The sequence below is a fragment of the Engraulis encrasicolus genome, chromosome 9 (assembly GCF_034702125.1).
Source record: "Engraulis encrasicolus isolate BLACKSEA-1 chromosome 9, IST_EnEncr_1.0, whole genome shotgun sequence".
Lineage (NCBI taxonomy): Eukaryota > Metazoa > Chordata > Actinopteri > Clupeiformes > Engraulidae > Engraulis > Engraulis encrasicolus.
The window spans coordinates 26,251,476-26,323,564 of NC_085865.1; the positions used below are offsets into that span (position 1 = coordinate 26,251,476).

General features: G+C 41.9%; 1 long non-coding RNA gene across 1 annotated transcript in view; it reads right to left on the minus strand.

The window, feature by feature from the left end:
• The window catches only part of LOC134455087 (uncharacterized), a 3,333-nt gene extending 2,559 nt beyond the window's left edge, over positions 1–774 (minus strand). The window contains exon 1 of the long non-coding RNA XR_010036012.1: positions 676–774. This is a non-coding gene — a long non-coding RNA (uncharacterized LOC134455087). The remainder of the gene's footprint in view (positions 1–675) is intronic.
• Positions 775–72,089: the final 71,315 nt, after the last annotated feature.

The following is a 72,089-nucleotide window of genomic DNA, read 5'->3' on the forward strand; positions in this document are numbered from 1 at the left end:
TAACCAAAAAACAACAACAATAGATAATACCTACCTCAGGCTATTTCAAACATCCCTCGTCAAAGTGAACATGAATTAACCGTTTAGCTAGCTAATGTTGCTAGCGGACATTAAGCTAGCTCTTCATTCTGGCATGACTGTTTTGCCTTGGCACTAAGCCTACAATATGAACTGGACATGTTGTATCTAAGCTTACCTCAGAGCAAAATTATATTCAAAATGAGTTTGTTTCTAACAAGAAACCAATAATCAGTTATGAATAATACCTCAGGCTACTTCAAACATCCCTCAACAAAGTTGACATGATTTAACCGTTAGACTTTAGCTAACTTTGCTAGCGGACCAGATATTACCCATTTTAGCTAGATGTTGCTAGCGGACTTTTAGCTACTTCTTGACTCTGGCATGGCTGTTTGGCACAACTGGACACGTTTTATAGCTACTTCAGAGCAAATATATTGTAAAGGAGTTCGTTTCTAACAAAAGTTAGAGGTTTCCAAGTGAGTAAGTTGTGAAATAACCTCTAGCAAAGTTAGCATAGTTATACAGTAGTGGCCTCTCAGAACAGCATGTTAGCAGAGGTTTGGTCTGATGCCAAATTCGTTATTCAATGTAGGCCTACATTTAGTATTGTCTTAAAATTATGAATGAAACATCGAAAATAAATGAACTTACCTCACAAAGAGCTTGAATTTCACCAACATCTCAACTGTCTTCTCGGCACCATGGCGGACGTGGTCCAAGATTTTTTTTTACTTGTACTTGACGTTGAGCGTCAGAGTCCCGCCCCCTTTCATTAAACTGACATGTATCCAACAACTGGTGTGTGTACCCCCGGGTACAAATGTGTCCTCTACTGATGCATGTACCCTCTGAAGTACAATAGGGTATCTTAAGGGGTCTGTCCAGAACCCTTTGAGGTACAGAAAACTGAAAGGAACCATTCTGTACCTATAGATGCAGTATTGTACCTCCTGTCTACCTCTATTTTTCTCTGTGTATTGCTTAGGGAGGTGGTCTTACGATCAGATGGTTGCAGGTTTGAATCCCACCTTTACCTCTCGCTACATCTCCATCCTTAGCTGAAGTGCCCTTGAGCATGGTGCCTAACCCCACATTGCTCCAAGGACTGTATCCAAAAATATCTAAGTCACTTCGGTTAAATATGTCAGAGCCATAACAACCAACCAACAACAACCACTGATAAGAGCATCATTCATTAAGCATCTTGTTTTGTATTGAAATGGTACGCTTACAGAACAAATAAAAGATCAAAACATTATAAACTGAACTCCTCTTCAAGATGTCCATCTGGTGAATACTTTGCCACACACACACACACACACACACACACACACACACACACACACACAAACAAATATAGCTGGAGTGTCACCGCATTATCTTGCTATATTGTATGTTTACGAGATTTTTCCTGATGGCTATGAAACATCCATGTACAGTGTACCTTTATCCGTTTGCTTTGAAAGTGAAGCTGAAAGCAAACTGTGAAGTATTTTAAGATTGCCTGGCTGTTTCAATCTTCAATCAGCTTTGCAAATCGTGACAAAAAGCAATTGCAGCTTACGTTTTTACATCTGTGGCGGGTGGTGATAAGATGCGGAAAGGTTTTGATATGTTTTGGCAACCCTTTAAGAAAGAATGTCACACATATTACACACACAGAAATGTTCTTTCGCTCATTCTCTTTCTCTCTCTCTCTCTCTCTCTCTCTCTCTCTCTCTCTCTCTCTCTCTCTCTCTCTCTCTCTCTCTCTCTCTCTCTCTCTCTCTCTCTCTCTCTCTCTCTCTCTCTCTCTCGTCATGTACATTTATGAAGATTACTTTTAACCTCTGACAAAAAAATGAACTTTGTCTGCTCTGTGAGAAGTGTGTTTTGGACAGCACACATCACATCATAACACATCGTCACAGCTCAGACATCACACACAGCACATAATTAGACACATTATACACAAAAATGAACAACAATGTTACCACCAAAATAATTTGCTATAGTACTTTAATGTAATATTTTGCTGGCACATTCTTAGAATACCACAGAAAGAGATTGAACAAAAAAATAGGAATTTCTTTTTTTGGCTCTTTATAGACCGAATATCCATTTGGGAAATTGACATGATGAGATTTCTCTGTGCCTGGGAGAGATGAAGAATGACTTCTATTATGAAGCCTGAGGAGGATAGTCATTTTGGGTCCCAGTGAGGTAATATGTCACATATGTCTTGTAGTGTGTGATGCAATTCAGTGAAACCGTATTAAAAAAAAACACAAATAAAGAAAAGTCAGAAACAAAGTAGGTAACAAACGTTTCGGGACTGTAGCCAATCATCGGTCTTCCCTCTTCAAATTGGGAACACTGATGATGGGGTGGAGACCCAAAACGCTTTTTACCCACTTTGTCTTTTCTTTGTTTACCCCTTTTCAATACAGTTTCACTGAATTACTTTCAGCTCTTGAGTGCGACTCCTTCTTTTCCCTCCTGAATCACTCACTATTTTGAAATAACGCACAGAGCGAAACTTCCTAAGAAAGACAAAGGCACGGCACGGACATCAGTTCTTCCTTCATCTGTAGTGTGTGATGACATGGGTGTTAATTTGAAAGACTTGTCATGCATGCATGCAAGCCCAGGGAGAGAGGGGGACTAAAATTGGGCTTTCTGACAACTCTGTCCTGGCCCTCAGAGAAGCCGTCAGCAGCCCTCCATGTTTGAATTCACCAACTGCATGTACCGGCAGTGCGTACTCACTGCTCCCTACGACATCATTCATGCCCTGGGGAGTTTGTGTGATTTGTGTATCACATTTCATACACAGAGGTAGTTCAGTGTGCTTCACAACAATAAAAAACATGTGCTTCACAACAATAAAAGCATTCAGCAGATGACATAGGTCTTTCAAGGGTAAAAATAATGTGTTGTGTCATGTTATCACAATGACAAATTGGTATTGCTGAAGGTACAGGGCCCAGTTATGGTCTTCTGACTCTGGGGTTCATCCTATCAGTACAACCCCCGATGTTGGTGGAGAGGTCCTCAAAGCTTGCTGTGCTGCCACGGTGTGTAGTTGAGGTGTGTAGTGTAGGTAGTGTTGGATTACATGCACCTTTGGTCAAGACGCATTTTGAGCAATGGAACATTTTGACCTGTAATGAATGTAAAAAGAGGCTACTGCTTTTTCTTCTGCAGATCTCTAGTCATTGAACAGACATGACCTGTGTGTGTGTGTGTGTGTGTGTGTGTGTGTGTGTGTGTGTGTGTGTGTGTGTGTGAGTGTGTGATGGGTGATCGGGCACTAGTATGCTCTGAGCTTTCTTGGCCAGTGATGCGATGTTGGTGGTCCAGTAGAGGTCCTCAAAGCTTGCTGTGCTGCCACGGCCACAGCTCGGACAGCAATCAAACTGTCTTCCAGCTGGCAGAAGAAGGCACACAGGGATTTAATGAACTGTCTATGTCTTTCCTCTTTCCTCTTGCATCTCTACCCTTCACACTAATTCCGCTAAATATCCACTGTGGACTAACCAGATGGAAACAGACAGGTTTGAATAACCTTTCCATCCTTTTAAAATCACAAGTGGGATGAAAAGGGGGTGCTTACTGTATGAGAGTACTGGGAGCAATCACTCAGGTGCCCCCTGTACACAACCTTATATTGATGAAACTGTCACACATAACAGTTTACAAAGGTTGGTATACACATAAATGAGATTTTGCTCTTTGCTTCTTGTTTGGAGGTTGCTGCGTTGTATCTGGTTTGTTTGTTATTTAATGTTTATGGGAACAACAAAATAGTCATTGTGGGCTTTAAGTTTTAGTTGTATATCAAACAAGGACATTATCACAACAACACATAGCAAGGTGAAAAGGATATTGTTCTCTCTCTCTCTCTCTCTCTCTCTCTCTCTCTCTCTCTCTCACACTGCACACTCTCTGTCACTTTCTTTCTCACCCTCACTCTTCTATTCATCCAATCAGCATGTCAGGGCTCTCCCAACTCACCTAATGCTTCTTTAATGACCAATCACATTGCTGTCATCCAAAATTACTAAATGCCTTACTCATTTCCTCTGCTGCAGTGCTGAGATCTAATAGAGGGTTTGTGAAGTGTGTATAGCCCTTGTGATGGAGGCCTGCATGAGACAAAAAGGTGCATAACATTCATGCACTGAAAGGCTTAAATCTTGCTCAATATCTTGGTATGCAAAAGCACATGTGGAAAACGACAGGATGTGATTTCAGGTTCAATAGATGGTTTATAAAGTGTGTATAGCCCTTGAGAGGGGAAGCCTGCATGAGACAAAAATGGGCATAAAATGCATGCACCTAAAAGCGCAGATTTGAGATATCTTGCTCAATATCTTGGGATGCAAAAGCTCAAGTGGAAAGCGATTTTACCGAAATACGCATGAACCATATTCAGTGTAGTAGGGGATCAGGATTTGTACAGGAAGGTGTTGCATCCTGCTGGGCATTGCTGCCTGTCGCACCTCCTCCGGTGCACATGGGTCAGCTGCAGGGTCATCAGTCGGGAACCACCGTGTCAACAACGTTTCGCCCCTTTAATCCCGAAACGTCTCCCGTGGCGGGGCAGTGACAGGGACGTCTCCCTGTCACCCCCTGCAGCTGATAGAGGTTATCTCTGCGGCTGTTTTCTGGGGGTTAGTAGTTATTCCCCCAGCTCCTGTCCTTCCTCCTCAGCCAGAGCCAAAAGCTACATTTTTCTGCCTCCTCTGCCAGCTCCTTTGTTGCCTTCTTTAGCCTTCCTCCAGTGACTCCCACATCCTTCAGAAGGCGTATGGTCGACAGCCCCATAAAGCCTCGGCATTCAACTTCGACTGGATATACCTGTATGGAAGTCTTCCAGCCCGCCTCCCGGCACTCCGCAGCCAGTTCGGTGTACTTGGTCCCTTCATCCGATGGTACAGTGAGCTCTATTAGAGCTACCGCTCTTGCCTTTGCAGACCAAGCCACTATGTCTGGCCGGAGAGATGTGGTGGTGATCTCTGTTGGAAAGTGAAGCTTTCTATTCAAGTCAACCTTCATGCTCCACTCCTGGCCGGGAGTGAAGGGCCTTGTTGTTTCTTTTTGCCTGATGCTTCCAATTCCTCCTTCCGCAATAAAGATGGTAGAGTCCTCTGCAGGTGATGGTATTCTGCTACCCTGTCTGCACTCCTCCAGCACCTCGGCTAGCTTTCTCAGGACCTGGTCATGGCGCCATCTGTAGCAACCCTGAGAGAGCGCGATTTTGCAGCCTGACAGGATGTGCTGGAGGCTTGCGGAGGGAGCACTGCAGAGTGCACAACATTCCTCCTTTCCGAACCACTGGCTGAGGTTCCGAGGACAGGGAAGCGTGTCATACGTTGAGCGGATAAGGAAGCTGAGTCTTGCCTGTGGGATCTTCCATATGCCTGACCAACTGATGTTTCTGTTTGAGATTCCCTCCCAGGTTGTCCAGCTTCCTTGCCGACCCTGAGACACGGCCTTGATCTTGTAGCGGTCTTCCTCCATCCTTGTCACCTCCGCCACCACCATCTCCTAGCACTAGACCTTGTACTTCCCCGGGAGTTGGCTTTGGTCGATCCTCGCCAGGCCATCTGAGAGCTGCTTCATGACAGCTTTCCCACTCTGCTTATCGGAAAGCTCAGCAGTGTACTGCCTCCCCAGGCTTTTGATGGGTTGCTCTGCAAGTAGTGGGATCTTTTCTCCTCTGATGACAAAGGTGGTGCTGTCGTTCCTGACTCCTCTCCTGAGTGACAGGCTACAGGACTTGGAGGGCTTGATCTTCATTCTTGCCCATGACATCAGCTCATCAATCCTCTTCAGAAGCCTTGATGTACATGGCGCTGTCTGAAGAAGGGTGGTGACGTCGTCCATGTAGCTCCTTAGCGGGGGAAGCCTCTGGCCAGTTGGTAGTCTGATTCCTCCTGCCATTTGCCTAGCACCGATGAGAATGATCTCAAATGCTGCGACAAAGAGTATCGGAGAAATGGCACACCCCATCGCTATTCCGATTTCAAGCCGCTGCCACCCCGTGGTGAAGTCTTGGGTAGAGAAGCACATCTGCAGGTTGTTAAAATAGCATGCTATCATGTTCCTAATGCAAGTGGGCATGTGGAAGAACTCCATGGCGTAAATAATCAGCTGGTGTGGGACTGATCCATATGCGTTCGCCAGGTCAAGCCAGATGACGTGCAGATCTGGATCATAGAAATTTCAAATATTTGAATCGTAGGTGTCTGCCCGAGGTGGATCATATTTTTTGCTACAAATTAAAACGCAGTTTTTATTCAACTAATAAGCCACAAAATAAACTAGGGTCAGGACAAAGAAAAAATGTAGAAGATTAAAAATTAATAGATTATCAAATTCCAGCAGCTTTCAGACTTTGATGTGTCCTGAGATGAACTCGAGAGGAAGTAAAAAAAATAGTATTTCTCTTTCAGGCCCATCAAAAAGGGATCGTTTCGGAGTGAAGGAGGGCAGCAAAGGCTTTGGGAAAACATTCCAAATACAAAAGAAATTGCAAAAAGAACACTAACCCATTTGTTCCAGGAAGCAAACAGTGCAAGACGTGTGTCACAAAACATTTGTCTTGCCTTGATTGTATCAGCAAGGGCTGTTTCTCTCCCTCTCTCCATCCCTCTCTCCCTCTATCTCTCTCTCTCGCTTGCCCGCACGCACGTGCACACAGACACACACATAGACACACACACACACACACGCACACACACACATACACACACACACACACGCACACACACACATACACACACACCTAAATATTATCAACGAAGGATAAACCCACACACGCACGAACGCAAGTGCACACGCACGCACACACATGCGCACGCACACACACACACGCACGCACACACACACACACACACGCGCGCGCACACGCATGCACGCAGGCACGCATGCACACACACACACACACACACACCTGATGGCATCCATGCCACCCTCCACTCTCCCCAGAACAACACCACACCACCCACCGACATTCCACTACACCACAAAAGAAATTAGGCTATATTCAAAGGCTCTGTTCATTTAAGAACATTCACCTAACTTTAGCATTCTATTGAAAATCATGCATATTGTTTTATGTTCTATCTTCTTCACATGGATGGGCCCCACACAGCAGCAGCACCACACTCATCTGGAGGCAATATCTTTTCCTCTCTCTTCTCCCTCTTCCTCTTCCTGCCAATCCTCCCTCTCTTCCTCCCTTTGCCAGGGCTTATTACGGTTCTTCACTTGTGCCCACTGCTTAATAAGGGATTCCTAATCCACAGCGGCAGCAATAAGTGGTGTTTATATGACATCAGCGAAACTTGCTGTGACTTGTGTTTATCCCAGATGGGATGAGAGTGGTGTTGGTGCTGGTGCTGGTGCTGCTGGTGGTGGTGGGCAGGGGTGCTGACAGGGGTGCTGACAAGGGGGACAAAGGGGTCAGTTGGCTCGAGTCCAGGGGGAGAGGGGGCCCAAAATTGCCTCCTCATTACATTGTATCTATTGGGCTAGGGGGCCCTTTCAGATGACTTTGTCCTGGGCCCAGCCAAAGCTGTCAGCGACCCTGGTGGTGGGTCATTGTACATACTGTACCGTCACTTCTGCTCTGAGGCAAACGGTTCTCATCATTGACTCCACTCCAAACAGCAAAATGTATTAGCTTAAATGAAAATTAAACTCATAAAACGGCCCTGCTCATTGGGCAGTCAGACGAGGGAAAACAAAAGAAGTACACAAACAAAACAACAAACAATGAAAACAAAAGATGAAATAGCTACTTAAGCAGAACTCACAAATTAGCAAAGTGTGTATTTCATTGTTTGTGATAAGAAATAATAAAAACGACAATCGCTAACAAATTGTTAATTAAAAGTTACCATTACAGGGCTTCAAATGCTTAACATCTAAGGTTGTCTCTAGGATTCAATTGAAGTAGGAAGACTCACCCGACAATATTTTCTGTTTAGATGAACCTCACTGCTATGTATTTTGCTAATGCACTGAATCAGTCTGTGAAATCTGAAAACTTTTCAGAAAATTGGTTCTGGACTGTCACAAACTCCCAGCTCCTTTGCCAGTTCCCCCCCAAAAAATGAGACAGAAGATAAATATTCGCCAGTACGTCAATGGCTTATCTAGAAGCAAGCACATGTACAACCATACCCTGGCATTATCCAAAGTCTGAAACCAAATGGCACTGATGGAGTCTCTCTGTGTGCCAGAATGAGAAGAATGAGAGACAAAGCACGGAGATGCACACAGTCAGGACAGCCTGTTATCTCACTCTCATTGTTATAAACTGTGATGAGGTGATCTTTTGGCATTTAATTCAAAGTGTTTTTTCAAGTTCTTTTGTTACAGCTTATGACTCAGGCAATTGAGGTTTAAAATAGGCAACAGTGGGCTAGACATTAAATGTAGAGACAGCAGACCTGTTTGAGCATTACGAAATTTTAGACAATCACTACGTTTATATGATATTTTTAATTCAGAATTAATAATTCAGAATGAATTAGTTGTGTCAGGTTTACTTTGATCTTTCCTGTAATTCTGAATTAGGAGGTGTTTACATGACGTTTTCAAAGCGGAATTAGGCTTTATTCAGAATTAGTCAGTTAATTCCGAATTAATGTCTCATGTGCAACATAGCAAATGTCACACTGTATGACCTGTACACGTATAATGTGTAACCTATACATTAATGCCTTAATGCAGCGGTTCCCAAACTTTTTTCCCTGCGCACCCCCTTGCACATTTCAATGTGGTTCGCGCACCCCCCTTAGCGAATATTTTGGTGTGCTGATGGCCACGCAAGTATGGATTCACTGCTTATTAAGCACAGTCGTTTTTGGGGAATCCTCTTTTCCAATAGCATTGGAATTTAACTACACTTCAGATGGACCCTTCCAGCACACAATGCACCATACCATTAAAAACTACTTAATGTTCATTAATACTGGAAAAAAAACTACCATATCCGCCATTACTCTATTCAGCTCGCGCACCCCCTTAAGGCAGACTGCGCACCTCCAAGGGTGCACGCACCCCACTTTGGGAAACCCTGCCTTAATGTAATCCTTAAGATACATCTACACAAAACTTAAATTGTAATGCTACATTGTTTGTAATACTGTCCTTCAATGTTGTTTTAACACTGACAGATGCTACAAGAGGCGTGTCAACAGAATTGTCAGTAAATCCTGCAAGACATTTGTGTGACATTCAGGAAGGCTACTGATAAATAACTTGATGAGCGCTGTTTCCAGGCAACATACTGACAGCTGTCTGAGCAACTTCCCAGATGAACCATGACAACAAGAACGCAAATGAACAGCAAGCAGTTTGTCCCACCCCCCAACCCACGTTGCCCAGCAACATCACAGTACTCCATATCAAAGCAGTAAGAGTCAGCCAGACAGAAAGTGAGAGTTAAACGAGGATTAAAACAAAAGGGTGTGTGACCAGCCAGAAACTGAGTCAGCTAGACTCAAGGACAAAGACGGGGAAAGCAATAAAATAAAATGATGTGAGCTGAGCGGCTGACAGCTGAGAACAGTTGCTGAAAAGAGAGATAAGGGAACAGCACAGGTTTGATGGCTATGTGAACTTTTAAAGGGGAAAGTTGACCTCCTCTTAAATACATTAAGTAGGCCTAACACATGTGGAGATGGGTCTGTGGAGAGGGGGAGAGGGATGCAGAAAAAGGTCACTTCGCATCTTTAACATTTGAACTCTGTCCTTCGAACTGTCACACAGAAATCCCCATCGTAATGCTAAAGGCTATTAATTTACAGTAGCAGTGCCAAATAACAGTTTCCTTGGCTTCTAAATGTCTACAAGGGCAGGTGCATAGTGTAGGATGGTGGCCAGGGTAGGTACTGCAACAATGTTGCTCATTGCCTGTGCTGCCTATCGCCTATTGCGCATTGCAGAATATTAGACTATAATTTGGGGGCAGTCATGGGTGAGGGGGCAGTCATGGGTGAGCGGTTAGGGCGTCAGACTTGCATCCCAGAGGTTGCCGGTTCGACTCCTGACCCGCCAGGTTGGTGGGGGGAGTAATCAACCAGTGCTCTCCCCCATCCTCCTCCATGACTGAGGTACCCTGAGCATGGTACCGTCCCACCGCACTGCTCCCCATGGGGCGCCACTGAGGGCTGCCCCCTTGCACGGGTGAGGCATAAATGCAATTTCGTTGTGTGCAGTGGGCAGTGTTCACTTGTGTGCTGTGGAGTGCTGTGTCACAATGACAATGGGAGTTGGAGTTTCCCAATGGGCTTTCACTTTCTTTCACTTATCAAAGTACAGTAAGTTTTGCAGCTGAAAATGTTTCTGAAAATTAAAAATGGCAGACATGGACAAGATCATGTGCAATTGGCAACATGAATTCTGTTAACTGTTAACAATATTGCTCAGTGTGCACCTTTAAAAAATGTTGCTTGTTTAAGAATCTTCACCATGAATGTTCTGTCTGACTTTGCTGAAAGATTTTAATATTCATTCTTCATCCCAGCAAATGTTTTCCACCACGTGTTGAGCTTTTCATAAATCCAACAGATTGTGTGCAAATGCCACCACACTGACTACCAAAGCAGGAGACAATAATACGGACGGTCTGGTGTGGCTGGGATGCCAGAACTCTGTCCAATTTAGCGCTGTTTCCAATAAACACACTGAGAATTTTCTCCATGTCCGACGTCATTCCTTTATTCCATATAAGTAGCTAAAGAGGGAATGTGCCCGATTTAGTGAATGCTTAATGCAATTGGCATTTCTTCACAAGCTTTTAGCGACAAAGTGAATACAAATGAATTGTCCTGAATTAAAATGTAAATCGCCTTTGTGTTGATGCGCCATTCTGCTCACCTGTCAGTGTTGCTTTTGTCTACTGTTGCGGTGCCAAGCGAAGCCAGTGAAATTGATTGGCTTGGCTTAGTTGGAACTTCCTTCCTTTTCAATGTGTGTGTGTTTGTCTCTCTTTTTCTATGCAGTGCATTGCAGGATTCTTTTTTTCTCTATAGGATGCAAAGGCTTGTCCTTGTAATCACAGTGACAACATCACTGCGTATAAACACTGTGGGGCCTAAATTAGGCCTAAATGGGTATGACAGGCTGTCACAATGTTGTTGTTTTTTTATCCACATGCTGTTTAAATGGGATCAAAATATATATGGATACAAAATATCTATTTTTAAAGGCCATGGGGTAATTAAGGGTAATTGGACAATTAAGTCCTTGGAGTGAATCAGTCCATAGCCCCACTGTTCGCTCTAGGGAAATGAAACGTTAGATGAATATTATGGATGGATTCACACCAGATTTATCAGTCCCAGATGCTGTACACTTCAATGTCAAGTTGAAACTTTAAAAAGAAACAGAATTTTCACAATAGTAAAGCATGCATTTTTTTGAAGGTAATGAGACACTTTTCTTGTTTCTATTTTCTCATAGTTTATTTGCATGGATATTTGGTTTGTACCATATGATAAATCGACAAACACTGTGTCCATTGAAAGCAGGCACTTCAGTTTTTTATACCACTCCACATAGCTGTAGTCAGCAATATTCAAAAGCATCCAGCGTGCCACTGCAATTGAGTTTTGAAGGCGTTTTTATCCTTTTACACTCCAAGATGACTTTTCAAACTTTTCATTTCCTTGGCAGACGATCTTTCATTTCTTTCCTGGGCTGGTATATGAAACAGGAGCAGCATCTGTGGCTCTGTTCTCCACACAAGGGAGGACATAATCCATGGAGCAGTACCTTGATAAATTCTATAAGGAATATGGCTCAGATACAGACATAGACACAAACCATACAGTATTTATGTCCTATCCTAATGATCAGCCTGAGTAGGCCTACAGTTGCAGCTTAGAGAGAGAGAGAGAGAGAGAGAGAGAGAGAGAGAGAGAGAGATAGAGAGAGAGAGAGGAGGAATGAATATGGAAAGGAAAGATATTCAACTGCAACTGCAACCAACTGCATGCATACAAATATCAAACCAGACCAGCCATTTGGTATGAAATTGTTAAATATCTCATATACCGCAAATGTCACAATCTATTATAAAAAAAGTAGTTCATCCAAAATCGACTCAGACAGAGAGGAATTGAATTAGAGGATTTAATGATGATTTATTGAAAGAGAAGTTGGCAAGTGATATCCAGTGCTTTGGCGGATGCCCAGTCGTCAACCCGGATCTTGCACTGATGGATCCAGTAGAGCCTGCCGTGGTCATGCAGCAGGGACTGGACCTTTTACCCCCCAGGTGGAAGACTGGACCCAACTGGTGGTGAAGGGGCAGGAGGGGGAGATCCTGATAGCCGGCACCTGAAGTAGCAAGAGGGGTGAGTCAGACACGTCATTATAAACACAAGGTTGACCTCTGATTGGCTGCAGCTTGGTCCTCCTGGTAGAAATACCGCAAGCCACATTTCTTCCATGCAGTCAAACTGTCTTGTGTATTACAGAAGCTGCATCTGGTCTTGTCTCGCAGTAGTTTAGTTTAGCATAACAAACAGGCACACACAGGTGTTGCAATGACCTGACACAGCACCTCAGTTTCAGAGATCTCTTTAGACCACAAAAATATCAATATCAAACACAAACAGCAGTATAGCACCAACACCAAATGCAAACTTGTGTTTAACCAATCAGACACATGCGCTCAGTGCAGCCAGGACATTAGTAGCAGGGCAACAGTGGGCTCATTGTCAGCAGGGCTGCCGCCAGGCATAGGCGGACTAAGCAGAGCGCTTAGGGCCTCAGCCACTTTGCCCCCACAATTGTGGCCTCCTAAATCGAGATTGACTAAAAAATGTATTATTATTATTATTATTATTATTATTATTATTATTATTATTATTATTTAATTATCAGTGGGCCTCCTGGCCAGATATGTTTAGGGTCTCCATAACCTTAGCAGCAGCTCTGATTGTCAGGCCCAGAGTATGGCTCTCTACACCAGGGTTATTCAAATGGCGGCCCCGGGGCCAGATGCGGCCCTTGGACGGCAAGGTTCGGGCCCCTCACAAGCCCCTTGAAATACAGAATCTTTTTTCGGAATTTAGAGATAAAAGTACGGGTTTCTTATCGAGCTGAAACGAGACACGGGACGTTAAAATGCAGGACATTACCTCTAAGAAATACAAAACTTTCTGGGGGAGGACCCCCATACCCCCCACCACAGTCTGCAACCATAATACATACGTATAGATCGGCCCCTTTACTGAGAGAAATTTGAAAAACTGACCCTCGGTGACATTTAAACTAGACTGCCTGTGCAGTCGCCTTCGACTGCTTAAAGATCGCCTCTCAACGTTATTTCATTAATACTGCCGTGTTCCCCAATGTTATTGAATGTGTTACGCGTTGGTCCTGTTTTAAAAAACGCGCTGGTTGCTTTGTTTCAAGACGTTTTTGCAAGCTGGCAAGGTGGCTTGTGGAGAAACGAGAGAGTGTTCCGTGTTTCTCGTGGAAATGCGTCTCTGATTGGCTCACTCCTCCTGCTCTCGAAGAAACGCGTCTCTGATTGGCTCAGTCCTCCAGTCCTTGGAGAGAATGTAATGGCAAACAGAGTCGCCACTTCCCCTGGTGGTACTGCACTATAGGGGCGCCAGCGGAGGCGTGCAGGCTCCATTCAGGGCTGTGCTCTTTAGACAGCGACCCCTAGGCTTGCTGCAGGCACGGAGCAACCAGAGTGAGTTGACTTTATGTATGAGGCTTTGTGCTGTGTGTGTACCTGAGAGTAGCAACCAGCTGATAGCTAAGCTAAGCTATGTTTCGGGCCACCAGACGTTGCTTGTTTTGAAAACAAGCAGAAAAAAATTACTCGACATGTTTTTAGATAAATGGGTTGATATAAACCTTTGTGGGCCAACGCCTTCTTTCGACGTGACGAAACACAGAAAGGCTTTCGTGATTCGCTCGTTTCTCTGCATTATTTATGTAAATTGGGAAACACCGGGAAACACAGCCAGGAGAGTTGACGCACCGCTATGAGAGCCTTGCAAGTGAGTTTAACTTGGGGTGACCGTCCGATCTTCGAAAGGAGTGAGTAAAACTGAGTTTTATCGGAAGTTGGCCTTTAAGGTATATCCCCGAAACGCGACGCTTCCAGTCCCCCATCATTCCTACCACTCCCGTCCACCATTTCGTAAACGTATATGATAAATACAAAATATAAAATAAATATATTTAATATCTATACATAGATCAATGACGTGCATAGGCTTAAAACCAAATGACTATTGTGAAAATGAAGGAAAAAATGGGGCAAATGGTAACACTGTTGGTTCACTATTACAGTGGATATACCACATTAGGTACAGTGTAATAACCAGTGTAACAATATTTAATACCACGTCATACCAGTGTGACACCATGTACCAATTTTGTACTTATATCATGTAGGCTATTTGTGTGTAAGTGGTATTACATGGTATTGCATATTTGTACACTGGTATTACACTAGTATTACATGGTATTACATATTTTTACACTGGTTATTACACTGTACCTGGTATTGCCTATTTTTACACTGGTATTACACTAGTATTACATGGTATTAAATATTATTACACTGGTTATTACACTGTAGGCCTACCTGATATGGTAGATTCACTGAAATGGTGAACCATTAAATTAAGGAGTTACCGGGCAAATCAATCCACCCAGTCAGAAGTTATGGGCCAAATAAAAATTCCACCATTTTGAAAGTGTTGACCTCCAAACTCGAATCAGTTCATGAACCTACCCTGCAGCATTCACACACCAAATCTGGGACAAATCCATCCACACGGTCAGAAGTAATGGGCCAAACAAAAATTCGGCCATCTTGAATTCGGCCATCTTGAAATTGTTGACCTCCAAACTCGAATCAGTTCATGAACCTACCCTAGAACATTCACACACCAAATCTGGGACAAATCCATCCACCCGGTCAGAAGTTATGGACCAAACAAAAATTCGGCCATCTTGAATTCGGCCATCTTGAAAGTGTTAACCTCCAAACACTAATCAGTTCATGAACCCACCCTAGAGCATTCACACACCAAATCTGGGACAAATCCATCCACCCGGTCAGAAGTAATGGGCCAAACAAAAATTCGGTCATCTTGAATTCGGCCATCTTGAAATTGTTGACCTCCAAACTCGAATCAGTTCATGAACCTACCCTAGAACATTCACACACCAAATCTAGGACAAATCCATCAACCCGGTCAGAAGTTATGGACCAAACAAATTGAATTCGGCCATCTTGAAAGTGTTAACCTCCAAACTCTAATCAGTTCATGAACCCACCCTAGAGCATTCACACACCAAATCTGGGACAAATCCATCCACCCGGTCAGAAGTAATGGGCCAAACAAAAATTCGGCCATCTTGAATTCGGCCATCTTGAAATTGTTGACCTCCAAACTCGAATCAGTTCATTAACCTGCCCTAGAGCATTCACACACCAAATCTGGGACAAATCCAAACATCCGTTCAAAAGTTATCGCGTTAACACGAAAGACCTTACGCGGCGGACGCGGCGGACGCGGCGGTGCACGCAAAATCATTACATCCCCGACGCTCCACGTTTCAGGGATATAATGAATAGACCTGCTCTAAAAATGGGATGTCAATATAAAAGTCTCTGTAATATTCAGTGGTTCGGGAGTGTACATTCAAAAATATTTACAAAACATTCAGTAGAAATAATTCTGAAAATCTTACACTAACCAAAAGTCAGGGAAGCAGTAACACTATTATTGACTGGGGTCAAATGTTATCTGAAAGTTAATTTAAGTTCGTTAAGACCATTACCTTGATGTATTTGAACCTATGGGGCCAAATGAAAAAGTTAAATTTCAGCTCTTTAAGACCATTGCCCAGTCCCACCAGGAAATCGCGGCCATTTTCTCAAAAATTCGCGATCTGAATTGCCAGATGGTGCATGAGGATTTCCATAAAAATCGCGATAAAAGTTGCGGAGCTTCTTTTTTCGTAATTTACCGTGATGGATTTGAACAAATGGCACTCATGTTTAGAGGTCATGTTTGGAGATAAGTGCTGCTGTGCAACACTGGCCCAGACCTTGTGTTTGAGTGTTGGTGGTGTTTACGAACGGGCATCCAACTGCTAGATGAGTCTTGAGAGTAAGTGAGAAAAGTAATAGAGTTGATTTTAGGGCAACTGAATGGACACTGAAATTATCGTACATCAGGGATTTTTTTCACATTATTGATTGTGCATCGCACAGAGGCCAACAATATGGTACAAACACGATAATTATTGTACATCTGGCAACACTGGACGGGCCTAAGGGTTTTACCTTATTAGCTAGATTAGCAGCCTATAAATACCCATAGAGAAATGAGGAAAACTATACTTCACTGCTTGTTCAGCAGTTCACCTTAACATAGTCTCACACAGTGCACTGAGGTCTTTAGTGCATAGTGTTGTGGAAAAATTTGAGCACTATGCACTGTGCCCTCACTGGAAGCTCGCCAAAATACGAGTTGGCTACTGTTTACTAGAGATGATATAAAACCCGGAGGATCCGGTTGGAGAGCCGGATCAAGACCTCATCCGAACAGACCGGATGGCTGTCGTGCATTGATCCGCCAAAGGCGGGTCAGACGGCATTTCATTAATATGTCAACAAAATGGCAGTTACAGCGCGAGAAATTGTGAAACCGGAATATATCCTCTTTAGTTGACTACAACAGCCATTCTCTAATCTCCCTAGTATGCTGTTCAGTCACGAACACTCACTGAGTAAAACTGAACCAACTCCCGCCTCGTCATTCATCGAGCCTGTTAGATCCGTCCAGCCTGTTGTGTCCAATTGAGTCGCGGATCCCCGTGTGTGTGCTTCTGACTCTGTTGAGGTCTACATTCCTAAATGTTAACAGTGCTCTGCCAACGCTTTAACATCTCAGTCTGTAGGCTACTCTTAGGGAAATTATAGTCTACAGACGTGACTCTACTATCACTCACTGCGTTACAGCGTACAGTCTTTAAAGCCACTGCTGTCACTCCCCTCGTCCGAGTCACTCAGCAGCGGCGCCCTCGGCGACTCGGTGAGACGAATCCTGACTGAGTTGTTGGTAGCAGCGAATCCCCTACGGATCGGATCAATGCTAAGTTTCGTTTTTGCCACGAGTGTGCGAGTCGCAAGGCAACTCGGCAGCGGAAGCGAGTGGTCATCTGTTGCTCGCCTCTTGTCTGTCCCTGCTGAACTAGACTTCTGCTCACAAATATTTGAATGTTAGTCTTCTTAAATACAAACACACACATTATTTATTGCAAAATCAGGAACATGCCGTTTCACTGCTGCCAAAGGCTGTTCGAGTTGTGGTTGCATGTTTAGTGAGGAGACCCAGGTGGGTCTGCTCGCAGCATGAGTTTAGGAACTGTGACATTCATAAAGTGAGTTTTGTTGATCAAACTGTCTTACTCTTTGATTTATCAACGTGAATTGATAAATGGAACAACAAAGTTGAGGTGCATAGCCACTTAACGACAGAAACATTTTAAAAAATACATTATTATTGTTTCTTTTTATTTATTTTAAATAAGTGATCCGAGTGATACGTCTAATCCGGGTACCCTCCTTGGAATGATCCAATCAATCCGGACGCCTCAAAGATTCGAGTTAAGCACCTCTACTGTTTACAATGCACAGTGTCTGGTGCTTGTGTTTCCATGTCCTTCACCCCAAAGGACAACAATCACACATACAATACTTTGGTTGGCATACAAAGGTTGGTGTCCCATCAACATTACTTGCAGAATTAGGAGACTGTTGACCAAACTCTTCTACTGAACTGAATGCCACATATCCTCCGTGTCATTGTCAACATGGCCGCCGTTTAGTGCATGCAGTGTCCACAGGCGCGGAGTGGCCGTCGGGAGATCGGGGACTTGTCCCGATGGGCCGCGGCCATGAAATGTGATAATAAGGCCGCTTTACATTCTTAACCGGCCCTGATTTTACGAAATTGTACTAATGTGCACTGATTTCTAACTTTCTATTTCCCCATGTGTATGTTGAGCTAGCTGACTAGCCAGTATTTATACCGTATACCAGACGGCTATACCTCACTGACGGTGTCAAGTAAGTAAATTGGCCACACCCCTTCGCTACTGATAATTTTCATACACCGTAGATCGCGGAAGTTTACAAGATCTTAGTAACACAGTTTCGTTTTCAGTATTTGAAGAACCTGTGATATGTAGATTGGTTACCAAAGGATGGAAATATTAATAAATTACGAGTTATTTTCCGATTTCCACACGACTGTTACAGTTTACAGTCTTTCCAGTCCAGATTCACTTGCTCTGTGGTTATTGAATTGGGTTACGAACAGACTCCACCAAGTGGTAAGGAAGAGAACTGCACCTAACAGAAGCAATGGGTTTTGTTTTGATTTGTTAGAACTACCAGTATATCTCCTTATAGTCGAAATAATATTATTATCATACATATATTTATATGTGGTACATTTAGGATGTAGCCTATGTCTGAAGAAATGGAACAAAATAATTACCACACAAGATTCTGATGTGACCAGTGCTGGGTGTGTAGGCTAAGCTGTGGATTAAAGTAGAGTGATTGCAAGAAACAAAGACATTTGCTGCGACGAAGACAGCGTTTTAAGGTAGGCCTACACCGTTTGGTTATACATTTTGTTGACTTATGGTTGTGCTTTGAAGTAGCTAGATTTGCTGCATGGTGGGTTTATTGCGCAATGTAGACAGACTTTTTGTAAGCTATAGGCTACTAGCCTACTATATTTAAGCCTACTCTTCTAAAAATCCCCATACTCAAAACTTTGTGCCCATGCTCATCCTGTCTTCCTTAAACGATATTTCAATTTCAAACGGTCAAAAATGACTGTGGAGTGCACATTTGCATGGAGCAGTAGCGTGATGTAGCCTAACCTAGTAGGCCTATGAATGCTTTGGACTGTGATGATGGCTCCAGTGGTGTAGTCTACTTTTTGAAGTGGATATACTGTATATTTGAGCATTTTTTGATGTGTACTGTATATATTTGTGCTATTGTAAATAATGGATCAATCAATTTTAAGTGGGTATACTGTAATCCCTGAAATTTTGAAATTGGTGCGTATACCTGTGTTTTACGTAGACTACACCACTGGCTGTGCATTTCATCAAGGTGTAGGCTACAATTCTCCACTTCAGGTTGATATTTTGACAACACTAACGTTCACATGTAGTACGACTGCAGATTTCGTGGCTTTTGTCTTTTTGGTTAGGAAACCATGTTGTTCGCTTAGTTTTTTTCTCTGTTTTTTTTTTATTTTTTTAAAGAGGGCCGCCAAGGGGAAAATTCTCCCGGTGGGAAAAGGTGGGCCACTCCGCCCCTGAGTGTCCATCATTCTGCACTGCATTTTTCCACCATTGTTAGGGGATCATCCTGGCACTTTCAGTGCACTGGCTCAACTGAAATGTTCAGTGTGAGCACCCTAGGCACTGAAAAACAGTGCCCGAAGTGCACAAGTGCGTGATTTGAGACACAGCCACTGACTCTTGCCAATTGAATGTAAGTCAGAAGCAGAACGGGCATAAAGATATTCCTGTACGAATATACTTATCTCTGTGGGGGGGTTGGATAATGTGCTTTTCTTGATTGCAGACTCCGTTCGTCAATGTGGTTGTGCGCGATAACTTTTTGTAGTTTAAATTCAACACTTGTAGAGTAGGTCCAACTACACAAGTGCTAAAGTTAACCCGGTGAGTGTTGAATCAGCACTGTAAAATGTATTGTGTCCTACCCAGCATTTCAATACGGAGCCTTTGTGTGGCTCTCTGTGTGGCCCTGCATATGAGATGTGCATGGAGAAGCATTTAGCGAAATTAAGCACTGCTTGAGACGGCATATGAGCCCTGTAGGGGACTTGTATAGTGTTCACAACAATAGAAGGCTCATTACAATGCTCAGGTTATATTTTCCATGAAATTAAACACACATATGTAATCATGCATGCACATTCGCACACACACACACACACAGTCCAACCTTAATATCTTTGTTGGGCCCTTCCTATCTTTGTGGGGGCCCTCCATTCATATTAACCCGAACAATAGCTAAAGAATGCTAAACTGTGCCCAAACCAAAACAATCCCTAACCCCAACCTGTCGGTGAGGGAATGTTTTTACACTTTACCAGTAACAAGAAAACTACCCCAGCAAAAGGGGTCAAAACATGTGGGGTCCAGGATTTGAAGTGAGGGTCCGAGCATGTGGGTGTGCTCCAATAGCAGTGGCCTCACGAAGGTAGACACACACACACACACACACACACACACACACACACACACACACACACACACACACACACACACACACACACACACACACACACACACACACACACACACACACACACACACACGTGCACATGATTTACTCCTGGGTTCTTCCTTGGTGGCAACGCACCCACTAGGCTTTTCTAGACTTTCTGTAAAAAATGACAACCATGAGCCTTTGTCTATTCAATCAGAAAAAACCCATAAATGCAATATGAATTGACCTTTAAGGCGATAGGGGACATCAGTATGGCAGTGCAGAAACAAATAGTCTGTCTTACTGCATTCGAAGCCAATAGTTTGTGCGCACACAAAATTTCACTCCTGAGAAAAAAGCGATTATATGAGAGGCTGACCTCTGTAGAATGGAAGGGTGTATGAGGTTATTCTTTTTTCAGAAGCTGAGACGGCCTGCCCTGTCCCCACTTGGGAGTGGCGATAAGAGGCCGTACCCAGTCACATGTTCTGTCAGTCACAATCTGAAATTCACTACAGCACACTAAAAACCAAGAATGAATATTTCATGGAAGTGCATCTTGTGATCCTACATACAGCACACATATGGGTCAGTTGTCCTGGGCCCAGGCAGGGAGGGGGCCCAGAGTTACATTTCATGAGATTTTATGTGTTGGGTTTAGGACCCTTTCAGATGACTATGTCCCAGGGTGAACTAAAGCTGTCAGTGGCGCTGAATCCAATTGAGTTATTTTCATACAGATAGTGTTGAATGGGAGAAAAGATATGTCTATGGGGATGTTTGCAGTCATTCCAAACATTCCTTGACCTTTGCATTTGACTAGAAAACATTGATTAGCCATTATCGTTGACCTGTATGCAGCAACACCAGGACTTCTCCTCCAAAGCTATGATTGTTTTTTTCCAAACCGCAGAGATTTTTACACAATGCGCAACCAAGATCAAGCGCTGTTGTTTGGTTTGAGGCAAGGTCAATATGTTCCTTGTCTAACAATCTCTTGCCTTGTGGGGAATTTGATGTGTTGACTTTCCCTGCAGCCAAGACATATTTTATCTTATGTGCATTGCAGAAGGGGTTTAACTGTTGATACCCCGTTGTAGGTTGTAGTGATGTTATCTCCTGTCCTGTCACTCTGAGCAAATGTGTTTTCCAGCTCAAAACTATAACTGACTCCAACTCTAAACTCTTAACTGTTCCAAACTTGTTGAGAACATATTTATGATATTTTACAAACTACATTAAATCACATAACAATTTTATCTCAAGTAACTTGCAATTTAGGTAGAGGGTATGGGTTATGGTCCCTGAAGCAGGGTTAGGTGTCTTGAAGGGCACTTCGGACATTGATGAAGGACCCACATTCTTCCTAAGGGTGGGTTACAAGGCCATAACTTTCCGATGCCAAGACCATCTTCCCGACCTTTTAGAAAAAGACTATCCCTCGCCAACTAGGCCACAGTCTTTTCATGACTAACCTCTATGTCATTCTGCAACCATTCCGAAGCAACAGCTCTTCTTGTAATGGAGGTTAGCTTGAGTTGAAAGAGTTTTGAAAAGTTGAAAAAATCTGCAGTGCCCTCAGAAATCCAAATCCAATCGATTCGGTCTCTGTTGCAACCCTCATTGACACAATAACATCTCTTGAAGTAAAATGACATCATCCAAATAACCTCAAAGTCAGCCTCTGATGATAAAGGGACCTGAACTATAAACTGTAAAATGAACAAATTTGATCAATAGAAAAATAATCTGCTTTAGAGCAATGGGCAGAACCAAACCGTGTAATTCGTTTATTTTATTGCCTGGTTGAATGAAAACACAATTCCATTACATTAACAAAACCCATCCCCTTTTTTGTCAATAACACATGAGAATCCTCTTTTGTGCCGGCAAGATGAATGCACAGCCCAATTACATGATACTGCAAGTGTGGTGAGAACTGCTGTATCCTATGGAAGACATACATTATCTCAGTGCAAAGACAAACCATACAGTATTTGAGTCATATATGAGTCCATAATGTTCTTCTCTGCATTTACTGTAGTTAGCATATTGTCTGTATAGGCTACTTCAAGTTTTCTACTTGAAAACAGTTTCACGTTTTGGCATCTGAACAAAGATATCAAAAATTGGATGGGATCATTTCCTTGCTCGGGGGTAAGAGATAAAGATGAAGAATGTAATATCAGAGGCTAAGAATCAAAATGGGCTTTACGTTCCCCAGTGTGCATGTTGGATTGAAAACAGTATGCGGAGAATTACGCACGCACGCACACACGCACGCACGCACGCACACGTGCACGCCTGTGCTCGCAGACACACACACACACACACACACACACACACACACACACACACACACACACACACACACACACACACACACACACACACACACACACACACACACACACACACACACACACACACACACACACACAAAGCTATCACTTAGACCCAAACTTCCTCCAATAAGCACTTTCACAGTTCAGACATTCAGCAGGAGCTCAAAGGTGTGTTTAGGCCTACTTATTATTAGGTCCTAATACACATACTCTGCTCAGTCACTAGCACAGCAGATTTTGAGATAAATCCCCAGTGTCCTCTATTCTCTATTTACCGTAAGATGAAATCACAGTGTAGAGAGGCATGCCTGTGAAACAGTGTGACTACCACAGTACTTTTCAACCTGTTTTGAGCCCAGGCACAACTTTTTTGAGGGCAAAATGCTGAGCCATTCCAACAATTGTAAATGTTAACTGAAAATATTGCCTATACCAATATTAACAATACAGTCATTAATTTTAAACGGCACACCAGATGATCTCTCACGACACACTAGTGTTCCCCGGCACAGTGGTTGAAAAATACTGGACTACCCTAGTAAACTGAAGCAAATACCAGAAAAATGTAATAAAATACAATAAAATAAAATAAAAATGAATACAAGGAAGTAAATGTCTGTAAAAAATTATGCCTTGCAGCCACCTGTGAGTGCTGCCACATCCAGTGCTATGGTCAGGCTAATTGTTGCAGTGTTACAATCAGCTCAACAGAGCAGTTAGTGGTGTAATGCCTATTGCACAGATGCTTTTAGCCATTGTGTATAGCACAAATATTTAACAAGAGAAAGAAATTACATTACATTTCAATACAATATTATTGTTAAACACAAGCAGATAATTGGAGTGCTTCTCGGTCTTCAGCTTTTTTCCTTGGTGCTCATCAGTGTAGGGGCTCTCAAACTTGGTCCAGGAAGACAGATGCTGAGGCACTCAAGGTTGCAATTTTTTTTTACTTTTTTATTTGGCTACAATTCCTGGACAATATTATTGTTATTCATTACAATATTATCTGAACCAACTTGTAAAGGAATGAATGACTATACAGTCAAAACCAGATGAAATAGCCCACATAAGGCGATTCTGTGGGGAAGTGGTGGATGATCATGGAACAAGTCATGATTAATTCTAATGAATTGCACTCTTGACAATGCATTGTGTTTGGAATTACAGTTGTTCTTGGTTGCTATGAAGCAGCATTCACTTCAAAAAGTGCATCCTCTTAACATATCTTAACCGACACTGATTGTCCAAAAGCAACATCTTGTTTTCCAAAGGATCTAATGGTAACAAAACATTTAGCATTTTATGCAAAAATTGCAAATCGTGTCTTCAGTTACACTGCATAGCAGTGTATGAACAGAACACCACCAGTCAGTCATTACACAATATCCAGAGAAATATAAAATATGGCTTTCATTTTGACACAATTTACCATTGCATAACACTGTTGTCAATTATTTACCTTTCATGCCAGTGGCATTTTGGTTTCTTTTCCTTTGGCAGGGATTTTGCATGAAGGCTTGAAATGTGAGATTCGTGCAGGTAGGCAACTACATTAATGCAACTACATTCGGCAACCCGTTAAAACACGGCATTATAAATTTGTTGTTACCAGAATGGCAGTGACCGAGTCATAGTGTATTACTAAAGGCCCTGTGTTATGTCATAGTAGAGTAGTAGGCCTACTATGGTAATTAACCTTTGAATGACTATTACAGGGTGCCTTAGATGGTACGGCATGTGCATTAAGGGTTTAATGAATGGAAACTAGGCTAGGCAACTACATTAATGCATGTGCACAACACGGCTTTTGCGCTGCTGAAATTGTGATAATGAGGACTCTGTGTCACTCAGTTAAAAACAAAAAACAAAACAAAAAACGGTTAAACCAATCAAGAAGACTGTAATGGTGATGGTTCTTTCTTTCCAGCTCTTCTGCTAACAGATGGAGGTAGTCATAATGAAAACGGAAAGAAAATCAATAGACGATGTAGCACACACGTGTGTTCACCCTTTGAGTGCACCAGAGTCATGTTCAATCGAGCGAGTGTTGCATCGTCTTCCTGGTCCAAGAAGAAAAGTGGAAAAGGTGCCAGGTTTGGCTTGTCGTACAAAATCCTTGTGAGTCGTCATGCCTTTCTCACTTGGCGGAAGTGTTAAAGAGTCTCAAAGGGAAGTGTTAAAATATTAAATTGTAATGTCACCTTACAGTGATACCTATCAGAAGAAAAAAATGGCAACATCAGATTGTATCACCTTGCTGAACAGTGTACAAAACAGTGAGTGTATAAAATCGAATGTAACCTAAGTAATTAGTTACCATGTGATGGATGCCCTGTGCTCCCTCTTTGAAATTCCAATTTTTCCAATTCATTCTATTATTTAGTATAATCCACTGCCATCTGTGCTAAGCATCAGAACTTCCCTAGTGTAGCAACTTGGTGACTAGCCAGCTTGAAAATCCTTTTTTTGGGAAGGGGTGGTGGGGGCCAATTCATGTGGCTAATTTGGGCTGTGGGGAGCAACGATTGCATGGGCGTAGATTTGGGTAGGGACGGTCGTGACATGTCACAACCAATATTCAAGGGATATAAAATAGTCCCGACCAATTTTTGACATAGGCTATAATTAAAAAAATAAAAAATAAATAAATAACTGAACGAAAACCGACATTGATTAGTTAAATATTTCTATATACTATGCAGTGGTAGCATTCATTTAAAAAAACATTTTAAATTGGCTAGTTAGTGAGCTTTGATGACCCATGCCGCTATTGGCTGCAACAAGCGGCAGGCGAAAGCAGTGGTCCACGCTGGTGGTGCTGAAAAGTGAACGCATCTGTCTCATATTGGAATTAAACTCAAACGGCATAGGCCTACATGTTCCCTTCTGAATTTGACATTTGTGAGCCTCAGAGATACCAAAAAGAAAAGGACGACTGGCATAAGAAGTTATGCTACCTCAACAGTAAGCCTACGGCCCCATAAGATTTCATCTAGGCTACACATGTGTTGCATGTTTCGGTGTTTAGGTAAGATAAGCGTTATCCTCCTACCCTCCCTTTTCTTTTTCGAGTGCAAGTTTTAACAGTCTCGTTGTAGCAATCAATTAAGCCATGGCAGATGCAAATAAACATGGGAATGAATGAATGAGAGAGTCATGGAAATATGCTGGAGATGCTGCCGTTTGAATTAAACTTAGTTGCTGTAGCCTGGTGGCTATCCACACACCTCACACAATGCATGCCATAATTGCAAAACATTCCGACTGTCAAACTAGGCTACTCGATAGCTAAATGCGATTTATGCTTGCTCATTTCGGTTGCCGCGTGTGCCGCGTGTGCCGCATGTTGTAAAAAGTTTGGCAAAAGGAATTCATTTCAAGTTGTGATTCCTCTGACATTCTGAGAATAAAAGTCAAGTTTTAGATATTGTCAGACAAAAAAGGGTCGTTTATTCTCCCAGGACAAAGGGGCTCGGCCTTGATGGAGCTTGACTGCTTTTACAGAAAGTAGCCCAAGAGTAGCCTGGCCTACGTCTTTAAAGGAGCCGCTACCCTTTTAAAGTCAGATACAGATATTCTCTCTCTCTCTCTCTCTCTCTCTCTCTCTCTCTCTCTCTCCCAATTGTTATGTTGTCCAGGCCCATTAGAAATGCTTAGTCGTTGAAGCAATTTTGTTTAACTAAATGTTAAATAGAATTATCTGTGTTGAACATGTAGCCTACCACTTACTGTATAGCACTGTTCATTTTGGGAAAAGGATATGAGCCCTGTTCTAATGTGCCACCTGGTTTAAGAAACAGTCTTCCTTACTTATAGGCCCTAGTCATTATTTCGGTAGGGCGCATAGGCCTATATTGAATGAGCCTAGATTAATTTTATAATACCAGTCCGATTAATCTAGATAAAGAATCTATGTAATTATTTTTTTTTTGGTTGAAGTTGTCCCTACCAAAATTCAAGCCAAACCTACGCCCTTGAACGATTGCTTCCAGAAAGCACATTTTTCATGTACTCTCGGTGGTTCAACCTTAGCCATTTGGACCATGCATGTGCCATGCCCTTGTAAGCAGCCAACATGATAGCCTGTTTTCTCTCAGCCTTGTGCTCAGTGATCAGTGAGACATAGTCAAAAGCAAAATGAGGTCCAGAAGCAAATTTACTTCAAGGATTTTGATGCATCCAAAGCCATTCTCTTGTAACTCTAACAAAAAAATGTTTTATGACAGTTTTGCTACTTTTGATTTCGGCTTTGGTTGAAAATGGAGGTAATATTGATCAATTTGTCTGTCTGTCCCACTTTAACTGTTGTTATGCTCTGTGTGATACTGTGTCTGTCCCTGCACCTCTAATAAGCTCATTATGAGTTGAGATTTTTCTGACTCACTGTGAAGATGAAAGAAGAAAAATAAACATTTAGTTTTGGAAAGTTCAGGCTGAGGGTAAGCATAAGAATGAGACAAAATTTGCTTGTGTTCACACACCAGTTTTCAAGCAGTAGCCTACAAGCATTTTGGAGGAGACAGGTGTCCCTTAAAAGCGGTAGGCCTATGTAGGCCTAACTGAATTGGAGTAGTCCTATATTTAAAAGCAAATATGTAGTATGATTACTCATTAGATTTTCAATGATTGTTAAAGTTACATGTTTTAAACATTACAGGTATTATTTTAACCATAACTCAGACCTTACACATGAATGTGCTTGAGACTGATGTGGCCTACTCTATTTGGCAGTCCAATAGAGCACAAATTCCATTACCTCTGATGGTAGCAAAGAAATCCAATAGGCCAACAGATAGAGGCAGGATGAAGCAAAACAAAACACTCTGACCAAAACCCTATCTCTGAAATTGACTAGGCAATGCCATCCTGCCACGCTCTCTAAAGAAGAGGGTGGGGTGGACTTCATAGAGGTGTTTTTCTGTTCCATTTGTTCTTCATCCGTTATATTCTTTCTTTTAAAAAATCCCTCCAGACAGACCATCTCATGCGCATAAGTAAAATCATGAATGCCGCATGAAATGGAAGTGTGAAAAAATGAAAAGAAGGGGGGCACGTTGCCTGATTATCATAGACTTGCAATCGTGATTCGATTAGAAGCAACGCCGCCGAAGGTGTTGCGTCACTAGGAGGGCGCAGCCTGGCTTGGGGGCACGGTGGGTCAATGAACTTAGACATCGTACCATTATGCCAGCAACACGGGTTCGATTCTGGCCCGAGGTCCTGTGCCGATCCTTCCTCTCTCTCCCACTTGTTTCACACTCTCTCCTTCCTAATAATAAAGCCATGAAAATCCCAAAACATATATTTAAAGGTTCACTGTGTAGGATGGTGGTTAGAGTAGGTATTGCAACTATGCTGCTCATTGAAAATGTGTTGTACTGCCAATTTTGATCTTTTCATGAATATTTACTAGGTAAATAATTAACTAATATTTACTACTATGACCAAAGTACAGTACGTCTTACAGCTAAAAATGTCTATTTAATTCCAAATGGCGGAGAATGGAGAAGATCGCCCCTTTCATGTATGAAAAGTGAGATTTTCCCAGTCATAATGAATACTGAACATTTGATGGTGGTGATAAGTATCCATGAAAAATGTAACATTTGTGAATGGGCAGCATGAATTCTGGAAAGAAACTGCTGAAAATATCACATAGCGGACCTTTTTAAAAAATCTACAGAAGAAAAAAGAGAAAATCAAAACAGTAACACAAATGGGACATGTCCACTGACCCATATGAAGCTACTACAACAGAAATATGAAAAAGATGTACTCGCATCAACAGATGGTTAAGTGGATTCATGATTCCACTGAGTGAATCACACCACAAAGGAAAGGAGGCAGACCTAACTCCAGTGTTCTCACTTTCATCCCACGCTGGCTTTGATTTCGAAAAGACAGAACACAGCACACCACAAAGAAAAATCATCATGCAGCTATGGCTTTTCCAACAGGCAAAGCTATTATAGTGGGGTCGTAGGCATGTGCAATTTTTCTCAGTCATTTCAAATTGGTGTTAAAGTTTGGTTTTCACTTCCAAGTTGAAGTTTAGGGTCTATAGAACAATTTGAGTTTGAGTGTCAAACACACAGATAACAAAATGGCCTGCTGGGGGCGCTCTAAAATGTATAAACTGCTATAAGTTTTGATTAGTTTAACCAAATGTAACATATGAGGTATGTATGGATTCAGCATTAAGAGGAGAAACTGGTGAGCTAAGTATTGGGTCACCAGATTAAAGACACACTGTGTAATAAGCACGCTTTTAGCCCATGGACAGCAAAATTCAGGGTTTTTTTTTAAGATAAAGGGTGGAAATGCCCCCAAAGTTGCAAAGTTGTGTGTGTGTGTGTGTGTGTATGTGTGTGTGTGTGTGTGTGTGTGTGTGTGTGTGTGTGTGTGTGTGTGTGTGTGTGTGTGTGTGTGTTTGTGTGTGTGTGTGTGTGTGTGTGTGTGTTGGGATGTGCATGTATGGAGGTGCCTTTCAGCAATGGGTAGGGAGAGGTAAGGGTGGGATTCAAACCTGCAACCCTCTGACAGACGAACACCTGATACCCAGTAGGCCACTGCCACTTACTGTATAGAGTGGCCACAGCAGCATATTAGGCCACGGTTGTCCAAGTCCTACAAGGTTGCACGTGTGTGTGTATGAATGAAGATTCTAAAGGTGACAGTTTGGCAGTCAATAGCTGAGTAATATGTGCAGCCTTATCTCCAAAAGTTTTACAAGTTGTCAAATGATATTGACACACAAATGGCATAACCCTGTTCTTCATGTCAAAGCTGAGATCACTTTTCTAAGCCAAATGGTTCAGTCAAAAAGTGGACATAGCAGACATAGTGAACATAGCAGACTGGACTCCATACTGGAAAATGACAGACACCCCCTGCACCCGCTTCTGGCCAACCAGAGGAGCGTGTTCAGCTACAGACTCCGGGCCTTACCCTGCCGTACAGACAGACTACGGAAGTCATTTGTTCCTAGGGCCATCCAGCTCTTCAACACCACACAGAAAGACACAATGAAAGAGATTGTCATTGGTGACTGGACAGCCTAAACCCACCCCCACCCCCATCCCGATTTTTTTTTAATCTCTACTGAACAGCTACACTTCAACCTACACCCCCCCCCCCCCCCCCCCCCCCCACCCCCACCCCCATTGAGCAAGCGCCTGCACTACCTTGGACACTTTAAGGGACTGCTCAACACAGGACAATAAAATCACTACACCCCACCTCAGCTACCTCACCTATCCCCTGGGATAGCATCTGTGAACTATTTAATTCTGCAATTTATTCTTACTGGACTATCTCAACCACTGAAAAGCTACTGTGAACTGACATATTTTTATTTTTTATTACTTTTATTTTTTAACTGAGGGACTTCTACAATGCACAATCATTAGAACTATTTTGGCTCTTTTATGTGTACTGAACACTTTTATCTTGACTTTTTGTGTATATGTATGCAACATGATGCCCTACAAGAACCTTGTGTGTGTGTGTGTGTGTGTGTGTGTGTGTGTGTGTGTGTGTGTGTGTGTGTGTGTGTGTGTGTGTGTGTGTGTGTGTGACAATGTGTGTGTGTGTGTGTGGGGGGGGGGTTGAGAGAGAGAGAGAGGATATGTGTGTGTGTGTGTGTGTGTGAGAGAGGGGGAGAGGGAAGGAGGGAGGGAGGGAGGGAGAGAGAGTGTGTGAGGCGATATACTTTTACTGTAATGTGCATTTATGTGTATAAGTTCTTTGTGTACGTTTGGATTTGTGTATTTATGTAAGCTGACAGACACCTTAATTTCCTTCGGGATCAATAAAAGTACTCTACTCTACTCTACTCTACTCTATTCAGGCCTATGCGCTGAGCTGTTCACACATTTTTTTCTAAGTGAATGGGGTCACATCATAGGGATTTTAAGAGAACATTTTTAAGAGTTGGCTAATGATCTTAACAAAGTTTGTATTCAGAGCCAAGACCTCTCTGACAATGGTTTTACCTCGTCGAAAGGTGAGTGGTTTATTTTATTCTATTAAAAACCCCAGGACAGGTCACCTCTCACTATAACTGTTTGTGACATCATCATCTTGACCATTCTACCATTCATTTCAATGAGGGGGAAAACAGAGAGAAAACTGAGGAAAACAAATCTGGTGAACGGATGAAAGGGGGTAGGCCAGGCGAAAAACCTTTTTGAGCTGTTCGTTTTGGCACTCAAACCGTGTCTCTATCTCTAACGCTGCAACGATTCAAAGCCACCATACTAATGAATGGAGGTGAATGGAAAAAAACGTAGAATAATAATAAACTGTCGATGAACAATTAGTATGCTTTCCCGCAAGCATACTAAATAATAAACTGTCGGACAACAATTAGTATGCTTGCTGGGGGCAAGCAGAGGCCTTTGGCAAGCATACTGAATAATACTATAGGACTATTTCATACATGGAAGACACAATCATCTGCTGTTATGAAGACATCTCTGTCATCTGGGAACTGTCCATTTGTTACCAGCACAGTTGACAGGAATAAAAAAATTTATTATCTGCATTTGCCAGAAATGCCTGCCAATCTGGTAACAAATGGACAGTTCCCAGATTTGGACTACACTACCAAAGATGCCGTTGCCAAAGATGTATTCCAACTAGAGGTGAAGTGCAGCTGTACTAGTACTTGTACAAATACACCTGCCAGATCTTGATGCAAGTGCATGAAGGCAGAGTGCACACGTCTGTGCAAGTGCACATGCAATGCACATGCAATGCAAAAAGACTGACCACTGACTGTTATTGTATCTGTTCTCTGTCATAGTTATTGTAGAGTGGAGTATTGGGATAAATGTTAGCCATATGTCTTCTGTTTGTTTTTGAATGCCGGAAAAAACTGTTGTTCCTCATAGTATATCATCATCCTTATTATTATTATTATTATTATTATTATTATTATTATTATTATTATTATTATTATTATTATTATTGATTTACTTTCTTTTAGATATAAAGTTTTTTGTGAATAAAATGATGGCTTGATTGGAAAAAAAGCTGTTACTCATGATCCTAAATTCATAAACTCAAAGTTGCAAGTTGGGTGCTAAGTATGACATAGGCTTTATGCAGCCATATTTGTGTATAGGTATCCTAAGTATCTGTGTGCTTCAGGGATATTCTGAACAAATCAAGTTGAATGATATCCCAGGCTTTATTTACAATAGCTTGTAACAATAAATTATGTTTCATTGCAACTTTGGGGGCATTTCCACCCTTTATCTTAAAAAACCCCCCTGAATTTTGCTGTCTATGGGCTAAACGTGTGTTTATTACATAGTGTGTCTTTAATCTGGTGACCAAATACTTAACTCACCAGTTTCTCCTCTTAATGCTGAATCCATACATACCTCATATGTTACATTTGGTTAAACTAATCAAAACTTATAGCAGTTTATACATTTTAGAGCGCCCCCAGCAGGCCATTTTGTTATCTGTGTGTTTGACACTCGAACTCAATTTGTTCTATAGACCATAAACTTCAACTTGGAAGTGTAAACCAAACTTTAACACAAATTTGAAATGACTGAGCCTAATACGACTCCACTATTACACTTGAATGTTAGTGAAGGACACTTCCAGCAGTAGATATCTTTTAAGCCTTTTTTTAAAGCCCACCTGGGAAACTCCAACTGCCACTGTCATTGTGACACAGCACTCCACAGCGCACAAGTGTTCACTACACACTGCACACAACAAAATTACATTTTATGCCTTACCCGTGCAAGGGGGCAGCCCCCAATGGCCCCCCAAGGGAGCAATGGTCGTTACGGTACCATGCTCAGGAGCCCTATCTCACGCCTTTCGTAAAGTCTTCACGAAAAAAATAGAGTAATTTTCGTGGTGCATTCACGTTATTGCCCGCCTTTTGTAAAGTCTTCACGAAAATAATAGATTAATTTTCACGCTGCCTATTCACTTGAATTGCCCCACTGCTGCTATGGTTATCCAAACATCTGCAGGGGCGGGGAGGGGGTGCTGACAGAACACTGCTGATACACTCGGGACTCACTAATTCGACGCCCTTTCGGTACTTACGCCTTATGTCCCCTAAACCTAAACCTAAACCTAAACCTAACCCTAACCTTAACCCTAACCTTGACCCTAAACCTAACCCTAAATTACTTGTTTGAAATGTTTGATTATAGTCGGGCAATTCAAGTGAATAGGCAGTGTGAAAATTAATCTATTATTTTCGTGAAGACTTTTACGAAAGGCGGGCAATAACGTGAATGCACCACGAAAATTAAGCGATTTTTTTTCGTGAATGCTTTACGAAATGATTGAGATACGGTTGTGCTCAGGGTATCTCAGTCATTTAGGAGGATGGGGGAGAGCACTGGTTAATTACTCCTCCCACCAACCTGGTGGATCGGGAGTCGAACCGGTAACCTTTGGGCTACAAGTCTGACGCCCTAACTGCTTACCCATGCTGCTGCCCATCTACCTGTCAATTAACTGTATCTATCTGAAAATCTGTGTAACATATCCCAACTGTGGAAATGTCTGCTTATCAAGATACCTGGTGTGCAAACAGGGTGCTTGTAGTCAAAAGCATTTTTTTTTGATGTGTTGAGAGGGAGGTTTGCTACTGATTTTAGCTAAGCTGTGGTAGTTGGCATCAATTACGATTGGCGTGTCAGAGCAGAGTGATCAACTTAACAATGAACCACCTTCACCTTTACTACCATTTTTTAGTGTGATGAGATCTAGATGTGTAGACATGTAACTTGATCTACTGAGATCTACGCATGCATTAATTTGACATGCTCCCTTGGGTATGTTGTTCCCCTTTAATGAAAGATGTGCACAACATTTCAGGTTTGAATTATGATCTTTTAATAACTTCCCAAAATGACATAATACCTCATGCAAATGAGTCTAATATACCCACATAACAGCTTACAAATAGATAAATGGATTGTTAGATTAGTCCAGTCAGGGTCTGTCAGTGGTGGGAGGTTGCTTTGTTCTTGTACCTCCTGTTGTTCGATCCTGGCCTTTGACTGAGGAAGTCGTGCAGTTAAATTAAGCATCCGTTCATGGGGGGAGAAGATGGTTGTGAAGCGCTTCGCAGGAAGTCTGAAAACATGAAGGCACCAGAGTCCTCCAGTCCAGACCACCCCCAGACCAGGTGCTTCCTCTCCCCTCAGTGTGTGCAGGGCCGGTTCTAGTGAATTTGGTGCCTTGGGTGAGCATCCACTTTACTTTTGTTTACATTTAGAGGCTGGCATCTTTAAACATAGTGTTGTACATCAGATCGAGCACAGCTGATCTATTACCTACACAGTATACCGAGTGCATGTGAATAATCATTGTCAATGAAAAGTTTAATGTTTAATTTCACTTCACGTTGTAATTTTGTGGGACTTTTTGGCGTTACTGGCGCCCCCAAGACTGGCACCCTAGGCAACTGCCTTGCCTGCCTATTCCTAGCGCTGATCCTGAGTGCGTTCATTTCTTTCTGTGTTTGGTCACTAAGAACAACCTCCCCACACACACACACACACACACTTTTTTCTTAGGCCTGGTTCCAATTAGTTTTCATAATATAATCCATGCATGTTGCTTATGTGACGTTTCTATTAATGAGTTATGAATGACCCTCTGGTATATATTTGCCTCAGAGGCTCATTGAGATGTTATTGTTCGTTTTGCGGCAAATGAAATTACGAGCCATGAAGATGTCCTTCACTCTTCTATTTTTGTACTTTGGATGCTATACAATAGCGCAGCATTGTAGAATGTCAAGTGTGCTATTTTGTAGAATGTCAAGTGTGCTATTCGTCCTCATTTACTATTCCATGAATTAGTGGGAAAAAAACTGCTGTTCTCATTAAATAAGCATTAGTAAGGCCTGTTCTGGCTCAAAGTTTGACTTTGGTTGCTGTGCGCAAGCTGTAATCAGTGAAGTGCACTAACAGACGCTTTGAAAAAGTCATGTCTTCTTTTCTCATATTTTTTAGTGTGCAAGACAGAGTAAAATTCCACAACAGATGCTGTGCCTGACTCAGCCATTCTTGAAGTGTGTGGCACCTTTAAAGGTCTCCTTTCAAACATTTATGAGCACATCTTACCTGAACATTAAGATTTATGAAGGAACCTTCCGAAACCACACACTTAATAAATTGTCAAATATTTATCTACATCAGCGATTATGTCAGGATTATTTATAATTATTATGTCTTACATTTCTTTGAGCTACTCATTCACTGTTTTGACAAATCCAGTCATCAGGACACAATGTAGATACATCTTCAGAATATAAAGTAGTTGCATACTTGGTAGATTAATGTTTATCAACTCTTGCCATGCTTGCTACAAAGGTATGATTTCTTTATTCAGTAATGCAGTTTGTTAAAAGGAGGGGCTTCATAAAGAGGGCTTTCATGAAACCTGGATCAAAGGACTAGGGACGGGTGTACATAGATAGAAGGCATTCTGCTCCTCCTACTCAAGCGAGTAGGTCGCTTTTCTGCTTTGCTCCTGCCTAACTTCAATTTCTTTACTTTCTTTTCACACTATATCTTGGATTTTATTTGCCATCAGTTATACACAGTTTTAACAAGTTTAGAGAAGAACAACAGAGGATTTTATTCATACATACATTAGTGTTTTTCACAAGAGAACCTAGAAGTCAAAACAATTGCTGAGCTGAAACAATAACAAAATGCGACAACGACAGTCCAAAAAATGGATACTGCTGGAACAACGGATTTCTGCCCTGGAATCCTTACTGGGTGATCGCCTATCAAAGACTGAAGGAAGTCCTGAAACAGGTGCCGCTAGTGCAAAAGCGGACCAACGACTGGCCGGTGTGACATATGTGACGCTGGACGAAACACCTGGCAAAAGCTTCGCAAAGCAAAATGTGAGTAGAGACTACTGGGAAAGCAAAGGGGCTCGACCCAAAAACAGAGATAAAATACTTACTTCAACACCAGTGCAGTCTGCTGCTGCCAGACCAACATTTTCAGGGCAGCCCATAAAACTTCAAAATCGATTTGAGTGCCTTGAACAATTGGAACCAGTTGCTCCCAAAATAAAAACTGAACGTACACCGCATTGGAACAACAAGAACAAAGCTAGACGGCAGCTGCCTGCCTCTCCTACAACACTTGTTGTTGGTGATCTCAGTGTAAAAAATGTCGAAAATGGAACTTTTAAAGTGTCCTGTCTGCCCCATGCATCCGTACGTGAGACCAAGGATAGTATCCCACAATTGGTGTCTGATCACAGATCTATTGATCGCCTTGTTGTTCACTGTGGGGCAGCGGATCTGTTCAAAGAGCAAATAATTGTCCGAAAGGATTTTAATGACTTATTTTCAACTCTAAAAGATCTGAAAATTCCATCCTTCATCAGCGGGCCAATACCAGCACCCTGCTATCGCGATTTTGCGTTCTCCAGATTAAATTCTTTAAACACATGGCTGTCAAGGACATGCAGATCCAACGGTATCAGCTTTGTTGACAACTTCGACCGTTTCTGGAGACGCTCTGTACTCTTCAAAAAAAACAGTGCAGAACTGAGTTGGACCGGCGCCAAAGTGTTGACAGACCAGTTTGTTTACAGCATTGAGACCTTGGGCGCTGATAAGCGACCTGTATCTGTATCCACTCAGACACATGGGCATTTCAACAAGCCCTCTGTCCCTGCCAGTGTGCAAACTGAGCCACAGACTGGCGAAAGCACACACACAGATGACGTAGCTGCTCATGTGGAAAGAAACGACATGACTGACCCACCAACACACACAGAACTCGCCACAAACTGAACCAGCTTTCGGAACAGCTGGAAGACCTGTCACAGAAACTGGCAGCAAACCGCTCGCCGGAGATCAAGTGTTCACCTCCTTGTCGGACTGGCAAAGTGCCATCGGCATCACCAATTCCACCTCCCAGGTCTGCCAAAAAGCGACTGTCAACACAGGAAATAGGAAATGTGGTTTCCTCAAAACCAAACTCACCCCCCAGATGTGGCGAAACGCAGCCACCAGCATCAAGCCCTGGCAACGGCGACAAAATGCAATCACCAATGGAATCACAACCTTCCCGGAACGACGAAACATCATCTCCATCTCCCAGACTGAGATTTCCAGCAACTATGGCGAGACTACTCCCCTTTGCCAGATCTACCTTTTCTACCCCCAGACATTCCTACCAAGCCTCCTATGCGGATATTTCTCAAGGTCAACCTCATTATACCCCAAAATCTGAAAGAATACTTCCATCCACGACTGCACCCAAAAAAGGCAGAGCCCCACCTCCACCTGTCTGTGCTCTGGAGTACAATAGTATCAGTGATGATGACCTTGTTGAAAGCACAGTCTGATATCAACTGGGTCCCTACCCACATAGTAACAGTGGTTTTGAAAATAAGCAGATAAGGGGACCCGTGGACAATCTTATTCCAGTTCTAACAACCAAGCAAAGCCTCTTGAGGACACGTAGGCCTATACATTACCCCAAGAAGGCAAACATGGAATATCTCAGTGCTGTCCCAAAAAAACTCACTCAAAATACCACAGTGGAAATGCCTCCAATGCTCAATGTTAAATTAGCTTTACAGAATGCCAGGTCTCTAAGGAACAAGCCTTTTATTGTCAATGAGTTTATCTGTACCCACAACCTTGATTTTTTATTTTTAACTGAAACATGGCTGGAAAAATCCACTAGTTCTATCACACTTATAGAAGCAACCCCGCCTCACTTTCATTTCATTAGTACAGAAAGGCAGAATAAACAGGGAGGGGGGATAGCAATTATTTTCAAGGCACTGTTTCAATGTCAAAAGACAGCACTAGGTGAATTTTCATCTTTTGAATACTTAGCTGCAGTTCTAAAATGTTCTTCCGACATACTGTTATTAACTATCTACAGACCTCCAAGACTTTCTGCACCACTCTTCTTAGAGGAATTTGGTGAGCTGTTGTCGAATGTTTGTGTGGACTATGATAGCCTTTTTATAACAGGCGACTTCAATTTTCACGTAAACGACTTAGAGAATGTCTATGCTAAGGAATTTTTAAGTCTTATTGACATTTTTAGCCTTACACAGCATGTAACAGGACCAACACACAACCAAGGTCACATTCTAGACCTAATAATAACAAAAGGCCTCAATGCTTGTGCTAGTGTCAAAGACTATGGCTTTTCTGACCATTACTGCATTTTTTCTGATGTTTCTATGTACCCTCATGTTCAAAGGGAATCTGTTACAGTCAAAAAACGTATAATCAACTGTGAGACAACCTCACTCTTTCAGCAAGCACTTTCAGAGATCCAAAGTCAAACTTCAGAGAATGCTGATGATCTCATGGTTAATTTTAATGCAAGGATGACCCATATTATGGATGTTATTGCCCCCGAAAAAATCAAAACAGTGGGACATAAAAAAGCCCCTTGGAGAATGAATCCCACAGTTATATTGCTAAAGCAAGAATGCAGGAGGGCTGAAAGACAGTGGCGTAAATCCAAACTTGAAGTCCACTACCAAATCTATAAACACACACTCTCGAAATACAACCAAGAAATTTCTAAAGCTAGACAATCTTTTTTCTCTGACATAATTAACAGAAATATTAATAATGCACGCGTCCTGTTTGGCACTGTGGAAAAGCTAGCAAGGCCCCCAAATCAAATGCCCTCTGAGTTCCTCTCAGTCAGCAAATGCAATGAGTTTGCATCCTTTTTCAAAGGTAAGATTGAAAAAATACGTACAAACATACTCACACATGTGCAACCGACCCAAGATTCGGACCAACTTGTTACGGTGAAGTTAAATCCTAACCTCATGAGAAATTTTAATTTAGTTGATGTGGACATTCTTAATAGAACGGTACAAAGTCTTAGCTCCTCTACATCTGACTTAGATATTCTACCAACAGCCTTCTTCAAATCCATCTTACACCTAATATCACCAGATGTACTTCAGATCATCAACACCTCACTACAAACAGGCATATTCCCAGGCTGTCTGAAAGAAGCAGTTGTGAAACCCTTACTGAAAAAGAACAACCTGGATGCACTGGTACTAAACAACTATAGGCCCATATCCAATCTACCATTTATGGGTAAAATAATAGAGAATTTTTTTTAACCAATTAACTGCCTTTTTAATGTCTAATAGCTATTTTGATAAGTTTCAATCTGGTTTCCGTGCCTACCACAGCACTGAAACAGCTCTTATCAAAGTTATGAATGACATAAGATTGAATTCTGATGCTGGCAAATCATCCGTCTTGGTACTTCTTGATTTGAGTGCTGCTTTCGATACAGTTAATCATTCTATACTACTACATAGACTGGAACACTGGGTTGGCTTTACGGGCATAGTGATCGACTGGTTAAAATCGTACTTACAACAAAGAAGTTTTTTTGTCGCCATTGGAAGACATACTTCATCACCAATGTCTCTGGATTGTGGGGTCCCCCAGGGCTCCATTCTGGGACCACTACTGTTCAATCTGTATATGTTGCCACTGGGACACATTATCGAGAATAACTCCATAAATTACCATAGCTATGCGGATGATACCCAGCTCTACTTATCTATGTCCCCCAATGACTACACCCCCCTTGAATCACTCTATCATTGCATGGACCAAATTAACAAATGGATGTCTCACAATTTCCTCCAGCTGAACACAGAAAAAACTGAAGTAATTATATTTGGGAAAAGAGAGGAAAGACAAAAGATTGCTACTATCCTTGAAACGAAGGGACTGAAACCAAGGGAAACAGTTAAAAATCTTGGGGTCCTCATTGACAGTGACCTAAATTTCAACAGTCACATGAAAGCTATTACTAAGTCTGCATTTTATCACATAAAAAACGTCTCTAAATTTAGGGGCCTGATGTCTAAACATGATCTGGAGAAGCTAATACATGCCTTCATTTCTAGTAAAGTCGATTACTGTAACAGTCTGTTTACTGGCCTCCCAAATAAGACCATTAAACAGCTTCAACTGGTACAAAATGCAGCTGCAAGGGTTCTTACAAAGACAAGGAAGTTTGACCACATTACTCCAATTTTAAGATCGCTGCATTGGCTCCCAGTAACCTACAGAATTGATTTTAAGGCAATGCTACTTGTATTTAAATCATTAAATGGAATGGGACCCACATATCTACTGGATATGTTTCAGCTGTATGCACCGGCCAGGTCACTAAGGTCAACCGAGAAGAATTTGCTGGTGATTCCAAAAGTCAATACAAAATGTGGAGAGGCAGCCTTTAGCTTCTATGCTTCAAAGCTTTGGAACCAGCTTCCAGATGACGTAAAAAATGCACCCACTATTGATAGCTTTAAATCTAGACTCAAGACAAAGCTGTTCTCAGATGCTTTCTTAAATTATTGAATGAAAAGACGGTAAAATAAGAGAAGTAAATTAGTAAAATAAGAATTGTTTTTCAAGGTTTTATGTTTATTTATGTTTTATTTTATTATTATTTTTACCTTATGTTTTATCTTAATGTTTTAAATGTTTTTTTTTACTCTAATTCATTTCCCTGTTTTCCTTTCATTTACATTTGTTAACTTTGTGAAGCACATTGAGTTGCACCTGTGTATGAAATGCGCTATATAAATAAACTTGCCTTGCCTTGCCTTGCCTAGAGCTGAACACAAACAAAACATCAAAGGACACATCAGTTACGCATACAATCAGCCTATATAGGCTAGTAACTTCAAACATTGAAATGAAGCCAACGAAAATATCACATTATGGATTTTTAAAAGTTTATGTAACTGAACCTTTTAGTAGCATTCTGTGTGACCTCCTTCCCAGAAGCTAAGTAAGACTGCCCATGCTTTTAAAGCTCTTTAGAGACAGAGGTGATCAGTCTTTTTTATTTCCTCCCTGTTGACAGATTGATTTCTTGTCTTGTCAGTTGCAGTACACAGAACGCTGACATTTTTGTGTGTGTGTGTGTGTGTGTGTGTGTGTGTGTGTGTGTGTGTGTGTGTGTGCATGTGCGTGTGCGTGTGTGTTTTGTGTGTGGGTGCCAGGGGGGCTTTTGCTTGTGCTTTCTCCATGGCAGCATCATCTTCATGTATTTCACTGAGTAATGGCCAATTTATGGGCAATCGACGACGCGTTTCTGATTCAAGGGTGCCCTCGGGTATGCAAATGTGGCCAGCAGCGCTTTTCCCTTCATGAAATATGGATGGTTGGCTGGCTTGATGGCGATCCATCATAAGGCAGGCAGCCCTTAGTCTTACAGTACCAGTCAGTACATTTACACACACAATCTGATGAATACATTATATAAAGGTCTAATAAGAAGACAAGATGAGCTCCCTTGTGTACAAGATTGATTTGACCTTGAAACGCTGTTAACCTTGAGACTGCCAATCAACTACACCACGCCTTCTCCCTCTCTTCAATCTATCTGTTCTATTTCACTGCTACCAAATGAGTAAAGACAACGTTTAAAAATCAAAGCTTTGCTCAAGTGGGGAAGGCAGTAGTGACACTGGCAAAGTCAAAGTGACGCTAACTGTAACTCTGTCTATCAACAACTTCTTTTGTATTTGCACCTTCATCTACCTCATTTGCTGAATTTGGCACATTCATCAAAATCTCATTTGCTGAATCATTATACACAGGTACAACAACATTTCATACCGGTAGTTACAAAAAGCAGGAAGCTATCGTTCTTGTAAATTATGTAAAGGTGCATCGTGCATTGCTGACATATCAAAGTACATGTACTTTTGAAGTAATGCTATGGATATATTTATTGCCTTTCTTAAATAATGATCTGGAACTTGGAACTGGTTGTATGGATATTTGTTTGTCTGTTACAGCTAACTGGACCTTTTGCCTCTCTGCATGTTTCCCCAGGAAATATGACTCATCCTAGACCCGTGTTGTAATGTCCGGCCCAGTGAAAATTTATCTGACTCATTCAAGACAAGGACACAAGCCACTCGACACACAACAGACATGCACACACTCATAAACAACAACATATCCTGCTTGTTATTGTGTTTTTCTCCTCAGTCTTCCTCGTTTTATTCTCGCAAGCATGCACGCACGCACGCACACACAGACACACACACACAACATCATTAAATGACCAAAAAAACACAATCAATGACAAGTTTGCTCATTGCTTTCTGCTGTATTCTTTATGGAATTAATGACAGCCCTTTCATACACAGTTGTAATGGCTTGCTGCTGTTTCATAATGGCTATTTAGTAGTTGCTTAGATTTCCAAAACAAAAAAGGAAAAAAATATATTCTTAGCGTCTTCGGCAGTCGCAGCTCACTCTGATTGATTTGCCCGGTTCATAACTCACAAGAAAGTTTTGAACCCAAAGCTTGAGACTGCTTGGTACAATTCGAATAGCAAGTCAAGGTTGGCCTTGATCAGCAATATTGATCAAGGTCCCTTCGGCCTCCTGATGTAAGGCCCTGAAGCTGATTCACTAACCACCACGCTTTCTCTCTCAGACACCCTCTTTCTTTCACACACAATATCTGTAAGTTTAAATATCTGCAGTGTTTAAATAATGAACAGTACAACCACCATTACAGTATAATGAATGAATGAATGAAAAATGTAAACATGTTTTTCCGACAGTAACCCCATTCTCAAAATGATCTTGTAACTGACCTCAGAGTTCCTTGGGGAGGTAATTAATGAGACATACTGTATATTTATCTTACATTTTTAAAGAAACGGGGCTTACATATTCAATGCAACCTAAAACAGTGTTTCTCAACTGGTGGGTCGCGACCCAAAAGTGGGTCGCGGAGGGGTCATGGGTGGGTCGCGGGGCCTTGGTGTAAAAAAAACGAAATTCTAAAAAAAAAAATCCAACTTTTCCTGCAACAATTTACAACTTTTATTTTGATAGGCTAGTGAACTCCGTGTCATCTGTCGTCATAGATACAATCTGAATGTTTATGCGAGATAGATAGCGTGCAACCAGTCATTCCAGTCTTGGTTACATTTTGAGAATTGCATTGAATTGACTTGAACGCTAAAAAAATTGGGTCGCGACTGAATGAGAGTGGAAAATGGTGGGTCCCAAGACTGTTCCAGTTGAGAACCACTGCCCTAAAACATACACCAAATGCATCCCTTGATTTTTATTTATACTTGATGCCGATTACATGCATTGCCATTGGAAGAGATACTCGTGTCACATGTTTATGCTTCCGCGCATTAGCTCACGTTACTCGCTTCAACTATAAGCAGCCAAAGACTCTGGCACCTGATCAGCAAAATTAATGTTTCCTGATTTACATGAACCGAAGAAGCTGGTATGGGTTAATATATGACTTTAAAGTATATCTGGATGTGGGGTTGTACTTCTTGGGGAAAATATGGTTGTATTTGGGAAGTTTGGGGGGGTTCTTTGTGTTCTGAATGGCTTCTGTGGAACTGTCTGTCAGTCTGCTTTCTAAAGCAGATGAAGTCACATCATAAGTATCTTCTATCATTTTCAAACTAGAAGATAGGGCCACTGGCCCTGTGAATTTCACAAGAGAAAATGTCTAGATTCACAGACACATCGTTTGTCCTGTAGGCTACTGTACATAACGATGGGAAGCATCATGACTTGAATGCATTATGAATTTCTCTTTTACACCACAGCTGAACCTGTCCTCCCTTTCACAGCATCTTCTTTGCATGCGCCATGCCGACTGCAGCAAATGTGCAACTGGGATGTGGCATCTTGTGCCACCTCAGAAATATAGCGTGTTAGGAGCATGCTCACTGCTACACTACAAGACAGCTGGTGCGTGATGCTGATGATAAACGTCGAGCAGTAGCCTCTTTAGAGACTTACCGGTACCCTGTCCTCCACCTCTCAAATCACGTTGAGTGGCGCATCATGTTGAGAGGCGCAGTTCTATAGCTTCCAATCCCCAGTGGACTCAGCCTTGTGGAAGTGCTCCTATTTGGCGCTAGGCCTTTTCTATGTCTTACTACCAGGGATTCTTTCCACGTAGGCTATGTTTTTCCTCTATTTCAGTTGAATATTTTAACCATGGGATGGCAAGGTGTTGTGCGTGATACGTTCGTTGTTTTTGTGCATCAACATGCTGAAATGATGAATAGGATTCACAGGTATTATGTTGAATGCTGTGAAATATATATATTTTATTCCTGGGCTGTTTTTTTGTAGTCCACAAACGGTAAGATGAGCTGAAAGCCTGCTCTGCCAGCCAGGGATTGCATGGTCCTGTCCCACCTCTAGATGGAATGTATGTGTACTGTCTATGTCTAATTGTCTATGTCCACACCTACAGTCTCTAGAGTATATGTCTATGTCTGCATGGGAAAGTAAGACACGTAATTTCAATTCTTTGTATGACCAGCGCATGTAAAGAAATTGACAATAAAGCCAACTTGACTTGACTTGACTTTGACCCCCTTCCTTTTGCACTGGAAACGTTTTGAATACCACCTCTGACCTTGTCCTGTAAGGTTGATGCAGGTTGCTTCATCCTATCTCAGTCCTTTTCACTTCATCTGTATTGACTTGGTTATACCAGAGGGAAAGAAAGAGTCAGGGCAGGGATAGATGCTCTAGGAGAGAGGGGTGAAATAAAAATGGATAAGGGTAAAAGTCAGCCAGACTGTGACATTGCTTTAGGCCAGAGCAGATTGAGGGAGAGACCAACGGAACTGTTAAAGGCCACAACAGCCAAGACCCATATATTTATACATCACATACATAAAGCAGAAACACTTTGTTCAAGATTCAATTTTCAAGATTATTTTAATGGTCCCGAAGGAAATTTGTCTTGGACATACATAGCTGCCACATACACACAACACTGATACACATGACGCCAAAAAACAAACAAATGCAGACATACATACATAGATACATACATACACAGATAGGCCTACATAGATACATAGATACATAGATAGATAGATAGATAGATAGATAGATAGATACATACATACATACATACATACATACATAGATACATACATACATACATACATACATACATACATACATACATACATACATACATACATACATACATACATACATACATAGGCTACATACAGAAAGTGCCATCATAGAGATACTCGGTGCATATCTACTACAACCTTTTATGTTATGGTTGCTTTTGCACATGCATCTCTACATGTATCAACATATAATATTATGTGCTTAAATTGCACATACCTAACCGTAGCCACTTTGTGCAGAGACTCATCCTGGCCCACCAGCAGGCCTGCTGACTCACTGCTGAAAAGACTCATCATAACAACATTGCTATGATATCAAGAGCCTTAAGTAACAGATTAAGACTTGGCCATTACATTTTGGTGACAATTAGGTTATGACATAAGCTCTGTGCAAAGGGCTTAATGTACAGGGCAAGTACAATTTGTATGTACCTATTTAATGTAACAGGGCTCCATTTAATTTAATGGATCAACCCAACAGGTTTGCAATAAACATTGATGCAGTGATAATTAGCCTTATTCTACAATATCCTTTATTTATCCCTTTGCTGTTAGTATTACATGCCTGTAGCCTATTTTATATTGGTGCCACGGTCATGTATTAGCATATTGCAATATATTATAGCATTTACTGCACGTATAGGCTGGCTATTAATTCTCAAGCCGGAACAGCTTGGATTTCTTCTCAAACTCTGCTTCAAAATGTTAAATACTGTTGAGTTTTGCTAATGAGACCATTTTGAAATCTATAAGTCCTGATTAAAAGTCGGGAAAAAAATGTTCCTGTGTGCATGAATTTAAAAATCACCATCAACGTTGTGTTTAAGGTACGATAGAGACTGGAAAACGGCTGGTTGACCTAATTAAGTTGTTTAGGCCTACTTGTTAGCTCGTGAGCTCGGTCCCAGTATAATCAAGAAGCGTTGGCGGACACTTCAGTAAAGCTCTTCTTCCCTTGTCTCCCCTTTCAGCCCAAGAGCTAAGCTAATTACACATGTGCATCTTCACTGCACTCTTTTTGAAGTGGCACTCCTGATGCACAAGTAAAGCCAATCGTAATAAAGTGGCCCAATATTTACTGAGGACAGTAGATGTTGATTAAATCACTTTGGATCAGACTTGAAAGTTTTATTTTCTTTTGGAAATTTGCTTGCTTTACTGAACAAAAGGACTAGTATTTGACTAGCGAAACTATTGATATATTTTCTACAGGGACTCTGCCGTGATTAATACTAGATCAAGGTCTTGCGCTCGATTGATCCTGTCCTTGCTGTGTGTGTGTGGGGCAGGGGTGTGTGAGCGTGTTTGTGTCTTACGGCACGTGATCAATGATCAAAGACCCAGACCTTATAACCATTCATCTTAAGGCAAATCACGTGTCACTGTATTTCTAATCAGTCTAAGTCCACGACAGGTTTCCTGGTGTGTAGCTGTGGTTGCAGTTGCAAAAGTCAATAATGAGGTCCCTACCTCTCTCTCTGGAAGTTTATTCAGCAATTTCTCACCAGGTGGTGGTGCCACTCTCTGGATCATCCATCATGTGAGTTATGTTGAAAAAAATAGCATTGTAATTTATTCACTTTACTGTATGTTATGGACTACTCTACATAGTACATTTTGCAGGGTTAATTCAACACTTAGGAGTAGTGTTTCTCAACAGGGGCTCTAAAGCACCCCACTGGTACAGCCCTAGCATTGAGAAGAATACACCTGAGAGGGGCCAGTCATATTTTGCCATTGGGAGGCATTCGTCCCATTTTGTTTTTTAATAATAAGAGGGGCATTGACATGCTTATGATGAGGTCAAAGGGGCATTGGGAGGCTTATAATGAGGTCCAGGGGTTTGTTCTAAAAAGGAGACCTCTGCCTTAGAGAGGCAATTAAACATCTTCCAGCATGTATTTGATCTCACAATCTTTGAAAATGTTGAATTAACACTGCATTCTTTACTGTGCAGACTACTGGTAAAACAATGTGATTTCATGTATTTATTGTAGGCTACGTATGCATGGTTTGGAATAGGCACACAACAGGAGAATTAAAGCCAAGGCACGGAGGGGATTTAATTCAATGTGCTTCCCGTGTATTGTGCAGTAGATCTTATCTTAATTTGCCTGCAGCCTATCCCAAAATATTGCCACTGCTGAAATTACATGGGTGGATAAAGGCCAGATAACATTTTAATTACACAGTAGGGTAGTAGACAATACGCCATGTATTAAAAGACTTATCTCTTCAGTCTAACCAATGACATTGTAAATCAAAGCTCCCCCATAATGCCACGGGGCTGCACTGATGAACAGCCTATTATAGTTGTCAAGCATGCGCTTTAGCATTATTTTGATTAATATCAGTCGAGTCCTTTTCACCTTTTGGGCTTTTTGGGTCTTTATTATAACAGAGGAGAAAGGAAAGGAGAAAAGGAGATATTGGGACATGACTCAGGCTGGATTCTAGTCTCCGTGGACACGCAAGTTTATATGTATGGAGGATGGTGTGGTGGGCTTGGTGCATTGTGTCACAGCGCCCCCTACTTCTGGGTTTATGGATTTTATTTGAACTTATGTGGCATAACATTGTGACGATAAGGAATTAAGCATTCTGTACTAACGGAGCCTATTACACCAGAAGGTACAAAAGGAAAGAGAACAAATGGTACAAGGGTGTAATTACTGCCATGTTCCTTACATTAGGCTACCTCCCAGCCACTTTGCATGTGATTAAAATGGCTACAATTGACGTGCATCTGGCTTTTGTGTTTGAAAGACTCTGTACGTTCTTTCATATAGGCTACAGTACAGTCATAATAGTTTGGAAGCAAAATCGCCACTCATTCAATTGAGCCTACAGAGAGCTCTTTCACACTTGCTAACTTTGGTAACAAGTACAAACAGAGGCACAAGCCCACTAGAGACATTATTTGGTTACATTTTTTCTCACCCTGTTTGATTAGGTTATGTTTAACAAAGAAGGCCTATATAACAGCATGTACCAATATGTACGGCCTACTTGCCCCGGACAGTGCAGTGCACGATATAACACAACGATGCATTTAAATGATGCAATAAAAAAGAAACTATGAAATTACAGTGAGTCCAATATGTATTTGATCCCTTGCTGATTTTGTTGGTTTGCCTACTAACAAAGACATGATCAGTCAATAAATGTTATGATAATATGTATTCTAATATGGAGAGACAGAATATCAAAAAGAAAATCCAGAAATTAACTGAAGAGAATATATATTAATTTATTTCCATTTCATCGAGCAAAATAAGTATTTGATCCCCTGCCAACTGATTACAGTTCCGGGCCCACAGACCAGATGGTCACTTCCGATCAACTTGTCATATGAGTTGAAGACACCTTTATGTACTAACATGCATAAAAGACACATTGAATCAGCAGAATCAGTCCATAGTATGAGTGAATCAGTCACACTCCAACCTCACCAGCATGGGAAAGACCAAAGAGTGGTCAAATGATATCAGGGACACGATTTTAGACCTGAACAAAGATTAAATGGGCTGCAAAGCCACAAGAAAGAGACTGGGTATTAATGATTAATGTTGATGCATTTCTTCCAAAATGTGAGGAATACAAAATTACTATCCATCAGCCTGTCTGGGGTTCTATACAAGATTTGACCTTTTGTAGGGATTTGATAATCATGGGAACAGAAAGAAATCACCCTAGAGCTATACGGTATGAACTAGGCAATGATATCAAAGCTACTGACCAAAATCACTGAGAAAACTACTGGTAGCACTTAATGCCACAGAGGTTTAAATTCCTGTAGTGCACACATGGTACCTTTACTTCAGAAGGAACCTGTGCAGTCCCACTTGAGGTTTGCCAACGGACATCAGACTGATTAGGGATATGATAAGGAGGTGCTGTAGTCAGATGAAACCAAAATCAAGATGTTTGGCATTATCACAATTCAATGTGTTTTGAGAAAGAGTACTACTGTCTATGATCCCAAGAACACCCTCCTCACCATCATGCATGAAAGTGGTATCATTATGGTTTGAGGGTGTGTGTGTGGCCAAGGCACAGGACAACTTCACATCGTCAACGAATGGATGGAGGGAGACATGTAATGTGCAATCCTGAGTGCAAACGTCCTTCCCTCCACCACTACACTGAAGGGTGGGCCATTTCCCCAACATGACAATAATACACAACATACAGTCAAAGCAACGCAGGAGTGGCTCAATAAGAAGCATATCAAAGTTGTGAAGTGGCCTAGACAGTCTCCAAATATTAACCCTATAATAATTCTATGGAGAGAACTGAACCTCCCATTTGCCAAGCTACAGCCACAAACTATAATTGCTTTAGAGATAATCTGCAAAGAAAAGTTGGCAAAATTTCTTTCTGATATATGCACAAACATTGTCAACAACTACAAGAAGCATCTGACCTCTGTGCTACACAACTATGGCTTTGCCACAAAGTACTTTATCTTCTTTAGCTAGAGGGGTCAAATACTTATTTGCCTAAATTAAATACAAATAAATTAAAATATATTATTTTAAGTTATTTTCTGGAATTTATTTTTGATATTCTGTCTCTCCATCTTTGAATACACATTATCATAAATGTATAGACTGATCATGTCTTCATTAGTGGGCAAACCGGCAAAATCAGAAAGGGATCAAATACATATTGGACTCACTGTACATGTTGTGCATTATATGCAGTGAAGAATAGTGTTGCCTGGAGTGGCCATCTCCACACACCACCACAGCTGTGTGTGAGTGTCTGTCCTCCTCCTGCAATGGTCCATGTGGTGCCCTGATGTGTGCTTGGGTCAAGAACAGAGGAGCCTGCAATCAATCCCAGCAGCCTGCTGGCATCATGGGCACAAAGAGGCTGCTCTGCCCTTGTGCTTCGGGTGAAATTGAGTTAGCCTTCTGAGGACACAGAGAAACCTCTGAACCGTATCCCTTTTACTTAGACGTTTGGAGAATAATGCTCTGACTACACTGTGACACGGTTTTTAAGCTGTGGCACTGGCATCGCAGTGCCATTTCTCAGTGGAAACTAAATGTTAACTATTCTGTTAAGTATATTAAAATATGACAAATTCACCTAATAAAAAATATGACAAATTGCAGGAAACGGATGTATTTGGTGACAAGTGAGTAAATATTTGTTTATATTATCTTAGTAATATTATACCATACAGTGTCATATTGTTACAGTATATGTTGGGTATAGCATGTATTTATGCATAGCATATTGTGGATCTTTTAGGTGGGGAAAGAAAAAATACCTTATTTCACTTTACTGCATTGTACTTGCCTCTGCTACCTAGACAGACCACCTGTGCTTTCTTGGAAGAGAGGAAGGGGCTGCGGATGGGGACAATCATTTCGGAGTCCTTTCATGTATGCACCATATTTACACGGCTGGGCTTCCAGTCTCCAGTCTCCAGCCTCCAGCCTCCATCGTCCAGGCTCACCGCTGTGCTCTCAGCTCTCCCTGACACCTGACACATAACGCCCCCTTTAGCTGAGACCTGGGCAGAGTGCAAAGCCTCCGCTGACACCCAGAAGCTTTACACAACTTCCTGGAGCTAAAGGACATAGCTCATTTTCTCTCTGCAAGTGCCGTACCACACAGCCACTGTCTCTTTCTCTTCTTTTCTGACTTCTTCTTTTGTGCTTTTTCTCTCTCTTATTCCACTTGCATTCTTCCTTACTATCTGTCTCTTCTTTGTTAATTTCTTCGTGCTTTCTTCCGTAGTAGCCGTAGTTGTAGTAGTAGTGGGAGAAAGTTCTTCCAGTAAATGGAGCACCAGAGTATGAGACATGAAAACAAGTCAATACAATTAGACCCCCACTAAACATTTACCACAGGACAACACATTTAGACACGGACATTGGACATGGAAAGATGTCAACCACTAACAATCAGTCAACAGTCCCAGTTTACCCCACAGCATTCCCATAGGATATGGTGTACAAAACAGCAAGACGTAAAATCAATAAAGAAATGACGTGTGAAGTGGCATCCCTTCTCAGGTCTGCTAAATAGGGTGATTTATTAAAATCTACATGTTTGTTAAAAAGGCCAATGACCTGTGGGATTGCTTTGTCCTGTTTTTAAAAATACTGAGGTAGGCTTATTTGAATCCGCTAAACAGTAAAAAATGCAGTGTTATTTTAACACTTAGAGAGTACTCTCGGAGCAAATATATCCTAGAAGATGTTAAATTGACTTTCTAAGTGTTGAAATAACTCTGATTTTCTCTTATTACCTGCTTCGTATCTATCTGCTGTCTCTGTTGCATTACTGATTATACCAAAGGTAAGACACACCATAGATGCACTGTAAACAAATGGTGATTCTATGGTCAACCTCAAATGAAACCAATGTCTTTCCCTTCACACACTTGCTCATTCTGTCCCTAAAATCTGTCTGTTTTTTTTCCTGTCCTTGTCTCAATCTCCCTCTTTCTTTAGACATTCTGTGTGTTCAATACCAGCTCCCAGGCTGTCTGCAGCCTCCATTCATTCAGCATCACATTCAGCATCTCACATTTTGTGTGTTGGTCTCAGCTCAGCTCACAGAAAAAGAAAATCTTGAATAAAAGATCACCAAGGGCAGAATACGTGCAGAAAATACGACCCATTACAATTCAACCTAAAGGAACTGCACCCCACACTTCAATTTTCTTTCATTTCTCTCCTCTCGTCTTCTCTCCCTTTCTTGCTCTTTGTCTATCTATCCCTCCTTTCCCTAACGTTGCCCTTTTCTTCAGAGTTAAGTGGTTGTTAAAATTTGCTCAAGGGAAATGGTATATTCTAGATGGTATCGCAGAGCCGCAAATAACACTACAACGAACACACCAACGGCTGAGGCCCCAGCATAATAGACTGCCCGAAACAGACTGCCATCACACAGGCTCCTAAAAGGAGAGGCAATATGGTGTACAAGTCAGTTACACTGGAGGGCGATAATCTGCAACTTGAACTCAGGAACTACAATCTGTGCTATATTTTTCACACACCCCAAATCAACACAGATGGTGCACGGAGCCCAATGTATTGTAGGTCCTTAAAGTGATTTACACACCTGTATGTAGAACTAATTAAACTCTAGCTGATTTAGAAAATGGCTGCAACAGATGTCTGATATGGCTTTGAAGCCTTGGTTGACTAAAAATATAGGCCTAACTGGTGCAAGATGGCTTCTTCCAAGCATCAAGCAGTCACCTTTCACTGATGAAAAAATGAAACGCAAGCCCTTATGTGAAAACACTGCTGTTACTACTACTTTCCCAACGTGGTTTGTTCTCTTACCGTGCGATCACACCGCCGGCGTTGAACACGTGGAAGCGGTGGAAGTAATTAACTTTGTATGGAAGAGCAAGCGGCAAAAGCGTTAAAAGCTGCAAAAGCGTTTCTAGAGCCGAGGGTGTCAAAAGCGCTAAAGCGACACAAACACACACACACACACACACTCTCTCTCTCTCTCTCTCTCTCTCTCTCTCTCTCTCTCTCTCTCTCTCTGACAGGTAGGCCTAGTTTGGTTGTACCGTATCAGTATTCTGCAGACTGTTACGTTACGGTGGAAAACTAAAAAAAAAGAGTGGGAATGTGTGGAGACACAATTAATACTCTGAGATAAATTCCCACCCTCACACACACACAGTACACACACACACACACACACACACACACACACACACACACACACACACACACACACACACACACACACACACACACACACACACAAAGCTGAGACTGTGTGTGCTTCAAACGGTCATCAACAGGCTAGACCTCATTACCGTCTCTCTCAGCACTGAGACCCACAGCTAACAAACAAGACTCTCTGTGACTTCAATTATCCCTTATCTGTGTGGCAGCATCGCTGTAAGCAGGGCCGCTGACAGTTTTGGCCGGGCCCAGGGCAAAGTCATCTGAAAAGGCCCCCTCAATGTATAAGCAACCCAATTCTGGGCTTCCTCTCTCTTCCTGACCCCTTTGTCTCCCCTGTCGATTTTTCTAGCTGTACATCGCCGGTGTGACTGGAAGGCCTGAAACAGGGCTTAAGCTGACATTATTTAATTACAGGCTCTCCTGTGCAGGGACAGCCAGCTGTAATGATTTATTGGGATTTTTTAACAACGTTGTTAAGGCGTTGGCACTGCCTCCACATCATCTCCAAGGGCAGCTCAATGTTATAGGTCGGGATTACGGTTGCTCACTTTCCAATTTGTGGTGTACGTACCGTATATGGATATGTGTGGGTGGTGTTTTCGCTTGTGATGTTTGATTGATTGTGTTGGTTTGTTTTACTTAATTATTTTATCCCAGCTGTTGATCATTGTCAATACCCTCGCAATGTATTGAAGTAGAATTATTTAAATGTCACAGAAATCAGGATGAAAAGTGTACACAGAAAATGACCAGTTGTTATGTTATAACTATTTAAGACTTGAAATTAACTCAAACATTTGTTTAACATAGTAATAATTTCTCACTTTAGTCAGTGTAATATTTTTCATTAATTGTACGCAGAGTTGTGTAAATATTAAGAGCTGTAGACTTTTACACTGATGTTTGCCTCTACTGTCCAAGTAATTAAACTCTGCACAGTGTGGTAAAGACTCTATCTGGATTCATAAAAGTTAACTCTGACATATTGACACCCCATTTGTTACTGTGTAAAAACATTTTGTTTTGCTGCAGTCTGGCCTTCTTGTTATATTATGATAATATAATTATAATCAAATGTGTAGCCTACTCGAGATTGGAGTTCAAATTCTTAGTGACCTTGTGAACTTATGAAGAGGCGGATTGATTCTTGAACAGAGAGAGAGGGCGAGTTCGCCCCCTGTGCGCTGGAGAGCCGCTCTGTTGCTTTGTTGGTCCTTCCTGTCATGGCAAGCATGCAAAAGCCAATCGATCGGAATGTTTCTGTTGGATGTCAATCTAGTTGCCTTGGCTGCGTCTAGGCATGACGCCGAAATAAATCTTTTAAGGAAAGCTTTCAGCAATTATGAACATATAACATTGAGATCAACCAAAGTTCGGCTAATTGTAGAGCACAATGTGTGCATTTAATGAATTAAATTTAGCTCGGTCAACTTAGTTGTGTTATTGTTTTGCTGCTTTTGGCATTATGGTGTTCTTTCAAACTTCTTTTTTTCAGTTGAATGGTACAACAGGTGAAAGTCTGTGGGAGACAATATTATTTCAGTATTGTATCAAAGTGGCTTTCACTGTATCACTGAATCAGACAAAAATTTGGACAGTCTTTGGACAGACTTTTTTTTCTTAAAGGAGGAGGGTGTATCAATTCTCTTTTGCAGTCCTTAAATGACCAAAAATGTACCCATGGTGTTAAGAACATTGTGCTGACCTCCTCCAGTTAATCCAGACCACATACAGTAGCCAGGGCTGCTGACACCATTAACCGGGACAGGGACAAAAATCCTCTGAAAGGGCCCCGTCTCAATGCATACAATGAATGGAGACCAAATTCTGGACCCCCTCCCTCTCCCTGGGCCCGAGGCAACTGACCCATTATCCATCCCTGTCGGTGGGCCTGCACGTAGCAACCCAAAAGCTGATGCACGTCTCCTGTGCCTTTTGGGTCTTCCGAGACCATGCTTCAATCAGTCAATATGGGATTCGAAAATCCCTTCCCTCCAAGTCATGGGAAGATTACCCTTGCTGCCATTTATAGACTAGCCCAATAGTCTTCAACTCTCATCCCCTTGTGCTTGTGAAGAGAGCGGAGGAGAGGTTGCAATGACTTCAGACACTCCAAACCTCCCCAGCACATTGGATGAATGTTAAATACAGAACATCACAGCAGAGCAGAGCACAGACAAACACTTCACTTATTTGAGCGAGTTGAGAGTTGGGGCTGAAAGAAAAGAAATAATTAAAATTGCTATCTGATCTCTTTTAGTTTCACTGACTCGGCTGGCCTGTAATTGTGCGGACATTGTTTTTGCAGATTTTTAGGTGTGTAAAGGACCCTCTGAGGATATTTGGCTTATCTACTCTCTCTTAAAATGCACCAATAACACATTCTGCACTTTGTCTAGGTTACACAAGGGTACTCTAACAAGTCTCAGAACTTTAAAACATTCCATCTTCAAACACCCTCCAACACTTTTAACACCCCCTTTTAGTATCTTCAAAAGTCTTGAAGTGTTTAAACCCCTTAGAGATGGCTGTCTCAATAGCTTTCCATCCGTTGTGTTCTGTCGTATTTTAAGTTCTCTCTAACAAATATTGGAGCAGACTTTACAATGACTACCACTAGAAGCAGCATTAGCATGGTGGTCATGCTGTAAGTAAGTCTGAGGCCGGTTTCAGTAACATAGTTAAGACTGGCCTATGGGTTAAGACTAATCTTACGTAGGTTTCTCTGGTCTGGGGTCAGGGCGAATGGTCCTCCTTCTAATAAGGGGACGAACACAGATAAGGATGCCATAGCCTCTTACTGCATATGCACGTCAACAGGCCTATTCATTCTATGCTGAAAACACTCAGCTACATCATAACAACAATGACAATGCAAGGAGTCTTAGGTTACTGATTAAGACTTGGTCATTACCATTTTGGTGACAATAAGGTTATAACAGAGGCTCAGCGTTACAGTAAGGTAAGGGGGGTGGATTACATTACATTACATTGCACTTAGCTGACGCTTTCATTTCTTCAAAGCGACTTCCAGTTATTATTTTGCAGGGTATTGGTTACAGTCCCTGGAGCAATGTGGGGTTAGGTGCCTTGCTCAAGGGCACTTCAGCCAAAGATGGCTATGTAGGGAGAGGTTATGGGGGATTCGAACCTGCAACCCCTAGATTGAAAGAACAACTCTCTAACCACTAGGCCACGGCTGCCCAGGTCAGATATAGATCAACATGATCTCACAGAATCCCATGAAATGGCCAAGGCTCCTTAAAATCCACCATGCGGGACATTCATCATGTAGGCTACGGTATAGGGACACCATAATTCCCTTTAATTCATTCCACTTGCAGGAATGATTTTATGGAACACAAGAAGTCTCCCTGCTACGAATGCGAGATGATTCGTCCAATGCATTTTTACTCTCAGGGAGACTCCCTGTTACATTATACCTCTGTTGTCTTTACATTCTGACACCACATCTTCTCTTATCTTCTGCATCCATTTTATCGCTTTGACATACAAAAGCGATTTAAAATTTAAAGTAAACCTAATTTCAAAAATGAGCACATTTTCTTTATTCATAAAAGACATCATAATCCACACATTTGCAGCAGAGTCTTTAGTGAGTCTACATTATACTGTGACTGGTTCAGCCATTTGAAGCTGATGAATATGCATCAAGGAGCCTTTCATTTGGAAACACATGTCTTTCATTTCCTCCCAATCTGTTCCTATGCAGTGGCCAACCCTGTGTTTATCTCTTAAGCCATACCATGGCCAAATCAGCACGCTATTGCCTCTGTAGAAATACAGTATGTCACAGAAGTGAGTACACACCTCACATTTTTGCAGACAGAGCCGGCGGGCCCATAACGCTCTCTACACTCTCTGCGTAGGGCCTCGCGTTGCCCATGACGTCACTTACGTTGAGGTAAAAAAAAAATAATTAAAAAAAATAGGCTAATTAAAAAAACTACGAACTTATTATTGATTCCGTCACGTATCTAGGCCTACGCGGGTCACCCCTTCTTCTGTGGTTAATTTCGGATGGAACAGTAGTGAGAATCTTGAGTGAGAATCTCACAACAATGCCGAGTTCCTGCCCATGTCAGTCAGTGCGCATTACAAGCGTTCCTTGCGTTACCGCGGGAACTTAAATCCGCCTGTGTAAACGAATCAACAGGAAGAATCAAGAAAATTATGTCTTGCTGTCAATGTCTTACTGCTTTTTCGAAAGCTGTAGTAGCTGCCTAGTTGAGAAACATCAGCTGACTTCTAGCCGACGAAACGTGAGTGCAATCGAATCAACGGGATAGGAAGGGGTGCCGTGTGTATGTGTGTGCGCGTGTGCTTGCGCCCGCCCGCCCGGGAGAGAGGAGAGGAAAGGGACTGGTCGGGCGTCTGTGTGTTAAGATGTGTGCGGGATTGACGCTGAGATTATGATCTGTCTATCTCCCGAATATTTTATTGAATACTTTACTCAGTAGCCTAGTCCTCCATCAAGTCGGTTACTCTAATCAGCTCGCCAAAACAATGAAAGTCTTGTGTGGGTATCGTGCACCAGCCCCGCTTGCAGAGGGAGATGGAGAGTGATCAACAAACTTTTAACAGCGAAATACGACGCAATATGCTAAACTCCGCTTAGAACGTTAACTTTGTGAGGAAAAATGCAACCTGTTCATTTTACTGCTGCTGGCGAGAGAAAACTTTGGCGAGGGCGCGCAGTGTATTAGGCTACCTTCCTCACCTACTTTAAGTAGGCTACTTTCACATTACCACCACGTCTTGCATGTGCAAGCCTTATGTCTTCAGATGTGCAAGCCTGGCCTCCAATATCTAATTTAGGATACTCTTAGGCAACACCTGTGCTAATAATTAAAGGAAATGTATTTTGTTGGCATCCAGTCTAGTTTGTGTCATTTCTAAATTAATGGGAACCTTTATGGATAGACAATGGTTTTTTTTTCAAATTCTTTAGATTAGGCCTATGTATGCTACATTAGGCCTATGTATGACTTGTATGCCACATTGTGAAACTCCCATGGTACCAACGCCATTTTTTATGTTTAACCTTTGTGGGTATTAATATAATAATAATAATTTCATTCATGTATATCCACGTGTGAGTCAGTTTATCAGGCCGTTAGTGTAATCTGGCCCTAAGGTCTGAAAAACTCTAGCTAGTGTGGGAACAAATGCGCCTATGGCTGGACAAATATATACTTGCTGGAAAAAACGGGGCGGGGGGGGGGGGGGGGGGGGGGGGGGGGGGGGGGGGGGTGGGGGGGGGATGAAGTGGTGTCTGGATGACATGATTTTTTTTATAGTTAGGGGGGCCCCTTGGCATATTTTTGCTTAGGGCCCCACAGAGGTCAGAACCGGCTCTGTTTGCAGATTTGTAAGTATATATTTTCATAGGACAACATTAAAGACATTTCATTGCGACGCAATGACTAGTGTCCCGTTAACAACATATATAACCGCTTAAATTTGTTGTTCACTGACAAAAAAATCTAAATACAGCCATTAACGTTTGACAACGTTTAACAAAAGTGAGTACACCCAAGGTTAAACTCCTGTAAAGAGTGTCTGAGAAGCTGTATTTTTTTAATGGCTGTATTTTGTGAGTGAACAAAACATTTAAGCAGCTATTGTTAACAGGTCACTAAACTTTCTTTACAGTAATGTTGTCCTATGAAAAGATATACTTACAAATCTAGAAAAAATGTGAGACGTGTGTACTCACTTCTGTGACATACTGTACCTCAATATGGGTGTTTCCGCACTCATTATGCATTGTGCTACTGTGTTGTGTGTGCCTACTGTGTGTGTTCTGGCATATGGACTGCTTGATAATGTGTCTACAAAACATGTCATTAGCATATCTCCTCTACATAGCGCCATGTTTTTACGTGTGTGCTCAAACAATGCTCTGTTTGTACTGCGTGTGTGGTATGTGGGATTTTGTGTATGCAGTATAACCATGTTCATGTTCATAGATATCTCCCTGGGGCATGTTTGAAGAATACAGCTAAGTATAGCTTGCTGTGCGAGGATGCAATATAGCCAGCAATAGATAACAGACCAACACCTTATTAAGCTTGTGTTCTTGATAGCACTCCATCTTTCATGAACTGATATCACTATCATGCTTCTGAGGGGAGCGAGATACTGTACAGGCCCACGCAGCATTGAGTAATGAAAGAAAATCAAAGACAGTTAGTTTGGTTGGGGATGTAAATGGTGGAACAAACTGCTAAGCCCATGCGAATACGAGACATGATATTTTATGGGGAATAAAGTCATCGCTGATAATGCTTTTTGGGGGCGTCAAAAGGCAAATTGAAGCTCAGATGATAAATCTAAGGTCTTGGAAGTTCACCAGAGGGATTCATCTTTTAAAAACAGTCACTTGTGTGTGTTTGTGTGTGTGTGCGCGCGCGTGCGTGTGTGTGTGTGTGTGTGTGTGTGTGTGTGTGTGTGTGTGTGTGTGTGTGTGTGTGTGTGTGTGTGTGTGTGTGTGTGTGTGCGTGTGTGTGTGTGATGATAGACTCAACATTGTACAAAATCAATGAACTCATGCTGACAAACTACAATGAGAAAGCAGCACAGGATAAATCTCCTTGTCCATTTTTACTTACATAAAAATACAATTTTATACGCTTGCATTTTACAGTGAGTAATATTGTGTCGCGATTTTGACAATTTCGACAACAACTTTGCCTAAAAACTAAAAATGAGGCTAAAATAAAGCCTGCTGTAAGAGCTGTGTGAGTTCTTCCCTTCCCTTCATACCACTGCCTAATGCATCGGTTAGCTGTAGCTTCACCCCATCGCCACAAATGGGACTCCCCATCTTGGCCCGAGGCAAGCATGATGTACTGCGAGGCTGAGGGATGCGCATCTCTGAATTGATCTGCATCAGTCATGGAGCCTGTGGCTGTGGCAACCTACAGCCTAATGCTGTGGCAGTTCCACGCTGCTGGCAGTTCAACAGCAGACTATACGTCAAAATGTAGGCTACAGTTAGTGACTACATGCAGGGATAGACAGACAAATGACAAGCATGCAGACACACAGACTGTTATACTACATACAGACTGGGGACAGTTAGAAAGACAGTGAGAAGATAGATACTAGACAGACAGACAGACAGACAGACAGACAGACAGACAGACAGACAGACAGACAGACAGACACATGGGATCGGGTGCTCATTACCACCATGCCATTCCAATTGAGAATGTGTCAGCCAGACAACCTGACGCCCACTCATTGACCAATGGTCCGTCATTTACCACTGAGACCCCAGCAGCTTATACATCCACCCAATCACTGCCTACACAGTATAAAAATGCAGTGTTAATTCAACACGTAGAGAGTACTCTGGGACCAGATACACTCTAGAAGATGTTAAAGCAACTGTCAACTGTGAGTGTGAATTAACACTGCATTTTTTTTACTGGCCATTAAACTGTCCACTTGTTCATGTGTTTAACCCTCCCAGACATTTGCACCGCAGCTTGGCACTATATCATCTGTTCAGGCCTCAGCATAGATTGGATGCTACACCTGCAATAATAAATAGGCCTAGATTCCAGTGAGGCCACAGAGGTCGACCAGGGGGTTACAATTACCTTGCCATTCTGATATGGGTAATGGGGATTTTTTTTCATTTATATAGGAGGGATAATTTTCTGGAAACCACATTTTTTATCTGTACTGTGCAATGTACCTTTCCTGTTTGAGTTATTTGTGAGACAGCCATTCATGCTCTGTAGGCTATTCACATAATTTAAGTTCTTAGAAACAAAATATCTTACTTCTCCTTATCACACATTTAAACTTAATTAAAACAACAGAGTATTTTAGATAATCTTTTGTTTTATTTCTTGTATTTATTCATTTTATTTATTTGTATGCAGAGCTGATGACCCTTTCATCATTTCACTACATGTAATATGTATGTAGAGTAGAGTAGAGAGTAGAGAAACTTTATTGATCCCCAGGGGGAAATTCAGGTGTCAAGTAGCTACATAAAAACAAACACAGACACAGACACAGACACACACAGACACAGACACACACAGACACAGACACACACACATGCCAAGAGGTTCCAGATCTGGGCCAGCTCTGGCATCTCAGGCAGTCCAATCCCCAATAATGATGTCTTTCTTAGTGTCCTTCTGTATACTGTTAAACCGTTGAATGGCCCAAGGGACAAAGGACCTCCTTAGCCTGTCTGTCCTGCAGGTGAAAGCACGGAGTCTGTGACTGAACAGACTCAGTTGGTTAGTGAAGGTGGCGTTAAGGGGGTGATGATGATTATCCATAATAGAGTCCAGTCTGCTCAGTGTTCTGCTCTCAGCTGTTGAGGTGAGTGACTGCAGCTCCATGCCCACCACTGACCCCGCCTTCCTCACCAGTCTGTCAAGGCGTCCAGCATCTCTCTTCCTAATGCTTCCACCCCAGCAAGTCACAGCGTAGAAGAGCACACTGGCCATGACAGACTGGTAGAACATAAGCAGAAGTTGGCTGCAGACATTGAAGGACCTCAACCTTCTGAGGAAATAGAGCCTGCTTTGGCCTTTCCTGTAAACATTTCCATGTGACAAATAAAAGCACTTGAACTTGAACATGAACTTAAACTTAAACTTGAACATGAGTAGAGGCCTTCAAAAATATACTTTATGAAAGGCGAAAAAAGAAGTCAACTATTCTAGCAATCAGATGTCTCAGTTCCTCATTAAGGTTTGCAAAGCATCACGTTTCCACCATTGGTTCTACTTAAACTTGTATAATTGAGCCACTACGGAGATTAACCATTTACAAAGGAAAGAAAAGCAAAACTCCTCAAGTATAGAGCCAAGCTGAGACATACAGCAAAAAGTCAGTGTGCAACAATATTCTGATCCCATACGAATACTTTGTCACATTGTTACATTCAACTCTTTAAGTGTGGAATTAACCCCACAAACCCTTAAATTCAAGTCTGTGAGTGTTGATTCAACACTCAAGAATTCTCAGAAGAGTGTTAAATTAACACTGCATTGTTTTAGTGTGCAGGAACTTTTTCTGGCTGTGGTTGACATCAAGTCTCATGCATGCTGACTAACTACCTCTTTGATTGATGAGTAGCAGTCTACCCTGTGCTAAAGAGCATCTCCATGCATTTTTTTCAGCAAGCATCTGTAGGATGACAAGCTGCACACCATCCTCACTGTAATTATTCCCTGAAGGACGAGACTAGCCTGACGAGTCAGACGTTTTGGAGAATGGAAAGAAGTATTAAAGTCTGGCTTCTCGCCAGGCTAGGACGAGACAGGCATATTCTGAGTCCTTGCACATCACTGTGAAATGTCTAATGATAGGAAGTGAGGTATTCTGCTGTTTTCAGAATTGCTCTTTTGGAGTTTTCGGAGAGCTTTGCTAGACACTTTTTTAGTTTTGAAAGACTTAGTCTTAGTCTACTAAGACGTAAGTGCGACATTCAGTACAAAAATACTTTTTGAACTACAGTACTGTTGCGTAAACAAAGTCACAAAGAGTGGCAGGTCCATTACTTTACTTTTTACTGTTGAGTTATCTCGGTCTGAGTTATCTAGTAAAAAGGGCTTCCAAAGAAACCCTATGGCATTAGTAAACCGTTCACCACCACCATGGAGTGCATTTGATGGAACTCTCCTTTTATAAACGACTACCCGTTGTAAGTGAGAAAACCATAGAAATCATAGATAGATTGACATGCCCTTTTGGAAAACTGTTAGCCACTGACAAATAAATCAACTAAAAAACAAAACAGTGATTTGTAAATTACATATTTTATGCACAAATTACCAGCTGTATTCATATTTTACCAGTTTAACATTTTACCCTAGACATATGTGTTCTAGGGCAGTGTTTCCCAACCAGGGGTACGTGTACCACTAGGGGTACGCGAGCATACTGCAGGGGGTACTTGGGAAAACTTAATTTGAACAAATGCATGGAGCAAAGTCACACTGGAATAGAAAAAGCAATGTAAAATATGAGTTAGGGGGTACTCATGGTACAATGAAATGGTTTGGGGGGTACATGAGACACAAAAGTTTGGGAATCACTGTTCTAGGGTATTAGCCAGGCTGTGCCTTCCTAGTGACGCCACACCTTCAGCGGTGCCTCTAGTCAGGCCAACAACAATACAAACATGATTCTGAGCTCCCGAAAAAACGGGAACTCCTCCCACTTTGTCAGGAAGCAAACGACCATTAGCAAACTAAGGGAGGTGGATCAACCATACCGTTTGGGAAATGTTCATTGTTATGCTCTTGCTCAGACCAAGTCTTGAAGAGATTTGAAAGTCGATGATAATCAGGCTACTAGGTTATGACCATTGATCTCCAGCCTCAGTATAATGAAAACAGGAAGTTTTGCCTTAATGCTTGTACCCTGATGCTTCTGGGCTTACATATGTTCCTAGGCCTAACCCTCACGCAACATGATCTCCAAAAATTCTGTGCTCCTGGACACGGATGTTAAGGACACGAAATCCGTGTCCAGCAGCACAGATTTTGCCAAAATTCCATGCTCCTGGACACAGAATTATTTTCTGTGATGGACACACAGAAGTGCTCTCTCTACACTCCCACAGTTCTATGTTTCCACAGTCTTGTGTTTTCTCAAGATTTTTCCAATTTCAAATAATTTTTCACAAAAAAAAACATTTCTTACTGACAGTTTAGGGTTAGGGAATCCCTATAAGGATTGTTTTGGTCTGGGCACAGCTAGTATTCTTTCATTCATTATATGAATTTGATAGCCTATCAACCAACTGGAAAAGGTATTTCTCAAAAATATGTCTTTAATGACAGGTTAAGGTTAGGGAATGTTTCGGTCAGGGCACAACTTAAATTGCTGTAGCATTATTTTGTTTAGGATTAGCATTTGGTATGTATTTTCTACTGATAGAGTTAACACAGTGCTATGGGGATATAAAAAGCACTTCCGTGTGCCCATCACAGAAAACAATTCCGTGTCTAGGAGCACGGAATTTTGGCAAAATCCGTGCTGCTGGACACAGATTTCGTGTCCTTAACATCCGTGTCCAGGAGCACAGAATTTTTGGAGATCAAGCTGCCTCACAGTATAAGGACAACACAGCTCTCATGTAGGACTGGACTGGGACAAAAAGCCAGGCCGGGCATTTTCTGCCAAGACCGGTCCGCCAAGCATTGAGGGAGACCATGAAGCCCATAACAACATTTGTTGTACTCTATTATACGCCACTTTGAACACAACAGCCAAAATGAATATTTGAATGTGACTAAGAGAGGTCAGCTGTAGCAGCATGAGGACTGATACCACTACATTGAGGGGAGGAACAGGCCAAAAACATCAACAGTCCACCAGGCAAATGCCCTGTGTGCCTTAGGGCCAATCCAGCCATGCTTTCATATTCCCATATAAAAATACCACTGTTCCCAGAAGACCCTTACACATGTGTTACTACACATCTGTATCAACATGGAAATAGCCAGCTTCACCCAGTTATTCCTTCCATTAATTTGTGTCATGTCTTATTTTAACACACACATGGAAAGGTAGAGGCACCTGCAAGCCACCAGAATCAAGGTCTCAGCTGTGTGATCTGTGCTGTCTGATTATCCACCTCTGTATACTTAACGAGCAGTGACGATCAAATAAAGATGTCCTGTGGTGCAACAGGGCGCTTCGTGTTAATTAAATTACCACCATGCCTCTCGGGAAAACTGTAGATATACATACTAGGCTATACTGTATGTTGGAGAGGATTGAGAGGATTGATGTGAATCCTGTTGAGAAAAAAACTATTTATAGGGTCTGCATCTATGTTGCAAGTCAGATTGGACAGATTGGTATAGGGACAGAAGAATAGCTACCTTGATAACAAATGTACAGTAAATGTATGTACAGTGAATGCGCCTGACTTGTGTGAATTGCTTGGTGCGTCCGCTCACAAACAGTAGCAATACATAAAAATAACAAATATATAGGCATATATAAATAACAAAGAAAATGAGATGCACACAAGGCTTCGGTCGAAAACTATATATTGTAGCCAAAAAAAAAATCAGTGGATAAAAGAAAGAAAGTGCTACAGACTTTTTGGACCTAGTCCATTTTCAGGTCATACTGCTTGCCTTAAAAATAGAACTTGTTATCAGATGCATTTGTGTACAGTAGAAAATTCATTCGTATCATATACTAGGTCTTGAGGGAAGGATATATTTTATATCTACTGTTATTGCAACAGCAGGAAACACATTTCGGGCAGAGGTTCTTGTTGAGGCGCTACACTGGGTAATATTTTGTTCTGTGAGGTTATTGCTGAGCCTCTGCTCCCATTACTGAGATGGGTGAAGCTTAAAAAAAGGGGCAACTGTAACTGTCAGGGTCCCTCCTGCTTTCTCAATATGACCCACGAAATCAAACTGCCCCGAGGAAGCCATGAGGCATGAAATCATTCACCCCTCATGCAGCCTCCATCCGCCCCCACCACCACCACCGCGCCTCTGCCTCTGAGATGTCTGCCCACGTTATACGAGCAGATCTGACTGCCAAGATGGACGTTTTTCCTGGCATCACTGGGTTGAAGTTTCCCCCAAATCAAATTGAGTACAGGCCCATTTACAATGCACTCCACAGACTTCACAGAATACCAATGAACCATCTTCCATTAAGGGGCCCAAATAAACAAGGAAAGTTGATAGACAACCCTCCCGTCTCTCCTTCTCAAAGTTGCATTCGATGATTATTTTTTTCGTTTTTTTCAGGGGACATCTTGTTCCGTGTTCCTTATGGGTGGGCATACTTAATTGTTGTCATTCGAACGATGTTCATGAGTCATTGTCAGTGAAATGTCCATTAGACAGACAGGCAGGCAAGCAGGCAGGCACGCATGCTCGACAAACACACACACACACACACGCACGCACGCACGCACGCATGCAGGTACGCACACACACACACACACACACACACACACACACACACACACACACACACACACACACACACACACACACACACACACACACACACACACACACACACACACACACACAGAGACTGAGAGGGAAAGAGACAGAACAAGGGGTGTATTTTTGTCAGATACTTCTGCCTGTGAATATGTGTCACAGTGTCCTCTGGTAAGGGAAAAATTGGATGGATGTCTTTCAGCACGAGTTTGGTGCAGGAATGGACTAATAATCTGGTAAACATGCTATTTCCTGGTAGGCCCAGGAGTCAAAGGAGGTCCTGAAGCCCAAGCCTCTATTATTTCCATTCTCTTTTCCATTCTAATTACTGTATTTTATTTTGTTCTTGAGGGACAAACCCCCAAACACCCAACAATATAGGGTCTTAACATGTGGCCTAAAACCCCGTTTTTTTTGTAAACTAACAATCCTCAAGGGGAGGTGGGGGGTGGGGGGGGTGCTTTCTTGTTGTCTCGCCGAGGGCCCTATGAAGTCATAGTCTGTCCCTAGTCAAATGTGGTGTCTCTATGGAAACATGAGAAAAGAGAAACACTACAAAAATAAAACAGCTTTGAGTTTACTTTGAGCTCTCCTATAGATTATATACTGTACCTACTACATTGGATAGGGAATAAGGGATACAGCTCAATATCTCTGTGCCACCTCTGATGTGGGAAAACAACAACAAAGACAAAAGAAATAACAGTGATTTATTTACAGCCTCATATTTTCTGGTCCAATATGTTGGTTTGAGTCTTCCATTAGCACCTGAGAGTCAGTTAATTAAAGCAAAGATGTCCCTTTCATTAAAATGACTTCCCAACTACCTCAGTGTTCAATAACTGTACACAAGTCTCATCTCTCCATTGATGCAATAACCTAGTTTGGCAGCCTCACTGTTTGTTCAGCTCAATAGAAACAAATGTAAAATGAGTTGCGTCGTGGAAATGATTGCTTTCGTTTTTCATATCAACTCTAACTATAGGAACATACCATGAATCCTGTATTGACTTCACACATCGGGGACGATGAACGTGGCGAAAGGTTTGACCTTTAACGTTTAATCAGGGAGAGTGGCAAACCGAAGCCTGTGTTTCAACTTCTCTCTTGGCGCCTTTGACGCCCTCAACACTGCAGCTTTGCAGCAGTTTTCTGCCCCTTGCTTACTCTTTCACACAAAGTCAATTACTCTACTTCCACCGCTTTCAACGCCTGCTGTCTGTTCCTACAGTTATGGTCCCAGTCTTTAAGATTAGACAGGCTCTATATTCCACTTGTCATAGAGAATGCTTTCCCAATAACTAAGTGTCTCAAAATGTTGTGAAATTGAGAATTTATGTAGCCCAATGTGAAGATATGCTTTGGTTGATTGATGATAGTACTACAGGGGCGCGGAAACATGCAAGAGCAAAGAAAACAAATTGAAAATAAAAATAACATGTATTGTGTGGACCCAAAGGCTGCATTACTCTGATGCACCCAATGGCACTGTAGGATTTTGCAGCTATTTCATTCATGCGATTCAAGCTGTCGGGAGAACGGTATTGCATCAATGCCACTGCTCGATGTCTTCCATTTAGAAAAGGTCTGTGATGCGACTCATTCTGGCGCATATCTACACACACTCACACACACACACACACACACACACACACACACACACACACACACACACACACACACACACACACACACACACACACACACACACACACACACACACACACACACACACACACACACACACACACACACACACACACACACACACACACACACAGAAACAGACAGAGGCCAGACGAGACAGACAGAGACAGAAACAGAAACAGACAGAGGCCAGACCAGACAGACAGAGAAATGGGCCCAAACATGGTGTTTTTTTGTTATTATTGTTTTGACATAGGCCTACTGCTTCAGTCTCAGTAGAGCAGTTTCTCAAAAACAGGAAAAACAAAAATCTAGGACGCAGATACATCATGTACCCTGTAAATCCTGGAACGACTTGAACAGACAGAAATTAGAAATAACATCCTACCTCCCTTTCAAGCCAAAGAGGGCCCAGTGGACCAGTCAGGATATGCATAATAGAAAAAAAACTCTCATCAAGCGGAGTGTTTCTGACCTTCCCAAGATCACTCCTTCAGCAATGCACAGCAGTATGGCTAGGTATACGAATTCAAATTCATACTAAGTCAGCCTTATCAAAATGTAATTAAGCTACAATATTATCAGTCATGCTTTTGTTAGTGCTTGGTGGTCGTATGAGGGATAATACGCTTGATGGTATTGAACAAAAACCTCTTCTCGCTCACTTTCAATTTGTTCTCTATAGCATATGCGTGATACTTGAGCTAATACAGTATTAGTCCATGAGGCGGAGAGAGAGAGAGAGAGAGAGAGAGAGAGAGACAGAGAGACAGAGAGAGACAGAGATTGCCAAATACTGCCAAACACCTTCTCAGATTCCTACCTTCACAGGCACCAAGGCAGGCCCACACAGCTCCATCACACATGGCTTATCCTCTCATCAAGTGCTTACGTAATAACATGACAGATGCACACACACACCCATAGCAGCACTCGGTCCCAGATGGATTAAAAGAGCAGTGTGAGGAGTTGCTCAAGCAGCCAAGATCAATGCTTGATATTGCCAACGGCCTACTGCTATTGCATCAGATAGCGCTTGGAGACCAAAGGCATTTAATAACAATGAATGATAAATGGTGACGTGGGTGTTTTCCCCATCCTTAAAGAAATACTAAGTGTTTTTTCGTCTTTATTCATCCTTTAGGTTCAAAGTGGAATTGTCTCTCACTCTCAAACAACAGACAGACAGACCCGACCTGCTTCTTATTGAGTGCGGCAGACCGAATTCAGGCATGGCTTTTAACCTGTTTCAATCACTTTACTATAAATAATTGTTTAATTCCCTCAGCTTTCTATAAAGGATACTACTCAGCCAGACATGATTACAATAAAATTGCTGTCTTCTGTGTTTATTTCCTGAAGGACACTTTAAAGCACCACCGAGTGGACGCGGGGACCATAGGCCATACAAGCACGATTCTTGTGGTTAACAAGACGGCAGCGTCACAGACACCATACCAAAAGGTGTAGGGCTACACGGGGTCAATTCGAAACGGAAGGCAGTGACTTGATGACTCCCCCCTACATGAACAGGTCTCTGATCAGACAGGTGAAGTTAGCTGATGAGGCGGTCGTTTCAAACGCACTAACTAGTGCGCTGCCCTGCGCATTTGATCTTATGGCGATTCCATGGCGGGAGTTACGTTCATCACGTTAGCGCTTAGCTTACGCATGCTATTTGAACGGTGAATGACCACCAGACGGCGGAATCGTGAAATAGGCTATAAATAGATCTAGCGACGGCATATTTAGGTACTACAATGTTGATTTATCGCTTCAATTCTCAACATCTGTGTACATAAGTGTCTGAATAAAGAACATTATAAGGTGGTAGCTTGGGTAGTAGCCATGTTTATTTTTCAAGTTTCCGGTTGAGAGGGAGGTGGCGCACAGCATTTTGGGTACAAAGGCAGCGAAGTCAGCATCTGATGGTGCCCTCAAATATCACCGTTACGCCCACAAATGCAGTCAACTGCCAAGGGAGGAAGTAAAGCAATTTTTTGTTTTGATCCACACTTCATGACTCAATGTCCAGTTAGCTCACTGGAAGGACAGCTGCCTTCCCTGTTTCGAACGGACCCAGAGATAGGGGCAAGAGGACACCCGTGACATCATCAATGCAAGGTGATCATTACAGTTACAAATTTATAATTACAGCGGTTCTTTGGTTGGCGCAGAGATATTGGCGTTGTGATAAAAATGTCCAAATCATTACACAATCTTTTGACTGCCATCTAGTATGTCAGTGCTATTCATCACAGAGTTCCCAAAATCACATATAATATGCAATGAAAGGTTAGACACTTAGACATCAGACATTTCACGTTTAAACGCAAAAACTTATTTTTATCATTAGGCACTCAATGCATGGGAGTGAAAAACATAGGCTAATTTTCATGGGACTCAATATCCTAAATGGACGTTTTGTTAAAAACGAAAGCTCGGGAAAAGTGTAATGAAATTTGGCATGTCTAATTTACCACCTGCATTCTATTCTCCGCTCAACTGTCTGGATTCAGCTCGAACAGATTGGCACGTCTTATTAACCAACTGCATCTCACTCTCCGCTCTGCCGTCATTCGGTGGAATTTCAAATTTGGAACGCCCCTTAATTAACCATACAGCATCTATTCTCTGCTCACCTGTCTCCAGTCAGAAATGTTCTTTCTACCTCGCTCCCACCACCTCCCCATTCGCCTCCCTTCTGCCGCTGTTTCAAGGATTCGTCAGGCGTCTTACCTTATCCTCTCCAGTTCACCTTGCTCCATTGCTCTCTGACCATCATCGGCCGGGGGTGTTTGCTCTTCAGACCTCACACATGTCTGTGAGTGCAGATACTGTCCAAGCTCTCAGTGGTGCCCCGTATTCCCGAGCCCAAGAATGTTTACTACTTTGACAATTCTCGGCCGTGGGAGTACTTCAGCACCATGGCCAGCGATCTTGCCCAATACGGCGTGTAATCTATCTCAGCTTCTCAAGTGCAGTGGTCCGCACGAACCCCGTGAAGCACTTTGATGATCGGTCCACTGCGTGGAAAGCCGCTCTCCTGCGAGAGCCGAACGATCTCGAGAACGGAGATGTAGGCCTATGCATACATGCTTAAGCCAAATTTCAGATAGCGAACTAATGAAATGGGACATTTTTCAAACCGAACTTTGTGCATTCTAAAACTCAGTTTACGTGTAAACCAGAGGCCAAAACCAATGAGTAAATATCCATATATGTGTAAACAGCTTCTAATAGGACACCTGTGCCCACTCTTACACAGTGCTAGCAGAGTGTTGTTTGATGAAAGACTCATGCCCTTACACAACTGGAGAACAGAGTGGACGAACTGCGAAGAGATATCAAGGCACATAACTGAAAACTCATGAAAACTGACTGGAACTACATGGCCAGCAAAATGATTTCAATATTGGAACTCTGTTTTCCTTTAGAAGCAGCTGAAGGATTCAATCATTAGTAATTTGGAGAACTGACTAACAGTGTTCAATACGTAGCTATTTACAAATGATATGAACTCCTGCATAGCATAGTATTCCTCTTTCGTGTGTATTTCTTCTTACATACTGTATATCAGACACACAGAAAACGGTAAAGGGAAAGACAGTGAGAGAGGGATAGACAGACAGGCAGAGAGGAGGGAGGAGAGATAACTTATATTTGATGGGGTGATGTAAAACTGACTATAAAAGTGTACAGACTGTCAAGAACCCTACTGTGGAGAGTGCCCATTCTTTCACAGTGCCAGCAGAGAGCTGTTTGTCTGCAGACCCATCATGCCTGAAGCAACTTAGAACGGAGTAGAAGAATTGAAAGGAGATATAAAGGCACCTCTGAAAACTCATGAAATGCGACTGGAACTGCATGGCAAGCGAAATAGTTTCAATATTGGAACATTTAATCATTCCTGCACAAGACTAGTGTGACTCATTTCCAAAATTAAGTGTATGGGATAGATCTTACTTGAAGGATCTCAGTTAGAATTTTGTTGCTGTTTTGGAGTGATTTTTTCCAGTTTACAGAACAATTATTATAAGTTTTCATCTGACCAGTGAGCTGCACCAATTTGCATTAAAGTGCTGCTCTACATAAAACATGTACGCTATTAAATATTTATTAATATTTAACCCACACACACACACACACACACACACACACACACACACACACACACACACACACACACACACACACACACACACACACACACACACACACACACACACACACACACACACTCACACGTGCTACTGTATAGGCATATTACAATTTACATTCCACAATGAGACATGATCTTCAAGTACCATCATTTTTTTCTACTTTTGGTATTACTCTTACTGAACCACAACATGAAGCATGAAACACCACTCAAGCAACAAACAGAGGAAAACATGCAGGAGTATAGGCCCTACATCAAAAGTGAAAAGCACACTGTATTTGCTCAGTGTAAAGAGCACTGCGAGAGAATGTTTTATGTCTTTCATATTTGGTCTGTGGAAGAAAAATGCTTTATAGTCTTTTTCTTGGATTTCACTCAAAAATGTGTTTGTAATGCATCCCTCTGCCTTTCTCCCATATTCAGAGGTCCCTAGGCGATTACGAAAATCAAAGTATCCCCGATTTCATATCTGTCTGAATAACTTGAGAAGTAGAATCTTTGCCACAGGCACTGAAATAAAGACAGAAACAATTAAAAACATCCCACCCGCACACCTACACACGCACACAAGAGCACACACGCACGCACGCACGCACACACGCAAACACACTAAGACACTCATGCGCGCGCATGTACACACACACAAACGTTATCTCTCTTTCTCTCTCTCTGCCTCTCTCTCTAACACACACACACACACACACACACACACACACACACACACACACACACACACACACACACACACACACACACACACACACACACACACACAAAATCAGCTTTGTTGACTTTTGAATGCGCAGTACATTAAATTGTTGACATTTATCTGAGATGTTCCTGAAATTACAAAAAAAATCAAAGCATTAAGGAACAAAACGATTAAAATCCAATACAATGGCACTGCAACTTTACCCCCACAGACACATTACT